Source organism: Hyperolius riggenbachi, chromosome 9 (assembly GCF_040937935.1).
Source record: "Hyperolius riggenbachi isolate aHypRig1 chromosome 9, aHypRig1.pri, whole genome shotgun sequence".
NCBI classification, from domain to species: domain Eukaryota; kingdom Metazoa; phylum Chordata; class Amphibia; order Anura; family Hyperoliidae; genus Hyperolius; species Hyperolius riggenbachi.
The window spans coordinates 34,474,916-34,535,586 of NC_090654.1; the positions used below are offsets into that span (position 1 = coordinate 34,474,916).

General features: G+C 47.0%; 1 protein-coding gene across 1 annotated transcript; it reads left to right on the top strand.

Annotated features, from left to right (window-relative positions):
* Positions 1 to 24,400: 24,400 nt before the first annotated feature.
* PSMB4 (proteasome 20S subunit beta 4) lies at positions 24,401 to 48,412 on the top strand. The gene is made up of 7 exons (XM_068251469.1): positions 24,401 to 24,571; positions 27,723 to 27,929; positions 29,351 to 29,497; positions 39,214 to 39,295; positions 40,352 to 40,468; positions 40,543 to 40,631; positions 48,311 to 48,412. Exons 1-7 carry the CDS (start codon positions 24,474 to 24,476, stop codon positions 48,321 to 48,323), a joined length of 753 nt encoding a protein of 250 aa, XP_068107570.1. The 5' UTR covers positions 24,401 to 24,473; the 3' UTR covers positions 48,324 to 48,412.
* The last annotated feature ends 12,259 nt before the right edge of the window (positions 48,413 to 60,671 follow it).

The window sequence follows — 60,671 nt, forward strand, 5'->3', positions numbered from 1 at the left end:
TTGAAAGAGTAACAGCTTTTACTGTACATACTGGAGGTAGCAGGGATCATCACAACATGCCGCTGGTTTACGATCAGTAAAAGACAGAGAATGACTGCTTATAATGTACATAATGAGGTCTACTCAAGACCAGACTAGCGGCACACAGAGCTCTCTCCCGCAGCTGGAAGAGAAGCAGCAAGTCCCTGCTCACTGCAAGCCGCCAAGAATACTAAATTCTGGAGGGGGAGCGAGGAAGAAGGAGCCCCATGGTGAGGGAAGTTTCCCGCTGCTGTGCCAGCTGCTCCCCCTTAACTGCGCTGCCACCCCTCCTGGGGACACATACAGACCTGGCTACATATACTGGGGACACCTATAGACCTGGCTACTTATACTGGGGACAGCTATAGACCTGGGTACTTATACTGGGGACACCTATAGACCTGGCTACCTATTCTGGGGACACCTATAAACCTGGCTGCCTATACTGGGGACACCTATAGACCATGCTACCTATTCTGGGGACACCTATAGACCTGGCTACCTATTCTGGGGACACCTATAGACCTGGCTACCTATTCTGGGGACACCTATAGACCTGGCTACATATACTTGGGACACCTATAGACCTAGCTATCTAAACTGGGGACACCTATAGACCTAGCTACTTATACTGGGGACACCTATAGACCTAGCTACTTACACTGGGGACACCTATAGACCTGGCTATCTAAACTGGGGACACCTATAGACCTGGCTACTTATACAGGGGACACCTATAAACCTGGCTGCCTATACTGGGGACACCTATAGACCATGCTACCTATTCTGGGGACACCTATAGACCTGGCTACCTATTCTGGGGACACTATAGACCTGGCTACATATACTTGGGACACCTATAGACCTGGCTATCTAAACTGGGGACACCTATAGACCTGTCTACTTATACTGGGGACACCTATAGACCTAGCTACTTACACTGGGGACACCTATAGACCTGGCTATCTAAACTGGGGACACCTATAGACCTGGCTACTTATACTGGGGACACCTGTAGATCGGGCTACCTTAACTGGGGACACCTATAGGCCTGGCTACTTATCCTGGGGACACCTATAGACCTGGTTACCCATTCTGGGGACGCCTATAAACCTAGCTACCTACACTGGGGACACCTATAGACCTGGCTACCTATACTGGGAACACCTATAGACAAGGTTACTTCCATCTGGGATACCTATAGACCTGGTTACCTATACTGGGGGCACCTATTTTGGGGGAACTGCTGCCAGATTGTGTATGTTGGGGGAAACGCTGCTTCCAGATTATGTGTATTTTGAGGGAACCACTTCTGCCAGATTACATGTATTTTGGGTGATCCGCTGCCAGATTACACGCATTTTGGGCAGCCAAATTATGTGTATGTTGGGGGAGCTGCTGCTGCCAGATTACCTATATTTTGGGGGAACCACTGCCATATTATCTGCATTTTGGAGGAACCTCTGCCAAATTGTGTGGATTTTTGGGGAAATGCTGTCAAATTACATGTATTTTGGGGAAAACACTACGGCAGAGCTCAAACTTTCCCGGCAGACCTTTTACACCACTGCAAAAAGTCACGTATATTTGGGCCCACACGTGACCACGCCCACATTCTGTTGCATGATTACGCCCATTTTTGGGGGCAAAAAATATCCTTTGTCAGTAAATTTTTATATCTGTCTGTAAAAAATAACGTGCATGGTTGGCTTCACTGGTACGGGGCCCCATAATCTCCTAGTGCCCGGGGGCCCCATGAGTTGTCAATCCGCCCCTGGTACAGACACAGAGTAACAGCTAATACTGTACATACTGGAGGTAGCAGAGATCAGCACATGCTGCAGCTAGTTTACTATCAGTATATAGTTACAGAGTAACAGCTTATACTGTACATACTGGGGGTGGCAGAGATCAGCATACACCATAGGCAAACGCAGGGGGGGATTACAACTGCCCAGAATCCCCCCTCAGACCAGGGCCGGTGCAGTGTCTGGGGATAGGCACAAGTTGAAACCCCAGAATATCTGCAGGCATCCTGCAGCACACAGCACTGCCCCCTTTCTTTCCCTGCTACAGTTGACTATTGATGGAGCAGCAGTGTGTGTAGAAAGCATGGAGCAGCAGCGTGTGTGCAGAGCATGGAGCAGCAGCATGTGTACAGAGCATGGAGCAGCAGCGTGTGCACAGAGCATGGATCAGCAGCGTGTGTACAGAGCATGGAGCAGCAGCATTTGTACAGAGCATGGAGCAGCAGCGTGTGTACAGAGCATGGAGCAGCAGCGTGTGTACAGAGCATGGAGCAGCAGCATTTGTACAGAGCATGGAGCAGCAGCGTGTGCACAGAGCATGGATCAGCAGCGTGTGTACAGAGCATGGAGCAGCAGCGTGTGTACAGAGCATGGAGCAGCAGCGTGTGTACAGAGCATGGAGCAGCAGCGTGTGTACAGAGCATGGAGCAGCAGCATTTGTACAGAGCATGGAGCAGCAGCGTGTGTACAGAGCATGGAGCAGCAGCGTGTGGACAGAGTATGGTCCAGCAGCGTGTGTACAGAGCATGGAGCAGCAGCGTGTGTACAGAGCATGGAGCAGCAGCATTTGTACAGAGCATGGAGCAGCAGCGTGTGTACAGAGCATGGAGCAGCAGCGTGTGGACAGAGTATGGTCCAGCAGCGTGTGTACAGAGCATGGAGCAGCAGCGTGTGTACAGAGCATGGAGCAGCAGCGTCTGTATAGAACATGGAGCAGCTCTGGGGAATTTAACAGAGTCAGGTATGAGCACAGCCCTCATTATTATTTGTATCCAAACTGCTCCTGATCGATCCCGTTGTCGATCGGGAGCAGATCGGACATTTAGGAAATAATTGTCAGATCCTGTCAGTCGGATGGGAAATTGCATTATGTGTACCCAGCATAATGTCCTACCATATTTTTATACTGTATTGTGCGTGGCTGAGGGAGACCTTTTAGGAATCCCCCCTTGAATATCCTGGGTTTGCCCCTGTACACCTCTGCTAGTTTAATAACGGCACAGGCACAGAATAACAGTTGATACTGTACACAGAGATCAGCGCACACTACAGCAAGTTTACTATCAGTAATGGGCAGGGGCGCCGCCAGCATACAGGCAAGCCACGCCCCCGCTTGGGGCCTCACAATAAGGGGGGCCTTGCTCTGCTGCTGGCGGCTCCCCCCAGGGGCAGGCATCAGGCAGAGCGGCAGGAGCCAGGAGGGTGTGCGCAGCGGCGGTGGGAGCGGGCAGAGTGAAGTTTCAACTCATCTGCCTCGATCACCGCACACAGCCTTATCTTCATCCTGTGTCCCGGCGTTTGTCACTATGGTAATAGCGCTCCCTGTGATGACGTAACCGCATGTCATCACAGGAGGAGCTCTTACCGATGCGATGGACGCCGGGACAGGATGAAGATAGAGGCTGGTGTGGGGATTGAGGAAGGTGAGTTGAAACTTCGCTCTGCCCGGTGCACGCTCCCCCCGCCCTGTATTGGAGACACCTACCTTTTTAATCTATACTGGGGGTACCTAACTATCTAACCTATACTACGTGCACCTACCTATCTAATCTATACTGAGGGATACCTACCTATCTAACCTATACTGCGTGCACCTACCTATCTAAATCTATACTAGGGCATCTACCTAACCTATACTGAAGGGTACCTACCTATCTAACCTATACTGCATGCACCTACCTATCTAAACTATACTGAGGGATACCTACCTATCTAACCTATACTGCGTGCACCTACCTATCTAAATCTATACTGGGGCATCTACCTAACCTATACTGAAGGGTACCTACCTATCTAACCTATACTGCGTGCACCTACCTATCTAATCTATACTGGGGGGCATCTACTTATTTAATCAATACTGAGGGGTACCTATCTAACCTATACTGCATGCACCTACCTATTTAACCTATACTAAGAGGTTCCTACCTATCTAACCTATAATGCATGCACTTACCTATCAATCTATACTGGGGGCATCTACTTATCTAACCTATACTGAGGGGTACCTACATATTTAACCTATACTGCGGGCATCTACCTATCTAACCTATACTGGGGGCACCTACCTATCTAGCCTATACTGCCGGCACCTACCTATTTAACCTATACTGCGGGCACCTACCTATCTAACCTATACTGAGAGCTCCTACATATATAACCAATACTGGGGCAAATATACTGGCTACCTATATTGGAGGCACCTACCTATCTAACCTATATGGGTGTACCTACCTATTTAACCTATAATGGGGCAACTCTACGGGCTACCTAAACTGGGGGGACCTATAGCTGGCTACCTATACTGAGGGCACCACACCACCTGGCAATCCTATACTGCAACACCTATAGCTTGCTACCTATACTGAGGGCACTACATGCAACTGGCTACCTATACTGCAGTACCTATAGCTTGCTACCTATACTGAGGGCACAACCCCACCTGGCAATCCTATACTGCAACACCTATAGCATGCTACCTATACTGAGAGCACCACACCACTTGTCAATCCTATACTGCAGTACCTATAGCTGGCTACCTATACTGAGGGCACCACACCACCTGGCAATCCTATACTGCAACACCTATAGCATGCTACCTATACTGAGGGCACCACACCACCTGGCAATCCTATACTGCAACACCTATAGCATGCTACCTATACAGAGAGCACCACACCACTTGGCAATCCTATACTGCAACACCTATAGCATGCTACCTATACTGAGGGCACCACACCACCTGGCAATCCTATACTGCAACACCTATAGCATGCTACCTATACTGAGAGCACCACACCACTTGGCAATCCTATACTGCAGGACCTATAGCTGGCTACCTATACTGAGGGCACCACACCACCTGGCAATCCTATACTGCAACACCTATAGCATGCTACCTATACTGAGAGCACCACACCACTTGTCAATCCTATACTGCAGTACCTATAGCTGGCTACCTATACTGAGGGCACCACACCACCTGGCAATCCTATACTGCAACACCTATAGCATGCTACCTATACTGAGGGCACCACACCACCTGGCAATCCTATACTGCAACACCTATAGCATGCTACCTATACTGAGAGCACCACACCACTGGGCAATCCTTTACTGCAACACCTATAGCATGCTACCTATACTGAGAGCACCACACCACTTGGCAATCCTATACTGCAACACCTATATCATGCTACCTATACTGAGGGCACCACACCACCTGGCAATCCTATACTGCAACACCTATAGCATGCTACCTATACTGAGGGCACCACACCACCTGGCAATCCTATACTGCAACACCTATAGCATGCTACCTATACTGAGAGCACCACACCACTTGGCAATCCTATACTGCAACACCTATAGCATGCTACCTATACTGAGAGCACCACACCACTTGGCAATCTTATACTGCAACACCTATAGCATGCTACCTATACTGAGAGCACCACACCACTTGGCAATCCTATACTGCAACACCTATAGCATGCTACCTATACTGAGGGCACCACACCACCTGGCAATCCTATACTGCAACACCTATAGCATGCTACCTATACTGAGAGCACCACACCACCTGGCAATCCTATACTGCAACACCTATAGCATGCTACCTATACTGAGGGCACCACACCACCTGGCAATCCTATACTGCAACACCTATAGCATGCTACCTATACTGAGGGCACCACACCACCTGGCAATCCTATACTGCAACACCTATAGCTTGCTAGCTATACTGAGGGCACCACACCACCTGGCAATCCTATACTGCAGTACCTATAGCTTGCTACCTATACTGAGGGCACCACACCACCTGGCAATCCTATACTGCAACACCTATAGCTTGCTACCTATACTGAGGGCACCACACCACCTGGCAATCCTATACTGCAACACCTATAGCTTGCTAGCTATACTGAGGGCACCACACCACCTGGCAATCCTATACTGCAGTACCTATAGCTTGCTACCTATACTGAGGGCACCACACCACCTGGCAATCCTATACTGCAGTACCTATAGCTTGCTAGCTATACTGAGGGCACCACCTGTACCCCCTCTCATATGTTTGGCGGCACCGTGGTGTAGTGGTTAGCGCTCTCGCCTTGCAGTGTTGGGTCCCTGGTTTGAATCCCAGCCAGGTCAACATCTGCCAAGACTTTGTATGTTCTCCCCGTGTCTGCGAACTCTGGTTTCCTCCCACATCCCAAAAACATACAGATAACTAGACTAGACTACATGCACTACACTACATGACTTAAGGGGCCCATACACTGGTCTATTTCAGCCATCGATCGATTAATCAGAAATCGATTCTATCAAATTCCCCATTCGATCGATTTACGGCCGATTTCTATCAATTTGATCTATCTGACAGGATGGAAAATCTAGGTTGATCTGCTGCTGACAGCAGATGACGGCCCATAGTGTTGCATTGGATCTAATGGTCCAATAATGCATTTAGATCGATTTCCAATAGATTTCAGATTTAAATCTATTAGAAATCTGTTCCTAGTGTGTGGCACACATCAGATAGATTCCTGTCAGATTCGACTTGACAGGCATCTGACAGAAATGTATCTGATGGTCGAATCTGCTGCAAATCTATAAGTGTATGGGCACCTATAGACATGATTATGATAGGGACTAGATTGTGAGCCCCATTGAAGGACAGTGAGTGACAAGACAAAATACTCTGTACAGTGCTGCGTAATATGTCGGTACTATAGAAATACTTACAATAAATAAACCGGGGACTACCTGTATTTGGCTCCACCCACATCATGTTTTGGCTATGCCCAATTTTTGCTGCGGCGCGCTTCTTTCATGGAGGGGGGCCTCAAGTTATGGACTGCTTGGGGCCACCAAAACCTTAGCTGCACCCCTGGTAAAGGGACAGAGTAACAGTTTACACTGTACAGTTTGGGGGTGGCAGAGATCAGCACACACCGCAGCTACAGTGGGTTGCAAAAGTATTCAGCCCCCTTGAAGTTTTCCACATTTTGTCACATTACTGCCACAAACGTGAATCAGTTTTATTGGAATTCCACGTGAAAGACCAATACAAAGTGGTGTACATGTGAGAAGTGGAACGAAAATCATACATGATTCCAAGCATTTTTTACAAATAAATAACTGCAAAGTGGGTTGTGCGTGAGTCAATACTTTGTAGAACCACCTTTTGCTGCAATTACAGCTGCCAGTCTTTTAGGGTATGTCTCTACCCACATCTAGAGACTGAAATCCTTGCCCATTCTTCTTTGCAAAACAGCTCCAGCTCAGTCAGATTAGATGGACAGCGTTTGTAAACAGCAGTTTTCAGATCTTGCCACAGAGTCTCGATTGGATTTAGATCTGGACTTTGACTGGGCCATTCTAACACATGGATATGTTTTGTTTTAAACCATTCCATTGTTGCCCTGGTTTTATGTTTAGGGTCATTGTCCTGCTGGAAGGTGAACCTCCGCCCCAGTCTCAAGTCTTTTGCAGTCTCCAAGAGGTTTTCTTCCAAGTTTGCCCTGCATTTGGCTCCATCCATCTTCCCATCAACTCTGACCAGCTTCCCTGTCCCTGCTGAAGAGATGCACCCCCCGAGCATGATGCTGCCACCACCATATTTTACAGTGGGGATGGTGTGTTCAGAGTGATGTGCAGTGTTAGTTTTCTGCCACACATAGCGTTTTGCATTTTGGCCAAAAAGTTCCATTTTGGTCTCATCTGACCAGAGCACCTTCTTCCACATGGTTGCTGTGTCCTCCACATGGCTTGTGGCAAACTGCAAACGGGACTTCTTAAGCCTTCTGTTTACAATGCCTTTCTTCTTGCCACTCTTCCATACAGGCCAACTTTGTACAGTGCATGACTAATAGTTGTCCTATGGACAGAGTCTCCCACCTGAGCTGTAGAGCTCTGCAGCTCGTCCAGAGTCAACATGGGCCTCTTGACTGCATTTCTGATCAGCGCTCTCCTTGTTCGGCCTGTGAGTTTAGGTGGATGGCCTTGTCTTGGTAGGTTTACAGTTGTGCCATACTCCTTCCATTTCTGAATGATCGCTTGAACAGTGCTCCGTGGGATGTTCAAGGCTTTGGAAATCTTTTTGTAGCCTAAGCTAGTGTTGGGCGAACAGTGTTCGCCACTGTTCGGGTTCTGCAGAACATCACCCTGTTCGGGTGATGTTCGAGTTCGGCCGAACACCTGATGGTGCTCGGCCAAACCGTTCGGCCACATGGCCGAACTAAGAGCGCATGGCCGAACGTTCCCCGAACGTTCGGCTAGCGCTGTGATTGGCCGAACGGGTCACGTGGTTCGGACCCCGAACGCGCTCTGATTGGCCGAACGGGTCACGTGGTTCAGCCCGAACGCGCTCTGATTGGCCGTACGGTCACGTGGTTCGGGTAAATAAATACCCGAGCCACGTCATATCTCCGCCATTTGTCTGTGGGTTTAGCTTTGGGTAGGCAGGCAGGGTAGTTCGCGCTCCAGCCACGCTAGCCAGGGTCCCCCCAGTCATTGTGTGTCGCTGCTGGGAGCAGTAGTACACCGCTCGCTCAGCCACACTATATAGCATTGTGTGTACTGCCACTGTGTACCTCGCTCAGCCACGCTATATATAGCATTGTTTACTGCCACTGTGTGTACACGGCTCAGCCAGACTATATAGCATTGTGTGTACTGCCACTCTGTGTACACCGCTCAGCCAGACTATATAGCATTGTGTGTACTGCCACTCTGTGTACACCGCTCAGCCAGACTATATAGCATTGTGTGTACTGCCACTCTGTGTACACCGCTCAGCCAGACTATATAGCATTGTTTACTGCCACTCTGTATACACCGCTCAGCCAGACTATATAGCATTGTGTACACCGCTCAGCCAGACTATATAGCATTGTTTACTGCCACTCTGTGTACACCGCTCAGCCAGACTATATAGCATTGTGTGTACTGCCACTCTGTGTACACCGCTCAGCCAGACTATATAGCATTGTGTGTACTGCCACTGTGTGTACACAGCTCAGCCAGACTATATAGCATTGTGTGTACTGCCACTCTGTGTACACCGCTCAGCCAGACTATATAGCATTGTTTACTGCCACTGTGTGTACACGGCTCAGCCAGACTATATAGCATTGTGTGTACTGCCACTCTGTGTACACCGCTCAGCCAGACTATATAGCATTGTTTACTGCCACTCTGTGTACACCGCTCAGCCAGACTATATAGCATTGTGTGTACTGCCACTCTGTGTACACGGCTCAGCCAGACTATATAGCATTGTGTGTACTGCCACTCTGTGTACACCGCTCAGCCAGACTATATAGCATTGTGTGTACTGCCACTGTGTGTACACCGCTCAGCCAGACTATATAGCATTGTTTACTGCCACTGTGTGTACACGGCTCAGCCAGACTATATAGCATTGTGTGTACTGCCACTCTGTGTACACCGCTCAGCCAGACTATATAGCATTGTTTACTGCCACTCTGTGTACACCGCTCAGCCAGACTATATAGCATTGTTTACTGCCACTGTGTGTACACGGCTCAGCCAGACTATATAGCATTGTGTGTACTGCCACTCTGTGTACACCGCTCAGCCAGACTATATAGCATTGTGTGTACTGCCACTCTGTGTACACGGCTCAGCCAGACTATATAGCATTGTGTGTACTGCCACTCTGTGTACACCGCTCAGCCAGACTATATAGCATTGTGTGTACTGCCACTGTGTGTACACCGCTCAGCCAGACTATATAGCATTGTTTACTGCCACTGTGTGTACACGGCTCAGCCAGACTATATAGCATTGTGTGTACTGCCACTCTGTGTACACCGCTCAGCCAGACTATATAGCATTGTTTACTGCCACTCTGTGTACACCGCTCAGCCAGACTATATAGCATTGTTTACTGCCACTGTGTGTACACGGCTCAGCCAGACTATATAGCATTGTGTGTACTGCCACTCTGTGTACACCGCTCAGCCAGACTATATAGCATTGTGTGTACTGCCACTCTGTGTACACCGCTCAGCCAGACTATATAGCATTGTTTACTGCCACTCTGTATACACCGCTCAGCCAGACTATATAGCATTGTGTACACCGCTCAGCCAGACTATATAGCATTGTTTACTGCCACTCTGTGTACACCGCTCAGCCAGACTATATAGCATTGTGTGTACTGCAACTCTGTGTACACCGCTCAGCCAGACTATATAGCATTGTGTGTACTGCCACTCTGTGTACACCGCTCAGCCAGACTATATAGCATTGTGTGTACTGCCACTGTGTGTACACCGCTCAGCCAGACTATATAGCATTGTGTGTACTGCCACTATGTGTACACCGCTCAGCCAGACTATATAGCATTGTGTGTACTGCCACTCTGTGTACACCGCTCAGCCAGACTATATAGCATTGTGTGTACTGCCACTGTGTGTACACCGCTCAGCCAGACTATATAGCATTGTGTGTACTGCCACTGTGTGTACACCGCTCAGCCAGACTATATAGCATTGTGTGTACTGCCACTGTGTGTACACCGCTCAGCCAGACTATATAGCATTGTGTGTACTGCCACTGTGTGTACACCGCTCAGCCAGACTATATAGCATTGTGTGTACTGCAACTGTGTGTACACCGCTCAGCCAGACTATATAGCATTGTTTACTGCCACTGTGTGTACACCGCTCAGCCAGACTATATAGCATTGTGTGTACTGCCACTCTGTGTACACCGCTCAGCCAGACTATATAGCATTGTTTACTGCCACTCTGTATACACCGGTTAGCCAGACTATATAGCATTGTGTGTACTGCCACTGTGTGTACACCGCTCAGCCAGACTATATAGCATTGTGTGTACTGCCACTCTGTGTACACGGCTCAGCCAGACTATATAGCATTGTTTACTGCCACTGTGTGTACACGGCTCAGCCACACTATATAGCATTGTGTTTACTGCCACTCTGTGTCTGCTGGGAACAGTAGTACACCGCTCACCCGCCACTGTATAGCATTGTGCTCTGTGTCGCTGCTGGCAATAGTGGTACACCGCTCACCCACCACTGTATAGCATTTCTGTACTGCCACTGTACTGCTGCCAGTCAGCGTGTACTTTAAGGATAAGTGAAATGAGGAAGAAATCCGGTGAAAGAGGGAGGGGCAAGGGAAGAGGTGTTTCCCCTGACGGTTCACGTACAGGCCACAGGGGACCACCCAAGAAAACCCACTCAATACTGCCCATGTTGTCCAGGACAACAACCCTCACAGATCCAAAAGAACAGGACCAGATAATTACTTGGATGACCTCTCAAGCGTCCAGCAGTGGGTTAAGCAGCACCAGCACATCACGCACGAGGTCCGAGTCCTCAGCCAGTTACAAGGAGCCAGTGGGCACAAAGCTGACACAACCGGCAGCGACACCACGCACACAACTGCCAGATAACCAGTCCGATGAATTACCTCAGGACACAATGGGGTATTCGCAGGAGCTATTCCCAGGCCAACAAACTTCCACCTTTGAAAGGTCAATGGAGGAACAGCCAGAAATGTTGTGCCCGGATTCACAACCATTAACTGTGGGAAATGCACCGGGCACTGAAATACAACAAGGCGAGTCCGAGGACTTTGAAACCCAAATCCCAGAGCAAGTTGGGCAGGAGGGGTTGCAATTGCAGGAGGTCGGCCGAGAAGATCTGGAAGACGACGTTGGAGTGAGCTGCGCAGAGGTTGTTCTGGGGAGCTCTACTCCACGGCGGCGGCCCCCCACAATGACATATGACGAGTTTCAGGAGATGGAAGAGGAGGGTATGGACAATGTGGACATAGACCCAGATTTTGTTTGTGAACGAGAACATCGCCGTCGTAGCAGCAGCACAGATGAGCCTGTTGAAGAACCCACTGCTGCACGAGTTCGCCTTGTGCCACAAGGTAGGCGGCGCGCAATTTCAGGCACCACAAGCGTGGAAGTTCAAGTGAGAGGCAAAAGAGGCGCAAACAGAAATCGCCAGCAAGGCAGGTGCTCCAAAGTCTGGGCTTTCTTTGAAGACTGCACTGAGGATGTTACCATGGCGATTTGCAAGGTGTGCAAGACCCGCCTGAGCAGGGGGAAAAGTATTAACAACCTCTCCACCACCAGCATGAGCCGCCACATGCTATCCAAACATCCCACTCTGTGGGGAAACTCGACAGGACAGGGTACCAGCAACACTGCCTCCCTTGGGTTCACCAGACTCACCACCAGACCCGCCTCAGCAGCAGCAGTAGCCCAGCCATTGCGTGGTTCACAACATTCACAAACATCAGACGACGCTGACACTGTCACTTTCCGGAGTAGTGCTCTTGAGGTCTCCCAGTCTTCATCAAACACAACAACCAACAGCTCTTCAGTGTGCAGCCCTACGGTTCAGTTGTCTGTCTCGGAGATGTTTGAGCGCAAGAGGAAATTGCCAGCAAATGACCCCCGGGCCGTGGCAGTAACAGCCAGCATAGCCAAGCTTCTGGCCTGCGAAATGCTGCCATATCGAGTGGTGGAGACAAACAGCTTCAAGGGCATGATGTCAGTGGCCATCCCACGTTACGTGGTTCCCAGCCGCTACCACTTTGCGCGCTCTGCAGTGCCTGAGTTGCATGAGCACGTGGTCAGCAAAATAACCCGAAGCTTGAAGAATGCCGTTGCCTGCAAGGTTCACCTCACCACTGACACCTGGACGAGTGCGTTCGGCCAGGGTCGATACATCTCCCTTACCGCGCACTGGGTGAACCTTGTGGAGCCTGGCAGCGATTCCACACCTGCTACGGGGCGGGTGTTGCCCACGCCGCAAACAGCTGCACCGCCGTCCCTCCCACTGGATAACAACAGCAGCACCTACCTCTCTGACTCCTTCTCCTCCAACGCATCTCAAAGCTGTACCTCATCCGGAAACGCGAACCCAGCACCAGCAGCAGTAGGATCGTGGAAGCAGTGCAGCACAGCTGTTGGCATGCGTCAGCAAGCGTTGCTGAAGCTGATCTGCCTTGGGGATAAGCAGCACACAGGGGAGGAAATTTGGAGGGGAATAAAGGAACAGACGGATTTGTGGCTGGCACTGCTGGACCTGAAACCGGGCATGGTTGTGTGTGATAATGGGAGTAATCTCATTCGCGCTTTAAGGTTGGCTAAGCTGACACACATCCCTTGCCTGGCGCACGTGATGAACCTAGTAGTTCAGCGGTTCCTGAAGACATACCCAGGCGTGGCCGATCTTCTGTTGAAGGTGCGACGAGTGGCCAAACATTGTAGAAATTCAAGTACTGCTTCGGGGGCACTTGCCAAGATGCAGGAGCGCTTCAATCTCCCCCACCATCGCTTGCTGTGTGATGTCCCTACGCGCTGGAATTCTACGCTGCACATGCTAGCCCGCTTTTGCGAGCAGAAGAGTGCAGTGGTCCAGTACATGACGGCGCAGTACCGAGGCGCATCCGGCCAGCTGCCAAGCTTCTGTGGATCCGATTGGGCCAACATGTTGGACCTCTGCCAAGTCCTCCAAAATTTTGAGCAATCCACGTTGCTTGTGAGCAGTGACAACTCTTCAGTCAGCATTACCATACCACTGCTGTGTTTACTGAAGAGGTCAATGTTGAAAATCAAGGAAACAGCTGTCATGATGCAACTGGGGGAATCTGAAGGAGAAAACGATCAGCGTGATGGTACCAACATCAGGCCATCCGCCTCAGGAAACGCTGGCCCCAGCAGCTATGATGAAGAAGAGGAGGAGGAACAGCTGGAGTTGGAGCAGGAATTTCCTGCCACCACTGACGAGGGCCAGAGCGGTGCACGTTGGACTTCCACAATTCAGCGCGAATGGTCAGCAGAAGCAGACCAGGAAGAAGGTGACGACTATGATGCATCACAACAACTATCACAACGCTCACAAGCGGATGATGAGGATTCTGGTAGGACTCTGGCACACATGGCTCATTTCATGCTAGACTGCATTGAACGCGACCCACGCATTGTGCGCATTCTGGACAACACCAATTACTGGGTTTATACCCTTCTGGATCCACGGTACAAACACAATGTTCCAAAACTGCTTGAAGAAAGAGTCAGACAGGTCAAAATGGAAGAATACCAGCAGGCCCTTGTGGAGACTTTAGAGAGGAGATTGACATCCTCCCCCTCCTCTAGCCAGTTGTACGCCGACAGACTGACTTCCGCAAACCCAGGACGATCAGGAGGGCAGCAAACAACACAAGCCGCAGCTAGTGCCCAAAAGGGAATGGTATCGGCAGTGTCCTTGGAGTGGGAACATTTTCTGACACCCATGCAGCAGCAGCCCACAGAACAGCAAGCGTGCAGATCCACCTCCAACACCGATCGCCTGGAGAAGATGGTCAAGGACTACATGTCAGATGGCGTAGCTGTGTCTAACAATCCATCTGCACCCTTCAACTATTGGGTATCGAAGCTAGACACCTGGCACGAACTGGCAATGTACGCAATAGAGGTGCTGGCTTGCCCGGCAGCCAGCGTTATGTCGGAACGCTGTTTCAGTGCTGCCGGAGGCATCGTCACAGATCGGCGTATCCGCCTCTCCACAGAAAATGCAGACCGTCTGACTCAAATTAAAATGAATCAATCCTGGATTGGAAACGACTACGCAACACTCCAGGACCCCAACCAAGTAACATGACCAATGAACATCTGGGATGGTTTAGCGTTTCCGGTCCCTGTTTATTGAACCTCTCATCTGTATTACATTTATGACTGCATGGCGGCAAAAAGCATTGCTGCTATATCCGCACGCTTTTTGTCCTCATGCAAGGCCTGGGTTGTTGTGTCTCAAAAAGCATGGCCTTCTCCTCCTGCGCCTGCTCCTGTTCCATCACGTGTGCTGCTGCTGCTGGGTTAGCGTTGCCGGTCCCTGTTTATGGAACCTCTCATCTGTATTACACTTATGACTGCATGGCGGCAAAAAGCATTGCTATATCCGCACGCTTTTTGTCCTCATGCAAGGCCTGTGTTGTTGTGTCTCAAAAAGCTTGGCCTTCTCCTCCTGCGCCTGCTCCTGTTCCATCACGTCTGCTGCTGCTGGGTTAGCGTTGCCGCGTGGTCCCTGTTTATTGAACCTCTTCTCTTTATTACATTTATGACTGCATGGCGGTACAAAGCATGCTATCCGCACGCTTCTTGTCCTCATGCAAGGCCTGGGTTGTTGTGTCTCAAAAAGCGTGGCCTTCTCCTCCTGCGCCTCCTCCTGTTCCATCACGTGTGCTGCTGCTGCTGCTGGGTTAGCGTTACCGGTCCCTGTTTATTGAACCTCTTCTCTTTATTACATTTATGACTGCATGGCAGTACAAAGCATGCTATCCGCACGCTTCTTGTCCTCATGCAAGGCCTGGGTTGTTGTGTCTCAAAAAGCGTGGCCTTCTCCTCCTGCGCCTCCTCCTGTTTCATCACGTGTGCTGCTGCTGCTGCTGGGTTAGCGTTACCGGTCCCTGTTTATTGAACCTCTTCTCTTTATTACATTTATGACTGCATGGCGGTACAAAGCATGCTATCCGCACGCTTCTTGTCCTCATGCAAGGCCTGGGTTGTTGTGTCTCAAAAAGCGTGGCCTTCTCTTCCTGCGCCTCCTCCTGTTCCATCACGTGTGCTGCTGCTGCTGCTGGGTTAGCGTTACCGGTCCCTGTTTATTGAACCTCTTATCTTTATTACATTTATGACTGCATGGCGGTACAAAGCATGCTATCCGCACGCTTCTTGTCCTCATGCAAGGCCTGGGTTGTTGTGTCTCAAAAAGCGTGGCCTTCTCCTCCTGCGCCTCCTCCTGTTCCATCACGTGTGCTGCTGCTGCTGCTGGGTTAGCGTTACCGGTCCCTGTTTATGGAACCTCTTCTCTTTATTACATTTATGACTGCATGGCGGTAAAAAGCATGCTATCCGCACGCTTCTTGTCCTCATGCAAGGCCTGGTTTGTTGTGTCTCAAAGCGTGGCCTTCTCCTCCTGCGCCTCCTCCTGTTCCATCACGTGTGCTGCTGCTGCTGCTGGGTTAGCGTTACCGGTCCCTGTTTATGGAACCTCTTCTCTTTATTACATTTATGACTGCATGGCGGTAAAAAGCATGCTATCCGCACGCTTCTTGTCCTCATGCAAGGCCTGGGTTGTTGTGTCTCAAAGCGTGGCCTTCTCCTCCTGCGCCTCCTCCTGTTCCATCACGTGTGCTGCTGCTGCTGCTGGGTTAGCGTTACCGGTCCCTGTTTATGGAACCTCTTCTCTTTATTTCATTTATGACTGCATGGCGGTAAAAAGCATGCTATCCGCACGCTTCTTGTCCTCATGCAAGGCCTGGGTTGTTGTGTCTCAAAGCGTGGCCTTCTCCTCCTGTGCCTCCTCCTGTTCCATCACGTGTGCTGCTGCTGCTGCTGGGTTAGCGTTACCGGTCCCTGTTTATGGAACCTCTTCTCTTTATTTCATTTATGACTGCATGGCGGTAAAAAGCATGCTATCCGCACGCTTCTTGTCCTCATGCAAGGCCTGGGTTGTTGTGTCTCAAAAAGCGTGGCCTTCTCCTCCTGCGCCTCCTCCTGTTCCATCACGTGTGCTGCTGCTGCTGCTGCTGGGTTAGCGTTACCGGTCCCTGTTTATTGAACCTCTTCTCTTTATTACATTTATGACTGCATGGCAGTACAAAGCATGCTATCCGCACGCTTCTTGTCCTCATGCAAGGCCTGGGTTGTTGTGTCTCAAAAAGCGTGGCCTTCTCCTCCTGCGCCTCCTCCTGTTTCATCACGTGTGCTGCTGCTGCTGCTGGGTTAGCGTTACCGGTCCCTGTTTATTGAACCTCTTCTCTTTATTACATTTATGACTGCATGGCGGTACAAAGCATGCTATCCGCACGCTTCTTGTCCTCATGCAAGGCCTGGGTTGTTGTGTCTCAAAAAGCGTGGCCTTCTCTTCCTGCGCCTCCTCCTGTTCCATCACGTGTGCTGCTGCTGCTGCTGGGTTAGCGTTACCGGTCCCTGTTTATTGAACCTCTTATCTTTATTACATTTATGACTGCATGGCGGTACAAAGCATGCTATCCGCACGCTTCTTGTCCTCATGCAAGGCCTGGGTTGTTGTGTCTCAAAAAGCGTGGCCTTCTCCTCCTGCGCCTCCTCCTGTTCCATCACGTGTGCTGCTGCTGCTGCTGGGTTAGCGTTACCGGTCCCTGTTTATGGAACCTCTTCTCTTTATTACATTTATGACTGCATGGCGGTAAAAAGCATGCTATCCGCACGCTTCTTGTCCTCATGCAAGGCCTGGTTTGTTGTGTCTCAAAGCGTGGCCTTCTCCTCCTGCGCCTCCTCCTGTTCCATCACGTGTGCTGCTGCTGCTGCTGGGTTAGCGTTACCGGTCCCTGTTTATGGAACCTCTTCTCTTTATTACATTTATGACTGCATGGCGGTAAAAAGCATGCTATCCGCACGCTTCTTGTCCTCATGCAAGGCCTGGGTTGTTGTGTCTCAAAGCGTGGCCTTCTCCTCCTGCGCCTCCTCCTGTTCCATCACGTGTGCTGCTGCTGCTGCTGGGTTAGCGTTACCGGTCCCTGTTTATGGAACCTCTTCTCTTTATTTCATTTATGACTGCATGGCGGTAAAAAGCATGCTATCCGCACGCTTCTTGTCCTCATGCAAGGCCTGGGTTGTTGTGTCTCAAAGCGTGGCCTTCTCCTCCTGCGCCTCCTCCTGTTCCATCACGTGTACTGCTGCTGCTGCTGGGTTAGCGTTACCGGTCCCTGTTTATGGAACCTCTTCTCTTTATTACATTTATGACTGCATGGCGGTAAAAAGCATGCTATCCGCACGCTTCTTGTCCTCATGCAAGGCCTGGGTTGTTGTGTCTCAAAAAGCGTGGCCTTCTCCTCCTGCGCCTCCTCCTGTTCCATCACGTGTGCTGCTGCTGCTGCTGGGTTAGCGTTACCGGTCCCTGTTTATGGAACCTCTTCTCTTTATTTCATTTATGACTGCATGGCGGTAAAAAGCATGCTATCCGCACGCTTCTTGTCCTCATGCAAGGCCTGGGTTGTTGTGTCTCAAAGCGTGGCCTTCTCCTCCTGCGCCTCCTCCTGTTCCATCACGTGTGCTGCTGCTGCTGCTGGGTTAGCGTTACCGGTCCCTGTTTATGGAACCTCTTCTCTTTATTACATTTATGACTGCATGGCGGTAAAAAGCATGCTATCCGCACGCTTCTTGTCCTCATGCAAGGCCTGGGTTGTTGTTTCTAAAAGCGTGGCCTTCTCCTCCTGCGCCTCCTCCTGTTCCATCACGTGTGCTGCTGCTGCTGCTGGGTTAGCGTTACCGGTCCCTGTTTATTGAACCTCTTATCTTTATTACATTTATGACTGCATGACGGTACAAAGCATGCTATCCGCACGCTTCTTGTCCTCATGCAAGGCCTGGGTTGTTGTGTCTCAAAAAGCGTGGCCTTCTCCTCCTGCGCCTCCTCCTGTTCCATCACGTGTGCTGCTGCTGCTGGGTTAGCATTACCGGTCCCTGTTTATGGAACCTCTTCTCTTTATTTCATTTATGACTGCATGGCGGTAAAAAGCATGCTATCCGCACGCTTCTTGTCCTCATGCAAGGCCTGGGTTGTTGTGTCTCAAAGCGTGGCCTTCTCCTCCTGCGCCTCCTCCTGTTCCATCACGTGTGCTGCTGCTGCTGCTGGGTTAGCGTTACCGGTCCCTGTTTATGGAACCTCTTCTCTTTATTACATTTATGACTGCATGGCGGTAAAAAGCATGCTATCCGCACGCTTCTTGTCCTCATGCAAGGCCTGGGTTGTTGTTTCTAAAAGCGTGGCCTTCTCCTCCTGCGCCTCCTCCTGTTCCATCACGTGTGCTGCTGCTGCTGCTGGGTTAGCGTTACCGGTCCCTGTTTATTGAACCTCTTATCTTTATTACATTTATGACTGCATGACGGTACAAAGCATGCTATCCGCACGCTTCTTGTCCTCATGCAAGGCCTGGGTTGTTGTGTCTCAAAAAGCGTGGCCTTCTCCTCCTGCGCCTCCTCCTGTTCCATCACGTGTGCTGCTGCTGCTGGGTTAGCATTACCGGTCCCTGTTTATGGAACCTCTTCTCTTTATTACATTTATGACTGCATGGCGGTGAAAAGCATGTTACCTGTGCAAAGAAACATGACATTTTCAGCATTTAAAAGACAGTTTTTCCTTTGAAACTTTACAATCAATTTTCTCAAAAACTATAAGCTCTTTTTCAAATATTTTTTTCCCTCTTGTACCCACTCCCAAGGTGCACATACCCTGCTAATTTGGGGTATGTAGCATGTAAGGAAGCTTTACAAAGCACGAAAGTGCGGGTCCCCATTGACTTCCATTATGTTCGGAGTTCGGCGCGAACACCCGAACATCGCGGCGATGTTCGGCGAACGTTCTCGAACCCGAACATCTAGGTGTTCGCCCAACACTAGCCTAAGCCTGCTTTAAATCTCTCAATAACTTGATCCCTGACCTGTCTTGTGTGTTCTTTGGACTTCACAGTGTTGTTGCTCCCAATATTCTCTTTGACAACCTCGCTCTGAGGCCCTCACAGAGCAGCTGTATTTGTACTGACATTAGATTACACGCAGGTGCACTCTATTTAGTCATTAGCACTCATCAGGCAATGTCTATAGGCAACTGACTGCACTCAGATCAAAGGGGGACGAATAATTATGCACAAACCACTTTGCAGTTATTTATTTGTAAAAAATGTTTGGAACCATGTATGATTTTCATTCCACTGCTCATGTGTACACCACTTTGTGTTGGTCTTTCATGTGGAATTCCAATAAAATTGATTCATGTTTGTGGCAGTAATATGATAAATGTGGAAAACTTCAAGGGGGCCGAATACTTTTGCAACCCACTGTAGTTTACTATAAGTACAGTGTGGTTACCTGGCAGAAAAGAACAACCTTATGTCACACTAAGCGCTTCTGCATCCACACTTAGATGTGACTCCAACCATCAGATGCCTCTCCACTTCTTGTGCCAAACGCTAGCATGCGCCCAGCCAAGTCATGGGAGCAGCTGACGGGTGTTGAATGCATCATCATCATCATCTGCTCTTTAATGTGTACCTGAGGGGAAAAAGTACAAAGATAATATATTTACCTAGATTATGCATATGCTCTCCTGACACCTCCAAGTTTTTTAGACAAATACAAGACAAATAACATTTACAGTATATCAAACATTTCTCCTGGCAGACTCAACGCACCGGAACTGCAGCCACTAGGGCGCGCTCTATAGGCAGTAGCAGTGTTAAGAAGTCTTGCCTAAGGTCTCCTAATGAATAAGTGCTGGTTTACTGAGGCAGAGCCTTTAACCAGCACACTATCCAGCCACCGTGTCCATCCCGCCTTCCCTCTTGTTGTTGTATTTAGTTTTATTTTATTTATTTATATAGCGCCGACATATTACGCAGTACAGAGGATATAATGGCCTCAATTCACTAAGATCATGCTGGAGATAATAAGGCAAGCGAAAACTTACCACTACACAGTGAGAGAGTTATCTTATCTCTTCATTCCTTAAGTTACCTCATCTGTAGTTAAGTTACCTCCTCTGTAGTTATTTTCAGAATTCTGGAGTTATTTTAAGGATTGAAGAGTTAACTTTACAGATCTCACCTTAACTTAAAGACAGAAAAGTTAACTTTAGGTTTGCCTGAGGTAAAATGTTTCCTAAATACTACATGCCTCATCACCATGGTGATAACTCTAGAAACGTTATTAAAGACAGGAGATAAGCTTTCACTAAGATCATGCTGGAGATTATAAGGCAAGAGAAAACTTCTCTTATCTCCTGTCTTTAATAACGTTTCTAGAGTTATCACCATGTTGATGAGGCATGTAGTATTTAGGAAACATGTTACCTCAGGCAAACCTAAAGTTAACTCTTCTGTCTTTAAGTTAACTCTTCAATCCTTAAAATAACTCCAGAATTCTAAAGTTATTGGCCTCAATTCACTAAGCTTATCTCCTGTCTTTAATAACTCTTCTAGAGTTGTTTCCATGGTGATAAGGCATGTAGGCCTCAATTCACTAAGCGTATCTCCTGTCTTTAATAACTCTTCTAGAGTTGTTACCATGGTGATAAGGCATGTAGTATTCAGGAAACATTTTACCTCAGGCAAACCTAAAGTTAACACTTATGTCTTTAAGTTAACTCTCCAATCTTTAAAATAACTCCAGAGTTAAAGACAGGCTGTTAATTAACTGCGTGTGAAAATAACTACAGAGGAGGTAAATTAACTACAGAGGAGGTAAATTAACTACAGAGGAGGTAAATTAACTACAGAAGAGGTAACTTAATGTATGGAGAGATAAGATAACACTCTCACTGTGTGGAGGTAAGTTTTCTCTTGCTTTATTATCTCCAGCATGATCTTAGTGGATTGAGGCCAAAGACAGGCTGTTAATTAGCTGCGTGTGAAAATAACTACAGAGGAGGTAACTTAACTACAGAGGAGGTAACTTAAGAGGAGGTAACTTAACTACAGAGGAGGTAACTTAAGGAATAAAGAGATAAGATAACTCTCTCACTGTGTGGTGGTAAGTTTTCTCTTGCTTTATTATCTCCAGCATGATCTTAGTGAATTGAGGTCAAAGTCTTGTCACTAACTGTCCCTCAGAGGGGCTCACAACCTAGTCCCTACCATAGTCATATGTGTATGTATGTATTGCGTAGTGCAGTGCACTGATGATCACCTGGTTGAAGGAGGAAGTGTTTGTAGTCACGTGACGTGCTTAGAATGCAGCGTTGGAGGCACCGTGGGACAGATTAAAGAAGATGCCTGCTGGGTAAGATTAACACCCCCCTCGCCCACCCGTACAGGTGCTTTAATTACCTGAATGAAATCCAAATAAAACCTATTCGGATTTCATCCGGTGATCATCACTGGTGCAGTGGCGTAGCTAGAGATTATGGGGCGCATCAGGGACGTTGCTAGGAGCTCAGGAGATTGGGGGCACTTTTGGGCTGTGTCACTTAACCCTCCTGGCGGTCTATTAAAATCCGCCAGGGGGCAGCGCCGCAGTTTTTTTTTTTTTAAATCAGCCTAGGACTCGCTACATGATAGCCGCTGTGCAGCAGCATCCCCCCACCCGCTCCGATCGCCTCCGGCGATCTGCGGTCAGGAAATCCTGTTCAAAGAACAGGATTTCCTGGAGGGCTTCCCCTGTCGCCATGGCTAGTTGATGCCTTTTGATAGCTGAGCAACCGGTCTATGATTATGGCAAGGGAGATAAACACCGCTCTACTTCTGTACTGAGGGAGTCACTGCTCTGACAGGAAATAGAATCATATGTCACAGAGTCGGGACAAAGTCATCCAGTACCTAAGGCTGAGACACCAAAGTGCACCCCTCCATCCCTCCCACCTCAGCGGTCACACACTGATTGCTATTAGACTAAGAGGAGCCCCAGGGAACCCCAACACCTTCATCTCTAGTTATCTAGCTTGCCATACATCCCTTTTTCTTATTTCTTTGTGCTTCAAACACAATAGGGGAATGATAGCTGAGTGAGTTGTGCGCCCCTCCTACACTGCGACCTGAGGCCGGAGCCTCTCTTGCCTCTGCCCTGACTTGTCAGCTGAGAGGAAACATACACACATGTACAGGAGTCACTAATGCCTGGTACACACCATGCAATCTCCAGGAAAGACATAATTTGGCTGCCAGCTATTATGTTGTTTAACACTTGTTGGTAAACCCCCCTAAAGACCAGGCCATTTTTCAATAAATAGGCCACTGCAGCTTTAAGGCCTTGCTGCGGGCCCGCAGATGTCAGCACACAAGTGATTCCCCTCCTCCCTCCTTTTCTACCCACCAACCAAGCTTTCTGTTGGTGGGGTCTGATTGCTCCACCAATGTTTTTAATTTTTGTAATCAATATGTATGTTATTATTTTTTTTAAATAAAACTGCCTATTTTTTGTAATTTATTTTACATTACCCCCTTCCTTCCTCCCACCATCAGTCAATTACTGTGATCGGCTTCAGCCTATTACAGCGGATCACCCCCAAGCCTACCAGGGGGACAGCCATGTCACACGGCTGTCCCCAGTACAGCGCTGCCGTAGTAAAAACACGGTGGTTGTGCCATCTAACAGTCTCCCAGCGGCTGAGTGGGAGTTTAGGCTCATACACACGGGGCACAACTGTCACCACAAACACGTGGCACGCGCATGTCTGGAAGACAGTTGCCCCATGTGTATGAGGCGCGCACCCCGAACTGTCACCGGAGACAGCAGTTGCCGTGCGATTGAAAAGTTCAATCGCCGGCAACTTCTGTCTCCGCAACTGTGACTAGTTCGCCACGTGTACTGCGTGTGTAGGCGGACTAGCAACAGCTACTCAGACACTGTGAACGGAGCTTCTGGCGGGGGGCGGAGCCCTGTTGGGCAGAGACGTGTAGACAGCTGTCGCTCAGGCGGAGCTGTCGCCGAGCTATTGCGCACACATCTCCTGCGTGCTAGCAACAGCAACAACGGTAGCCCATGTGCATAAAGGCAAAGCACTAACAGTCTCCCAGTGCTCCACCCCAATTGTTAAAGTTAATTTTTGCACCATCTTTTCATGGTGCCTGAGCCATGAAAAGGCTATAGCGCCGCTATAGGCATCATTCACATTACAGCGTATGGCGGCGCATGGTGCGCCCCAAATTTTTCTGCGCCATTTCGCCCTGTCAACAAGCCACCGTAGTAGTTTAATAGAGCATCTTAACCCACACTAGCTCCATACCAGCTACCAATACATTGCACCTCAAACTCTAAAACTTTATCTCACGAGCACCCACATAATAAAGTGTACAACAACACCAGTGGCGTAGCTAAGGAGCTGTGGGCCCTGATGCAAGTTTTACAATGGGGCCCCCCAAGCACTCTATACATAGCAATTGATACGGTGCACCAAAACCTGCCAATTTCAACTACAGAGTCAGAGGTGCAAGGAAGGGAATGGGGAACAGTCTGATAATGATTACCACTGTTCAAAGTATCTATAGAAGTGATTATTATGAGCACAGGAGCAATAGAGAGCTAATACTGTAGTTGAGGGAGGGCCCTTCGGGGCCCCTCTGGCCCAAGGGCCCCGATGCGGTTGCTACCGCTGCACCCCCTATTGCTACGCCCCTGAACAACACCATAGCGGAAGCAGCAGAGAGAGACAGATAATGTCGGGGCGGGGTTATAGGCGGTGTGACCAGTTCTGTGACTGAGCTCCGCCCCTCCCTGCGCTCTCCAGTCAGTAGATTTCGGGGCGGGGCTGGTTGGCGCTGTAGTTGGCCTTTGTCACTGCCATCCGGAAGCTGTGCGCAGAGCGGAAGTGACGCAGCAGAGCGGTGTTTCCGGCGTGAGGCGCAGTGTCATTGTGCAGCAGGGAAGATGATGATGGACGGAGCTGGAATGAGCGTATTTCCCGGAGGCCCGGCACCGGGAGAGCTGCACTCCTTCCCCGGCATGGGGCCGGTGCGGCACACCCTGTACGTTCCCCGGGAGTGGTGGGGGGAGGGGGGCTGGTGGAGGGATCTGTTACCACTGATGCTTTCGCTTTCCCTTCCCAGCATGTAGCTGTCTATACCTCTCCGTATCCCCCCATCATATCTCTGTGTCGCCCCATATGTCACTCTGTGTGTACACCTACATATCAATATGTCCTCCATTTATATCTCTGTGTGCCCCATATATATATCTCTCTGTGTACACCTATATATCAATATGTCCCCCATATGACTCTCTGTGTTTCTCACAAATATATCTCTGTGCCCCCCCCTCCCCCCATATATCTCTCTATCTGTGTACACCTATATATCAATATGTCCCCCATTTATATCTCTGTGTCCCCCATATGACTGTCTCCCCCAAATATATCTCTGTGCCCCCCATATCTCTCTCTCTGTGTACACTTATATATCAATATGTCCCCCATTTATATCTCTGTCCCCTATATATATATATATATATATATATATATATATATATATATATATATATATATATATATATATATATATGTGTCACCCCATGTATCTCTCTCTCTGTGTCCCCCATGGGCTCTATTCAGAATCATTTTATGCACGCGGAAATGCACTTGCGTTAAATTCCTGACCGAAATAAAACGATCTTGAAATTCACCAAATTTTACGCATTATTTACCGCATGCGGAAAAAGTGCAGTAAAAGTCTGCAAAAGTCGGTAATTCACAGAAAAAAATCGAAATTCACAAACAAAAAGGGGTCACATTTTTCTGACTTAACTACCTTTTTTTTAACCACCTACTAGTACTTGGTGATATAATTCACTTCCCATTGACTTAAATCTAGTCTGGAGCCTTGACGGCTGTTTGCTGGACTTTATTATTATTATTATTATTTTTTTAATGCCACTTCTTTTTTTACACGTGGTTTCCGCATGGTTACTATGTAATTACGCATGTTTTTCCAATTTTTTCCCGCATGCAGAAAACATTTGGAAAATGTTAGTGAATGTGGAAAAAATGCGGAAATTATCGCTGGCGGTAATATAGCGGTCAAAAAGTTCTTACCGCATGAGTGATTGTGAATAAAGCCCTATATCTCTCTGTGCCCCTCCCCCATAATCTTTGTATGTCCCCCATGTTGCATTCTGCCCCCCTCAAATCTCTCCTTTGTAGCCCTATATATATATCTCTGTATACCCCCGCTCTATGTCCCCAAAATATAGCTCTCTGTGAAGCCTCATATCTTACTGTATAACCCCTGCTCTGTGTTGTCTCATATAACGCTTTGTGTCACCCCATATAAAGCTCTAACTACCCCGATATATCTCTGTATACTCCCTGCTCTGGGTACCCTTCTTTATACTCTGTCTCTATGCCTACCTGCCTCATTGTTTATTCCCCTCCCATCTTTGTATACTACTGTACCCATCTGTATACCTCACCTGCCTGGAATAAAGGCACAATCCCCCACAGTATTATCCGATTGTCACTATCGATAGGAAACGTTTCGTTCATGCCCATCAGCAGAGTGGAAAATGACACGCAATCTGATCAGAATAAAATAATTGTTCTAAATAAAAAAACCATCGATGGTACCCGATCGTATGTACGGTTTTACCAAAAATGGCCACCTTTACAAAAAACTATTTATTACCCTTCTGATTCCATAATTAACTCCTCCCTATGCTGGATGGTGTACTGGTTAAGGGCTCTGCCTCTGACATGGGAGACCTGGGTTCGAATCTCGGCTTTGCCTGTTCAGTAAGCCAGTAATTCAGTAAGGAGTTCATTGGGCAAGACTCCCTAACACTGCTACTGCCTACTGAGTGCGCTCTAGTGGCTGCCTCGCAAGCGCTTTGAGTCCGACAGGAGAAAGGCGCTATACAAATACTGCCATTATTATTATCCTTCTGTGCATTTTAGCAGTGGGTAATTGAGCTTTGCCTGTCTCTTTCCCCCTCTATGATTGGTTTTCCTGTCCCCTGCATTTTTCCATCTAGGGCTGGTTTCCACTGAGCTGGCACTTGCAGAGATGTGAGTATGCATCTGAATCTCTAGCCGTGCGTGAAACGTAAAACTGCTGCATGCTGTCCAGAATCGCACTGCCATATGATTCGAGCGGCATGCTATTGCTGGAATAGGCAGCAGTTCAACGTGCAGCTTGTATAGGAGGAAACATTGTGTATTCCGGTCAAGTGGAAACGGGCCTCGGTTATCCTCATACTCGCTAAAGGCAACTTGGCCCTTGAAGTTGCTTAGGGATCTGGGTTTTCCGATCTCTAGTCAACAGGGTATTGTTCATTTGCTTATCCCATTGAAAGCTGCTCTGTTGTGCACTGTCTCATATCTCCCTCTACGTTGTATAGTACACACTGCTTGGTTATACTTATATAACGATTTGTCAGTACACAGCTTGCTCATTGCAGTGTTGGCATAACTGTCATTCACAATCCTTGGGCGACACTTGATAGTGCATGTGTATGCAGCTTTACTCTGTTCCTCCACAACCTCAAACTGTTTCCTCTCTGTGTTTCACCCATTCCCTGCCTGTTCCTCCTGACCCAAACAACTGTTGGTGTTATATCTCGCTCGTGTTTAGCAGAAGTGTGGAGAAAACATGTTCTCAGCTTGATCAGCTAATAGACACTTAAGCCAGGAATAAAAAAAATCAGTTTTACTTTCCTGGGGCTTCTACCAGCGCCCTCCAGCGTCCCAAGCCCTCGCAGTCACTGACAAAGCTTCCGGTCCCCTGCCGCCAGCTAGTTTTGTTTTCTCTGACAGGCTTGACCGCGCATATTTTTTTCGTGTTCCCGTCCGTAAATGGTGCCCTGTGTCTGTGCAGGACACTATTGAGGACGGGAACATGAAGAGGGATACGCGTGGCCAGGCCTGTGCAGGCGCAGAAAGCCCGCTTACTCCCTGTCAGTGAAAATGAAACTAGCTGGCAGTGGGGGACCGGAGGCTCCGTGAGTGACTGCAGGGGGCTGGTAGAAGCCCCAGGTAAGTGAAACTGATTTTTTTATTCCTGACTTAAGTGTCCCTTTTAAGTCTAGGATTTGCTACTCTTTCTTCCTGCTTTAGCACGTGATTATGACCAACAAATCGCACACATTTCCTGCAGACATGTTACAGATCCCACTCTTCTCTTCCTGCAGGAATCCTATGGTGACCGGAACCTCAGTACTTGGGGCAAAGTTTGATGGTGGTGTTATCATAGCTGCAGATATGCTGGGCTCCTATGGCTCCCTAGCCCGTTTCCGGAACATTTCCAGGATTATGAAGGTCAATTCCTGCACCATGCTGGGGGCATCGGGGGACTACGCTGACTACCAGTACCTCAAGCAAGTCTTGGACCAGATGGTGTAAGTGTTCGTGTGCCATAGATGGGAGACAATGGCAGGAATAGGTCCTGTTTGTCAAGTGATTGTGAAATAAGTGTGTGCTCCTTATCAGCTGTTCATGTGGCTAAATACACTGCCCTGTGCCCACCTACAGCCAAAAACTAGGTCAGCCCAGCTAGCCATGCATTGACAATGGTTAGGGATCAGAAACCACAGAATACTTAAAGCGGTATCGTCACCATAAAAATCAAATTTCAACAGCCACTGGTCTGAGTGTATTAAGTGATAAAGATGCTAATCCTGCATTCAAAACTTTCGAAACTTTTTTTCTGCTGTTATGATTTGGAGTTATCACATACTTAAGGAACACTGGCCCTTTAGTAGTCGTGCCAAAGAATTGGATGCTGGGGGTTCTTTTTATCTATAATCTATTCTATTCCTCCTCTTCCCTTTATTTCCCTGCCAGCTTCTTATCTGAAACCTAATTCCCTACTCACTTGTGTTTACAAGCAAGGCTGAGGCGACTCAGCGATTGGAGGAGACAAGAAAACAAGTAAAGGGCAGAAATGACATCACGAGTTAGCCTTAACTGTGGGCAAAAGACATGGCCCCCACCAGGAACAGAATTCTCTTCATTTACTATATAACATTCACTGAAATCAAAATGTGGACAGTACAATACATGTGTTATGTAAGTAGATCAAGTATTTATCTACTTATATATGTGTTTTTTTTCCCTGGCATAGTATGGCTGATCCTACTGCTTTAAAGGTGGCCATACATCAGGTGGCTTGGCGGCCCATATGTCATCCGATTCGATTATTATAATTGGATAAAAATTGGTGCCGCTAATACCATGCCTGATCGACGATGCAAATAATTTCGGGACGAAATTAGTCGCATGTATCAATCGGATGTGCTGCAAGATGTAGGGCTGACTTGCTCGATCGGGTTAGTGGCGGTAGCCGAATGTGATATCGGGACTAGCAACGAAAGCAATGGAATCCCTGGTGCTGTGCCCCAAAATGTAAAATGTCCCCCCCCCCCCCCCTTCCCCGGTGCGTATACTTTACCTGCCTGTCGCTGGCACCGGGCTCCATCCGCATGCATGCGCCGCCCCACGTAGTTGCCGGTGTAACGTGAGCGCATGTATGACAGCTCCTGCACAACCTCCGGGCCCACGCTGATTACAACTCAGGGGAGGCGGGGCGGCATGTCATATTTTTTTTTGTTTTTTACTAACTTGTGTGACACCTTGCTGAAACTCTGGGCGCCCAAATCAGGCATGCAGCACTGGTGTCCAGATCGGCTGCCTTGAGCACTACATGGGTAGGGAGGTTGGACATAGCCATCTCCTGTATGATTGAGTGTGATGCATAGTGCTCCTCTATATGTGTGAGATTATGGACTTCCCGAAAGTGATGTTTGTTTTCCTGTTTCAGAATTGATGAGGAGCTGGTGGGGGATGGACACAATTACAGCCCTAAAGCCATCCATTCTTGGCTCACTCGCGTCATGTACAACCGTCGCTCTAAGATGAACCCACTGTGGAATACGGTGGTGCTGGGAGGATTCTACAATGGTGAAAGGTGAGTCTTGTATGTATGTGATCATTTAAAGCCACACCTGCACACATACTCAAGAAGATCTTCAGTGTGGGGGGCGTGTCCGGATGTAAGAGGAAGAAGACGTGCACTCCTGAAGCTCCGTAACCATCCTGCAAATATCCTATTAAAAAGGCAACTTTTCCCAGAACGTCATTTCGGACAGCACCCCTGGATGAGACTTGTCTCCCTCCCCACTGTGGACAGGAAACTGTTAAAAGAAGAATTTGCATAAGCAATAGGCAGCCACATATAAGATACTACACCTGCCACAGTACCTCAGTTTAGTTTCCTGTCCCGGACGGGATGCATGGGAGAGGTCTCCAGGAGTGCCATCCATGTCAGGCGGCAGGGGCAGCGTTTTCCAGGGCTCCAAGCAGCACTGTTCAGTGAACAGTCGGAGCCCTGCAGCGTGGAGGAGGCTTCTCCATTGGAGGCAGCAACTTTATGCGCGCAGGTGCGTGCATTGGAGAGAGTTCACTTCCAGTTGAACCGGAGGTAGTCACGCGCTGGCGTCCCGCGTGATCTGAAGTCTGAGCCGGGCGGCAGGGGCCGCGGCGGTGATTAGGAATCGGCATACAGCTGATTCCTTAAGGTAAGAAGCTGATTAAGCATATGTTTAGACGGCGGGGGCCGCATGCATAATTGGATCAGCTGCATCAAATCAGCAGCACAGGTATAAGTTTGTAGAGTCCATGATGCACTCTGGTTTGTGGCTGAGGATCATGGAGGACGCCTCTGGGTCAGCTCCTGCACAATCTGCTGAATCTGCCCAGGATCCCTCTCTGGCAAGTAGATGTGATTATGTTTCTTCTGCTTGGCTGGATGTATGTTATGTATAGAGGGATTTGTCTAATGGCTGGCTATCGTTTATTATGTTTTATACCCCAAAAGACATAAGACTGAGAAGGTTGAAAAGTCTGAAAAATCTTCTACTCAGTCCAGTCAGCATGGATTGGCAACTCTGAATGGAAATTGTGCCAGTATTGTACAGAGAAGGTCCACAGCAATAGGAAATTAAAGATTCTGCTATTGCTTCTACCGCCTCAGCTGCTTCAGATGGGCCTGGGACTAGTACTGCTATGGCTTATCTACCTGTTATAGCTAATCCATCATCTCCTATGTTGTCTGCACCTCTAACTATGCCTCCTGCTTCCAAGAGACATAGGCCTCTATTTATTGAGCATTCCTGCATGCGGTAATGCTCAAAACAGCTGACTTTACCCACCATTTAGTAAAGTGTGCATTCATAAATGCAGAGAGGAGGGGAGAGTCCGCTGTTGTGGCCAGCCACATGACTAATTAATATGCACTGCAGTGTTAACTTCCTGGAGCGGCCGCTTATTGGCTGGCAGGACCACGTGATGCGGAGTTTTCCGATCACATGCTCTCCACAGTCTTTTGCCGCATGCGCCGTTTTCGTCCGATAGTAAGCGTCAAAAAGTACGCATCACAGACCCATCAGGAGACGCATAACGTGGCTCTAAATAGCATCCAACTTCAAAGCTCACATGCGTTGCGTTGGGGGCACGTTATGTGACCTTAGCGTCGCATCTAACGCAACGTCTTAGTGGGAAAGAGCCTTTAAGGTGTTTTTTGTTGGAGGGATACAGAATAGAGTTCAGCCAGCCTCCTTTTAAGAGCTTTTGCATTACTCCCCGTTTGCAGGACCAAATAAAGTTTTCAGCCCTACAATCGAAAGTCCTTTCCTTGTTTAGAAAAAAAAAAGGGTAATTCGAGAAGTACCGAAATGTCAGAGGACAGGGATTCTATTGCCCTGTGTTTTGTCTAGTAAAGGAGCTACAGGGAAATTATCAGTTCATACTAAATTTAAAGAGTCTAAACCAGAAGGTAAAATACAGAAAATTCAGGATGGATTTGATCTATTATTCATCTCTTAAAGAAGGACGATTTCCTAGCCTTTCTAGACTGAAAAGATGCGTATCTTCAATTACCGATACATCTGACTTCTCAATAATGCTTAAGGTTTGCCATCCAGATCGAGGAAGAGGTAAGAATGTATCAGTTTAATGCTTTGCCCTTCGGATTATCCTCAGCTCCATGGTTGTTTATGAAGGTAATGTCTGGGGTTCTAGCTACACTTAGACAGAGAAAGGTTAACATTTTGGGTTACCTTGATTTTCTGTTTTGGGGGACATCTCCCAATTCGGTAAGAGATCAGATTGTTACGACAATAGTCTTACTACAAGATCTAGGTTGGATCATTAATTGGGAGAAATCTTCCTTAATTAAATCCTACACAGATTATACATTTGTTTGGGCTATTTCATTAGCATATCAGACACAGGGGGAGCAATTCAATTCTATCATGGCTTATTCCACAAGAGGAATTTCGACTTCTTGGGCAGAGAGGGCAGGGGCCTCTATAGATCAGATTTGCAGAGCTGCGACCTGGTCAAGTCACAATAAGTTTGTAAAGCACTATCGCCTTAATGTATCTGCCTCTGCAGGTTTATCCTTCAGAAGGAAAGTTTTGCAAGCTGTGGTCCCACCCTAAGGTTTTAACTCTTGTATATCGTCTCATCCAGGGGTGCTGTCCGAAATGACGTTCTGGGAAAGACCACTTTACTTACGGTAAAGTCTTTTCCAGTAGTCATGAGGACAGCACCCCTGCAACCCGCCCTTATTTGGGTAGGAAAGAGAAATAAGTTTGTGTAAGCATCATTAAATGTCCGTGTCATCTTTTTATTAACTGAGGTACTGTGGCAGGTGTAGTATCTTATATGTGGCTGCCTATTGCTTATGCAAATTCTTCTTTTAACAGTTTCCTGGGGAGGGAGACAAGTCTCATCCAGGGGTGCTGTCCTCATGACTACTGGAAAAGACTTTACCGTAAGTAAAGTGGTCTTTACTCATCTACTGCCCGCGGCTGGTCTCCTGAGGGTCCCCGGAGCCGAACAAGGTGTCATGCCCCCCAAAAAAAACGAAAATAAGAAAGCTGGAAGCAAAAATTCCGCAGACGCATGCAACTCATGCACGCAGTGCTGCCACGTGACCAGCAGCAGCCGCCATAACGTTGCTACGATGGCGGAGGCCGGAGAGGAGCCGCACTCGTCCGCAAACACAGCAGTAATCCTGGAAGCGATCACTGCCTCCCGAGTCGCACTTACCACCAAACTGGACAAGGTTGAGGCAGACATCCAGCTAATTCGCCAGGACATGGATAAACTTAGAGCGCGAACAGCGGAGGTAGAACGCCGAGTCTCAGACACTGAGGATACAACTGCCACACACACCGCTGACATCAGCTCTCTTAAGCAACAGGTGAAGCAACTCATGGATCGCTCGGTGGATGCAGAAAATAGGCTCCGGCGAAATAATGTGAGGGTCCTGGGCCTACCGGAGGGAATTGAGGGAGACAACCCAGCTGAATTCGCGGAGATATTCTTCAAGTCCCTTTTGGGCCTAAAGGATCTCCCAGCCACATACGTGGTGGAAAGAGCCCATAGAGTCCCGTCTCGCCCGCTCCCCCCTGGATCTCTCCCGCGCCCATTCCTGGCACGGCTCCTAAACTACAGAGACCGGGACTTAATTTTAACAGAAGCTAGAAAGCAACAAGACCTGGTGTACGAGAACGCAAAAGTTATGCTCTTCCCGGATTTCTCTGCGGAAATCCAAAAACAGCGTAAATCCTTTATGGAGGTCAAGAAGCGTCTGCGGGGAAAAGAAGTGAAATACAGCATGCTTTTTCCCTCAAAGCTCCGAGTAATACATGGGGGTTCCACCAGATTCTTTGAGCGCCCTCAGGAAGTCAGTGACTGGCTGGACACCATCTGACCGGGTATAGTACCGCACCTCTTCAGGACTGTGTAGATATATATAGTATAGCCGCTTTGAATACGGATTATAATCTTCACTATACCATACATCCTAAATGTCTAGCAACAGGTTGCCTTTTAATGTTTAACCACTACGAGTTACGGGGCTTTTGGGAATGCCTAAGGACACTATTACCTACTCCTTCGGGCACCCAGGGTCTTAATATAATATCCAGGTGCCAATGTTACTGTTTGTTGGGATACAGGGCTACGTACTCCTTTTTTTTGGTAATGTAGCAGGGGTTAGGTTATACATATGCTTGTTGCGTATTGGGTTAATGTATGTATTGTTTGTGAAGACCATGCTCTCTCCCTCCCTCCACCCGCCTTGGTCCCGCTACCACTCTCTCCCCAGATGGCCTCCCGCCACAATGTACCTTTCCATGTGCACTTACATCTGCTTTGCTGATCCGTGATGGAGACCCCCCCCCTGAGAGTAATCTCGTGGAATGTTAGGGGCCTCGGCTCCGCATTCAAGCGCTCCCTAATGTTTCAGTATGTTCAAAAACATAAACCGCATATCCTCATTTTACTTGAGACCCATATGATTGGCGACCGTCCGCGATCGCTACATCGTTCATGGATCCAGAAAGGTTTCCATTCCACCTTCTCCACTTTCTCTAGGGGTGTGTCCGTCCTGATCAGCAAGGCCATAGCTTGCAAAGTTCTCTCATCAGAGGTGGATAAAGATGGCAGATATGTCATCCTAAATGTACAAACACATAATGAAACATATTGCCTTATAGGCATATATGCCCCTCCCAACATCCAATCTCTATTATTTAAGGAACTTAGTGTTAAAATCTCCAAATACCTTCCGGCCAAACTACTCCTTATAGGAGATTATAATGCAATTTTAGATCCGACACGTGATACGTCCAACCCCACCAGATCTGCAAACCCGGAGCTCATAAACTGGGCTTCTGCCCTTTCTTTAACAGAGCTTTGGAGATGGAAGAATTCCTCCAAAACCTCATACTCATGTTTCTCCGCAACACATAAATCCGCCTCTCGGATAGATCTGGCATTTGGTAATGCAGACCTGTTAACTAGCGTTATCTCTGCTAACTATCTCCCAAGCGGTCTTTCAGACCACGCCCCGCTAGAAATCATCATGTCTCTCAAACATACTCCTAATAAGAATATTTGGCGGCTGGACCCAAAGTGGATCTCAGACGAAAATATAAGCCAACATATCTCACCTTTCATTCAGGCATTCTGGGAGACCAATGAGGGAACTGCAAGCGATAACATGATATGGGATGCATTTAAAGCCACTCTGAGAGGTGAATACATCTCCCAAATTAGCACTCATAGAAAACAATTTAATCAAACCCTCCTGAATCTACAGACTGCAGAGTCTGAGGCTTCACAAAAATTTGCTGATTCCAACAATACTGACGATTTTACGCATCTAATGCAAATAAAACGGAATTTAAATCTCCATATGACTGATATCACTAAAGCTTCCCTCACAGAGTGGCGGCAGGAAATATTCGAAAAAGGGGATAAAAATGGCAAGCTGCTTGCGAATATTTCTAAAGACCAGGTTGCTCAATCAGTTATACCAGAAATCAGCCTTCCCTCTGGCGGCACCACCTCTGTCCCCGGCCTCATTGTAGAGTGTTTCCAACATTACTATGCCGACCTCTATAAATCCCACTTTATGAGTACCCTAGACACTATGAACCATCATCTAAACAAAATAGAACTCCCTACGTTGTCCTCTGAACAAGCACAACTCCTCGAAGTAGACATCCAAGAGGATGAAATAATAGATGCCATTGCCTCTTTTCCCTGCAATAAATCTCCCGGGCCAGATGGTATCCCGATTGAGATGTATAAAAGATATTCCCGAATTATTGCCCCTAAACTTAAGAATATCTACAACTCTGCTCTTAAAGATGGCTCCCTCCCTCCCTCATTTTACCAGGCCCACCTAATACTTATTCCTAAGCCGGAGAAAGATCCACTTGACTGCCAATCCTATAGACCAATCTCCCTATTAAATAATGATCTTAAGGTGTTAACCAAAATTATCACCCTGAGACTGAATAAGATCATTACAATACTCATAAGCCCTGATCAGACAGGCTTCATCCCTAATAAGACAACTGACATCAACCTCAGAAGGCTCTTCACCCACATACAGCTCAATCTCAACTCTCCAACCCCTAAGGCTCTGGCCTTTATTGATATCCAGAAGGCCTTTGATTCTGTAGAGTGGAATTACTTATGGGCCACTCTTGCCAGATTTGGATTCGGACAGAGACTAATCTCCTGGATCCAGACCATTTATAGATCCCCCTCCACCTATAAAAATGGGCAATATCCTGTCAGATAAAATACTGCTACACAGGGGAACGCGGCAGGGATGCCCTCTCTCTCCGGCCCTCTTTGCCCTAGCAATGGAGCCAATAGCAGCCTCTCTTAGACAATGCCCTAATATTTCGGGCTTCCGGGTTGGGGGGCTGGAGGAGAGGTTGTCCCTATATGCCGACGATCTTGTCATATACCTTGAAAACCCAGACAGATCCATCACTGGAGTTTTAGACATATTTGAAAAATTTCTCCCCTTTACAGGTCTTGGAGTCAACTGGAAGAAATCTAAACTCCTCCCACTTACAATAACACCCACCCTACCTTCCAACCTTGAGGTAGTCTCCCAAACCAAATACCTTGGCATTCAGATTACTAATAATATAGCTGACTTTTATACTCTCAACCTCCTCCCGCTAATTTCCCATGCCAAGGACTGTTTAAATAAATGGCAAACTCTCCCGCTATCCCTAATTGGGAAAATAAATCTAATTAAAATGAAAATACTACCCCGCCTGCTTTATGTCTTCAGAAACTGTCCTATCTGGATTCCTAAAAAGTTTTTTGCTCAACTTAATTCTATTTTTCTTAGTTTTATATGGAGCAAAAAATCCCCCAGAATAAGCCTTAAAAAACTTCAGAGGCCGTGGACGGAGGGGGGGCTCGCCTTTCCCCACCTACAGAAATATTATATAGCCCGCATTCTTGTAACAGCCCACTGGTGGCTCTGCCCGGATGAATCCAATGCAGCAACGGTTTTAGAGGCCGCTCAGCTTGGCTCTTATGAAGCTCTATCCCAACTCCTCTACCGGGGTCTCCAAGCTCCATACCCTACATCTATACCGATGAAAACAGTACTTAAAGCTTGGAACATAGTGCAGGCCTGGGACTCCCCCAACTCCAAACCCCTCTCACCCAGAACCCCCCTATGGAACAATCCTTCTCTTAAAAACTTCTACACTATTCCTGATCCCATTATTTGGATCTCCAAAGGTGTCAGCCTCATCTCCCATATTGTTTCTACCGGATCCCTCGTCACATTCGACCACCTGAAAGAAACATTCAATCTCCCCAACTCTCACTTCTTTAGGTTTCTACAAGTTCGACATGCCTTTCAGGCCCAGTTTGGCACATCCCCTCCACGCATCCGCTCATCGGAAATAGAAGATACTTTCACAAATACCAATCTGTCTAAGGCACTATCATCAATCTATAAGAACGTCATACTTATTACTGAGCCACATGTCTCAATTTTCAAGACTCCATGGATGGATATAACCCCGCATATTGATGATGAGGACTGGGAAGACGCTTGGATTATACCATTTCAACATCTAATAGCTACCAGAGACAGACTTATCCAATTCAAGATACTGCACAGAGCTTACTTAACGCCTGCCAGACTGGCCAAGTTGAGCGGGACACACGACAGCACTTGCTGGCGCTGCAACTCTTCACAAGCTGATTTTGCCCATATCTTCTGGAGCTGCCCCAAACTTGTGCCTGCATGGTTACAGGTATGCGATTTTGTCTCTCAAATCTCTCACACTAAATTTCAACCAGATCCTACTTGGTGTTTACTGGGCCTGACCACCTCACTTGCACCAAGCAAAGCTTTAAGAACACTACTTGGTCTTACCCTCTTTTACTACAGGAAAGCAATAGCTCTAAACTGGAAAGCGGTGGAACCCCCGACCTTACAACAGTGGAAATCACTTATAAATAATTCCCTACCTCTATACAAGGCTGCATATATAGCGAGAGGATGCCCACAAAAGTTCACCAAAATCTGGAAGCCGTGGATAGATAAGGTAGAATCTACCTGATTTACTGTGCTCGGATCCGTAACTTGGTACACCCTGAACAACCAAGATTAGATGGGCGGGGGGGTGGAATGGTGGGTTGGGGTGGGTGGGTGAGGGTAATGATGGTCTTCCTATGTGTTTGTACAGATGCCCTCTCGCCTGTGTGCGGAGAAGGGGCGTCTGAGTTTGTATGTTATGCATAAAAACAAATAAAAACAATTTAAAAAAAAAAAAAAGAAGATCTTCAGTGTTGCATTTAGCTTATCACATAATCTGTATAGTTTTAAGCAAACTGTGGCAGTAGAGTGCCACCAGACTAAAGCTATGTACACACGCTAGATGTTCGTCACCTGAAGTGCTGGTTCGCTATTGGTTCTATTAACAATCTAGAGAGTGTGTAGGTGGACTTCCATATAGTTGGCTAGTACTTCAGTGACCGATATTGTAGGTTATAATGCACTGTTACAACTTCTTTAACCCATTAGCAGCTTAACGAGAACCTGAACTGAAAATAAAGTCAAAATAACCATACACAGGTCATACTTACCTCCTGTGTAATCTACTCCTCAATCTTTCTCCTCTCCTGCATCCCATTTGTACACTGTGATCAATAGAATTCTCCATCCTCTCTTTTTTAAAAATGGCCATTACCCCCTAACGACTTCCTGGTCAGCACACTGCTAAACTGTAATATCGCCCACTTGAGCCATAGGGAAACATGGACATTACCTTGCACTTTCATTTGTAACTGACAGCTGCTGATATATAACTGACAGCAACTGTTATGTTTCAGTTCTGACAAAATATTGTCAGACCTGGAAGGGATCACTGTAAGAAGAGAGAGGAACTGATGGTGAGGTTAGTATGTAATATTTATTTGCAGCTACGTCATGTTTATTTTAAATAATTTTACTAGCTTCAGGTTCCCTTTTATTCGAGTTATCTCGTTTGAGATTAGTGCACTGGTTTTGACCTCAATCGGCAGAACTCGTTGTGCTGTAAATTCTTGGAATGCTTTGATCTCTCTCTACTAGCTGGAAATAAAGAATCTGAAAGCAAAAGTCCTCTGTTATTGTCTTACACTGCCCTCTAGTGACAAGTGGCCATAACACATTACAGCAGTACTAATTAGAAGCAAGGAAATGTAGCAAGAAATAAAGTTATAAAATTGGCATGGAGAACTTGCAAGCCTCTAAATTGCCTGCTAAAGGGTCTTAGCATGTTGGTGGAAACTCTAGACATTCATGCCCTCCACTGACATGAATAGAGGTGCTGGGCACTAGGTAGCATTTCCTAGCTTTATTCTTTAACCAAATGATTAGCACAACACTGACACATACAGGACAGCAGTAAGGGTGAAAACAGTGGCCTGACAGCTGTTCTTTGCGGTAAAGTTCTGCTTTGTCAGAGGCCCTAAGCGGATTGTCACTTTGTGAAGGGCCTCTGATGAAGCGGACGACTGTCAGGCTGCTGTTTGTACCCTCACTGCTGTTCTGTACATGTCCATGGTGTACTTTTTAATCTTTTGTTAGACGGCACTACCTAGTGCCCGGCACCTCTATTTATTTGACTGTGCCTCACCGTGAGCGCAGGAAGGCAAGCTTTATGTGGGCACCCAGCCTGTGAACTTGCTTCTTCCATATTGCCTCCTATGAACATGTTTTGTTGCTGATAGTGCCATGTATTCCCTATAAGGAGTCTCGGCTGTCTTGCTAACACTGACTCATATGTCTTGCAGTTTTCTGGGTTATGTAGACAAACTGGGCGTGGCCTATGAGGCACCAACGATCGCCACGGGTTTCGGAGCATACCTGGCTCAGGTAAGTGCAGTAGGAGGAGTTTGTGTGATGCGCTTCAGTCTCCATTCCAATAACCATAATGGAGTGATGATTAATGTGGACTGGTAGGAATGGGTGATTTCCTCCAGGACATCACGAGATATTAATGGGATCTCTCGTATGGGCACTGATGGCAGTGAAACCCTGATTGATTCTATATCTTAAAAACATTTTTTGGAGTAAGAGCTTTTACAGATAATACATAAATTGTGAGCTGTAGTTGTAGATAAATGGAATGTCAGAAGAGATATTTTGAAGACCAAATCTGTATGGTGCATGAACTGCTTCAAGAGACTCAGAGATGAGTCATGTGGCAGTTTTTTTTACTTACCCAGGGCTTCCTCCAGCCCAATAAGCACAGATGCGTCCCTCGCCCTCCTGAGTGCCTCCGTTAAGCCGCAATCTTCTTCAGTATACGGCTCAGTGACTTCAACAGGGGGCCTTCTGTGTATGTGCGAACCTTATGCCCAAGCACAGAAGACCCCGGCTGACGTCACTCAGTCAGACTGAGCCGAATACTGGGGGATGATTGTGGCTGAACGGAGGATTCCGGAAGGACGGCGAGGGATGCATCCATGCTTATGGGGCTGGAGGAAGCCCTGGGTTAGTTACAAAAAAAAAAAAAAGCCACATGACTCATTTGAGACTTTTTTTTTTTTTTTTTTTTTTTAAATAGAATCTGTAGATAAACAAACACTACTTGAAGGTACTTACCTCGGCAGGAGGAAGCCTCTGGATAATAATGAGGCTTCCCTCGTCCTCTTCACCCTTTGGGATCCAGCGCTGGCAGCCCCAGAACAGCAGTGATGTAAATATTTACCTTCTCGGCTCCAGTAGCGGTTTTCTGATGGGCTCCGATTTCCAAAGGCTTGTCTGCTGTCTTTACAGGGGCCACCAGCATTGGGTCCCTGCTGGAGGGGGGGGGGGGGGTGGGGGGGGGAAGTAAAAGAAAAAAAAAAAAAAAAAAAAGAGATATTTTATTAATTAGGTTGTCACCAGTAAATTTCCCTTTTTTAAAAGTGAATGGTTGTGTTGCAGCCGCTGATGCGAGAGGTAGTGGAGACCAAAGGTAGCCTAACAAAGGACGAGGCCCGCCAACTGATCGAGCGCTGCATGAAGGTCTTGTATTACAGAGACGCCCGATCTTATAACAGAGTAAGTCGCCATCTAGTGGTTGGAGGATACACCATGTAGAACTTTGGTGCTAATGTTCTTTTTTTATGCTGCAGTATGAAATTGCCATTGTCACAGCCAGTGGAGTGGAGATAGAAGGTCCCATCTCCTCCGCAACCAACTGGGAGATCGCCCACCTTATCAAGTAAGACAACTCAGAATATCGGTGTATTTCATTATTATTATTTACTAATTTTTGGGCCCAAAAAATGTCCCAAAGGTTGGGGTCTCGGTTAATACTTGAGTCACCACTATTTGAGTAACCCCCACCGTGCCCCCACTATATGCACAGTGGTGTATCATCTGAGGGAGACCACATACTTGACAATTCCATGGGAGGTCCCAGCTAACTTCATCTCAAGTCTGTATGCCTTGGAAGGCGTACAGGGACAGTGTGAGTGGTGAGAATCCTTGCATTCCTATATCAAGTTTTAGATACAGGACTATTTGGCTCTGAATGTCTGCTGAATTTATGCTGCTTTTGTAATATATGGTTTTCGCTTGCCATGGCTGTGAGTGGTGTTGTGGATTTCACCCCCCCCCCCCCCCCTTTTACCTAAAAAAAAAAAAAAAAAAAGTTGAGGACCGGCTTATACTCGAGTATAAACGGTACTCTATGTAGCGCCGCCATCTTTCATAGCGCTGTACATAGTGCAAAACAAATATTGTGGGACGTATACATGAGAAGTTCAGAATACAGTACCATCATGGCAGTACAAATGCATAGTTAATGTGTGGTTTGAGGTATCACTAGAGTTTTACACATATGATAAATAACTAAATAAGAAACAATAGGAGGAGGTCCCTGCCCTGGTGAGCTTACAATCTAGTATTTGATGGCTTTGTGGTTAGTCCTGGTGGTGTTAGCAGCAGAGTTGGCAATAGTGTGAGAAGGAAGAGATGAGCTGAGATGCTGGAATATACACAACCTCCTCCCTCTGTGCAGGGAAATGTTTAGGTGGGCAGGAAGTAGAACTATCTTCTAAAGCTAGACATACACTGTACAGTTTGTGGTAAGTCAGGCAAATGAATATCTTCCAGGTATCGATCATTTACCTCATCTACCACTTTGCACAAGTAGAATTTAGACACAATTTCAAGAGAAATCTAACCTCCATCTCATTGCAGCATCCTGCTAGCTTGATGCAATCCAAAGCTGTGGGAAAATGGATTGCATACTGCTGCCTGTAGCTTCCACAAGCCTTTATTGAGCAGCGAGTGCGCACATTGATTAGCAATGGAGCAGTAATTTGGTAGGTTTAATATAAGGGTCACCCAAATAGTAGCATTTGCTTTTATCTGCCATGTATGGTCTTTCTGTGTAATGTACCGTATATACTCGCATATAAGCCAACCCGCATATAAGCCGACCCCCCAACTTTTCCCTGAAAAAACAGGGAAAAATGATTGACCCCCATATAAGCCGGGGGTAGGAAATGCTGGCCGCCTTATCCCCGAGTGTGTCCCAGTATAGCTAGTAAAGTGTCCAGTATGGGTAGGTAGTGCCCCAGTATAGCTAGTATAGTGCCCCAGTTTAGCTAGTATAGTGCTCAGTATAGCTAGTATAGTGCTCAGTATAGCTAGTATAGTGCCCCAGTTTAGCTAGTATAGTGCCCCAGTTTAGCTAGTATAGTGCTCAGTATAGTGCTCAGTATAGCTAGTATAGTGCTCAGTTTAGCTAGTATAGTGCCCCAGTTTAGCTAGTATAGTGCTCAGTTTAGCTAGTATAGTGCTCAGTTTAGCTAGTATAGTGCTCAGTATAGCTAGTATAGTGCTCAGTATAGCTAGTATAGTGCTCAGTATAGCTAGTATAGTGCTCAGTATAGCTAGTATAGTGCCCCAGTTTAGCTAGTATAGTGCCCCAGTATAGCTAGTATAGTGCCCCAGTATAGCTAGTATAGTGCCCCAGTATAGCTAGTATAGTGCCCCAGTATAGCTAGTATAGTGCCCAGTATAGCTAGTATAGTGCCCCAGTATAGCTAGTATAGTGCCCCAGTATAGCTAATATAGTGCCCCAGTATAGCTAATATAGTGCCCCAGTATAGCTAGTATAGTGCTCAGTATAGCTAATATAGTGCCCCAGTTTAGCTAGTATAGTGCTCAGTATAGCTAGTATAGTGCCCCAGTTTACCTAGTATAGTGCTCAGTATAGCTAGTATAGTGCTCAGTATAGCTAGTATAGTGCTCAGTATAGCTAGTAAAGTGCCCTAGTATAGCTAGTATAGTGCCCCAGTATAGCTAGTATAGTGCCCCAGTATAGCTAGTATAGTGCCCCAGTATAGCTAGTATAGTGCCCCAGTATAGCTAGTATAGTGCCCCAGTATAGCTAGTATAGTGCCCCAGTATAGCTAGTTTAGTGCCTCAGTATAGCTAATATAGTGCCCCAGTTTAGCTAGTCTAGTGCTCAGTATAGCTAGTATAGTGCCCCAGTTTAGCTAGTATAGTGCTCAGTATAGCTAGGATAGAGCCCCAGTTTAGCTAGTATAGTGCTCAGTATAGCGCTCAGTATAGCTAGTATAGCGCTCAGTATAGCTAGTATAGCGCCCCAGTTTAGCTAGTATAGCGCTTAGTATAGCTAGTATAGCGCCCCAGTTTAGCTAGTATAGCGCTCAGTAAAGCTAGTAAAGTCCCCCAGTTTAGCCAGTACAGTCCCCGCTCCCCCCATGGCCGCCGCCGCTATTACCTGTCCGCATCTTCTATTTCAGTCTCCGTGCTTGTATACATTCAGAGCAGCGCACCCGGCGCTGCTACTATGACGAGCGGCGAGCCAGGAAAGAGCGGTTCCCATAGTAACAGGAAGCCGCGCTCTTTCCTGCCTCGTCACAGTAGCAGCGCCGGGCGCGCCGCTCTGAATGTATACAAGCACGGAGACTGAAATAGAAGATGCGGACAGGTAATAGCAGCGGCGGCGGCCATGGGGGGAGCGGGGGACCCGCGGACAACCATGACTCGCATACAAGCCGAACCCCTAACTTTTGTCCCCCTTTTTGGGGGTCAAAAATTCGGCTTGTATGCGAGTATATACGGTAACTGTCAGGCTAATCTCTCCCTGCAGTGCTTATGTGACTGCAGAACGCTGGTAACTGGTTGTTCAGCAGCATTCACATGTGGCCTCCCATCCACGTGTGTGTGTGTGTGTGTGTGTGTGTGTGTGTGTGTGTGTGTGTGTGTGTGTGTGTGTGTGTGCGCATGGTTATTCTTCAACAAAAGGATTGAAAACCTTGTAAAAAGATATGATGAATGCTTAAATAAGGGCCAGTTCAGTCGGCTGCTGGTGTCTCATTTAGCCAATGCTAAATGATTTTCTGCTAATTAACCATTTCAGTCCGCTATTTTTCACCTTGTGGACGAGAGGAATTTTCCCACTTTAGCCATCCTTCCTTTCATTCCCCAATTACCTTATCACTACTTATCACAAAGAAATGATCTATGCCTTGTTTTTTGCGCCACCAATTAGCCTTTCTTTGGGTGCTACATTATGTTAAGTATTTTATTCTAAATGCATTTTAACTGGAATAATTAAGAAAAAAAATGGGAAAAAAATCATTTTCTCAGTATTCTGCCATTATAGTTTTAAATACCACATGCTACCGTAATTAAAATCCACACATCTTATTTGCCCATTTGCCCCGGTTATTGCAACGTTAAAATTATATCCCTAATAAAATGTATGGTGACAATATTTTATTTCGAAATCTAGTACATTTTCTCAGTCTTACATTCATCGCTCATTTTTAGCCCATACATTTATAATCTGCCCTCTTGACATACATATTACTTTTTGTTTTGTTTATTCCCTTAAAGCCATTGTTACCCGTCCTAAAAAAAAACAAACGTCAGATACCCACCTAAGGAGAGGGAAGGCTCTGGGTCCTAATGAGCCTTCCCTCTCCCGGTGCCCTCGGTGCTGCGCTGGCTCCCCCGCTCCAATCCCCCGCCGCGGGGGACTTCGGGAGCCGAGTCCTCCCAAAGACAAGCGGCTCCATACTGTGCACGCGCGAGTGCATCAGAGGGCGCTCGCGCATGCACAGTATGGAGCGGCCCGTCTTCGGGAGCCAGAGTGTTCCCGAAGACTTCCGAAACCTCCCTTTGGCGGCAGAAGTGGCAGTATTTGACCGAACTGGTCGAATGCTGCTACGGGGGATCCTGAGCGGGATCGGGAGAGGAGAGGGAAGTCTCATTAGGACTCAGAGCCTTCCCTCTCCTTAGGTGAGTATCTGACTTTTTGTTTTGTTTTTTAGATCGGGTAACATTGACTTTAAGTCAGTAGGTGTAATTTTACTATTTGAGCAAATTCCTATTAGCTACAGTGTACGCTACATAGGAAACAATGTAACTAGGGAAGCGACATTGAAGCCTGCGATCACAGTGCCTGCGGGGAGATTAATGAATGGGAACTTTGTTCCCATTCATAAATCTAACGATAGCTGGTGGAAGCCTGGCGGCTCTATATTTAAGAATAAACACTGTTTTTGAACAAGAACAGTGTTTATTTTCGGCGGACATGTACGGATTGCAGCCAATTCCCCCCCCCCCCCCCCCCCCCCCTCTGCTACCAGCAACATCACCCGTACAGCCCCCCAAGCTGCAGGGATGGGACTAGCGGCTGCAGTGGGCGTGGAGCTCATGTCCGCACGGCATAAATGGTTAACAGAAAAGAATTCAACATCCGTGTCCATTGTCTTGTTTTTAAGCCCATAGAGGTGATACAAAAATGCAGACGTCCCGCCCACTTTCCACTATAGCCAGATACACAAAACCGCAGGGGACAAAAACAGGTTCACTATAATAGAAGTTCAATTAAATCAGGGTTTACTATACCAGGCGTTACACCCATATACTTATAATGGCGCTTAGCTGGGACTTGGACACTTAGTTTACTATACCCAATGTTTTATCAGAGTTTGAGATTATGCTGTATTTCAGCTGTCATGGAAGACCGTATCAGGTGTCTGGTGTATTCGCTTTACAAATATTAATTGGCCAAAGAGGAGCACCATCTTCACCAAGGGCAGTATTGGGAGGAGCTGCTGCTCCCATATTGAGGATAGTCCAGGAACATCATTGTTCTATCTATATAGAAGTCAGACTCCAGTGCTAGTCTGGTTTAGGGCCCATTCACACTTAAAAGCGCAAAACTATAGCGCTTAGTGCTACTGTTTTGTGCGAGTGATTAACGCAATTAGCGCTGTAAAAACCACTGTACACTTCCGTGATTACTGACAAGAATCATGGCAAAATGCTGCAAGTAACAAGTTTTGCATATGCCGTTAATCGTTAAACGCCCGAGATCGCTGCCATTAGGTTTCTATTGCGCTAGGGCTTTAAAAAGCACCAGCACTTTGGCGATTAGTGAGAATTACCTGCTAATCGCTCTAGTGAGAAAGGACCCTTAGGGGACCCAGCAGGAAGCCTCATAGGGAAATTCCACTAACATGATTGGGTGGACATCGCCCTCTCAAACTTTTAGGTTAGGCTTCATGCTGTAGAGCATGGGTCCCCAACCTTTTCCCGGCCCGGGGACCACTTTCTGACCACATTTTTCCCCGGGGAGGAGGGGTGCGCGCGCGACTTAGTGGACGGTGTCATGCGCAGCGGGTTACGGGGGAGAGGGGGGGTTGGAGTGCGGCGGCATACCTAGCATAGTTGCCCCAGTATGGCTAGTATAGTTACCCCAGTATAGCTAGTATAGTCCATGTATGGGTGGGTAGTGCCCCAGTATAGCTAGTATAGTGCCCTAGTATGGGTAGGTAGGTCCCCCTCTCCCTCCCCCTGCGGCCACCGCTCCTGTTACCTTATGAGCGGGCGGCCGCTTCCTTTCTTATAGTCCCCCAGGCGCCGCTCTCCTCTTACCAGCATCTCCTATTACAGCAGCGTGCCTTGCGGCTGCTGTTAGGAGGGAAGGAAGGACAGCGGTTCCCATGGTAACAGCGATCGCCTTCCCTCCTTACAGCAGCCGCAAGACGCGCTGCTGTAATAGGAGATGCTGGTAAGAGGAGAGCGGCGCCTGGGGACTATAAGAAAGGAAGCGGCCGCCCGCTCATAAGGTAACAGGAGCGGCGGCCGTGGGGGGAGGGGCGAGGGGCCAGACCCACCACGGCCCGGTGGTAAACTGCCAACGGACCGGCAGTGGGCCACGGCCCGGTGGTTGGGGACCCCTGCTAGAGGGTGCTGTGATTGGCGAACTTTTCCCTATGAGGTGTCCTGCTGGGTTTAGATTAGACCCCAGACCCCTCAGGCAGATCTATTATCGACTACCTGACATTCGCTGGCTTTCTATGGGAACGCTAGCCAGGGCTGCTAGAAATAACAGCTGTAAGGGAGTCCTGATATCGGCTGCAAATCATTTTAAAATATGCATTAACTTTTTTTCAAAATTAAAAAAATGTGAGATTAAAACCACAAATCCCTATAAGGGAATGGCGTCCATCTTACACCATCACTATCGGATCGGTAAACGGGGGCTTCAGCTTTCAGTGCATGCACCCTCCCCACTGCACTGACTAAAGGGGAGTACATCACACTAGCTGGTAGTGAGCAGGCAGTGTGAGGTCACTGAAGAGGAAATGTTGGAATTTCTGCCGTTCTGTGAAAATACACCTTTATTTCCAGATAAAATATAAAACGTTGTAATAACCGGGACAAATGGGCAAATAAAACGTGTGGGTTTTTTTCTATCGCAGCACATTTTATTTTGAAACTACAATGGCTTAAAACTGAGGGTTTTTTTTATTGCTTTTATTTCCTTTTTAAAATGCATATTAAAATAATTCTTAGCAAAAAGTAACACCCAAAGAAAGCCTAATTTGTGGCGAAAAAAAACTATATAGATCATGTCGGTATGATAAGTAACAAAGTTATTGGTGAATGAATGGGAGGAGTGTTATGTAAAAATCGCTTTAGTTCTTAAAGGGGAACTGAAGAGAGAGGTATATGGAGGCTGTCATGTTTATTTCCTTTTAGACAATACCAGTTGCCTGGCAGCCCTGCTGATCCTCTGCCTCTAATACTCCATAGCCATAGCCCCCGAACAAGCATGCAGCAGATCAGGTGTTTCAGTGGTTCAGACTTATAAGTCTGATCTGACAAGACTAGCTGCATGCTTGTTTCTGGTTTTAATCAGATACTACTGCAGAGAAATACACCAGCAGGGCTGCCAGGCAACTGGTATTGATTAAAAGGAAATAAACATGACAGCCTCCATATACCTCTCTCTTCAGTTCCCCTTTAACCTCCTTGGCGGGAATCTTGAGCTAGGGTTGGTGCGGAAAACTGCAGCTCGGAGTGCTCATCCCGACCTATGCTTGGGGTGGCTGCCGGAGGCTGTGTGCAGAGCAATGCACGCAGTGGGAGTTTTTACATAACTCCTGGGGATCCTGATGTCGGCCGCCATTCTGCTCCTCAGAGGCTCTGCTTCCTGCTGATGAGATCGCCAGCTGTCGTCATGACAGCCGGCAATCTCATTTTAGAGTTGCAGTGCCACCCCGAGGATGGAGGCATAACTGCAGCGCTGGAGCCAGGGAGGTGAGCTGAAGCTGTGCAGATCTCCCTGCATGATTTTTTTTCCAGGTTTTAGGGTCTGAAAGGGTGCAAAAAAATTGCACCACTTTTAGACCCTAAAATCCAGAAAGAATCAGAATGTCAAGGGGGAAAAAAAAACTGTGTGGTTGGGAAGTGGTTAAGGGACCAGAGCGTGTTGGTCTGAAATGAGTTAAGCATTTAAAAAATGGCTGATTTGGGCTTTAAGTATGTGGTGCGATGTCAGCTTCCATCATGTACTGTGCACGCTACTGCCTCATCTCACCTTCTCTGTTCTCTCCACAGGGGTTTTGAATGAAGGACAGGCCCAGAAGTTGCACCATCAAAATATTTCTCTGCTGTTTCTTACTATTTTTTGTATGTATAGTAAAGATAATTGTAACTATTGACTGTACTGTGCGTCTTTCTTGTAGATACCCCAGTGTAGGTGATTTGTCTCTTGGGTACATTATTGCTTAGGCTAGCCTGCTGGGTGGGTTTAGTAGTGGAGTGGCTTTTGATCTGCAGATAGACTTCACCTATTCATAGAGAACCCGAGGTGGGTTTGTCAAATCCTATTAGGACACAGGGGCATGCTCTGTATGTAATGACCTGCCTCTGTGTCCTCGCATTGTGCCTCCAGGGGCTACTGCGCATGCGCTGTTCCTGGCTGGGGGGGTCGGATTGAGGAGGCGTGGCCAGGACAGAGCATGCGCAGTAGTCAGGTCGTGGACTGTATCAGGGCTGACAGCAGCACAATAGATTTCATCCAGGAGCAAACTAAGGCCACATACACACATCAGACTATAGTCTTTGGAAAATGAAAGATCACAGACCAATCTTACCATCCTTCCTGTAGTATAAGAGCCATACTCTACACAGTCTATTCTATGGAGCTGAACTCCCCATCAGAAAAAAATCTTTGCAAGATGCTGAACACACAGATCCTGTACAGACACAAAAGATCAGTATCTGCAAAAGATCTGTTCCTGCCAAAAATCCATTCCTGCAAATTGCAATGATAGTCTATGAGATCTGCAGATCATCATACACACATGATTTAACTGACATTCATCTGCAGATCCGCAGATCTGAAAATCCATCCTGGTGGATCTGATCTGCAGATGAATGTCAGTTAAATCGTGTGTATGATGATCTGCAGATCTCATAGACTATCATTGCAATTTGCAGGAATGGATTTTTGGCAGGGACAGATCTTTTGCAGATACTGATCTTTTGTGTCTGTACAGCATCTGTGTGTGCAGCATCTTGCAAAGATTTTTTTCTGATGTGGAGTTCAGCTCCATAGAATAGACTGTGTAGGTATGGCTCTCATACTACATGGAAGGGGGTAAGATTGGTCTGTGATCTTTCATTTTCAAAAGACTATAGTCTGATGTGTGTATGTGGCCTTAGGGAGGTAACCGAATACAAGGGATTTGAAAGAAGCCCCAGGTAAGTAAATATGATCTTGCTTACCCCCCCCCCCCCCCCCCCCCAATCTCATGGAATATTAACATTCCCACATGTAAACTGGTAGAAGTTTCATAACAGCTGTACATGTGGTTTGCAAGTAAGGATGGTCAATGATATGCAAATGAGAGAAGCTTTTGGATGCTCCTTCAACTGCCCACTGTTTCGGTGCAGGAACTCTCTTTACCATTTCCTATTTGGGTGCTGGCAATAGCCAGAGCCTGAATTATGGAGAGAAAGGTGATGGGAAAATTAAAGAAAAAGGTTACAGTAGGGCAATCTATTAAAGGATAGAACAGTTAGTTCTTGGAGCATTGTCATTTGTCTTCACTCTGTGCCCAAATTTCCCAAAGGCCATTTCACATATACACAGACCTTACTCATGCATGCCCAGTCTGGATGTGCTAGTGTATGGTTAAGAGTGCAGCATTCAGTGGAACAATGGCCTGAAGGAGGGTCTGGGATGCCTCTAGACCAGGAGAAATGGGTGTACCTCCAGAATCACGTGAAATAAGGCAGCCCCAGTCAGGCTTTTTCTGCCTTGCTGACACAACAGAATACACTTTCATTCATGCAATGTGTGGAGGGGGAGCAGTCCTCACTGTGTATATAGCATTGTTTCTCAAACCTGTCCTTGTGACTCCCCAAGGGTGCATGTTTTGCAGGCAATCTCACCTATGCACAGGTGGGTTAAATAGTGTCTCAACTAGGTGAATTGCATGTAGCTAAGACACTAATTACCCCACCTGTGCATAGGTGAGGTTGCCTGCAAAACATGCACTGGAGTCACGAGGACAGGTTTGAGAAACACTGCTACATAGCATTGGAGACAGCCCAGCACTGTTGCCAGTACCCTATTAGGCCTCTTTTCCATGGACTGTTGAGCTGTGTGCTCAGCAATCAGTTGCTGGGCAGTTGTGAGTTTGAGAGTCAATTTTCTGTGGAAAAGAGGCCGTAGCGATGAGCTTTGGTGCACTAATTATCTAGATGAAATCTGAATGAAATGCTTGGCTCTTTAATCCATCCCACATCACGTCTTACGCTGCATTCCAAGCTGTGTTCACGTGACTACCATGCTTCCTCCTTCCGAGTGGAAAGAGTAAGTATAGTAGTCACATGATGCGGTTTGGATGGATTAAAGAAGACTGCTTCTGAGTAAGTTTAACCCCCGCTCACCAGTCACATCAGGTGCACTAATTATCTAGATGAAATCTGAATGAAACTCCTTTGGATTTCATCTGGAGCGCATTGCTACCTGCTGATATATACATGTGTGGCAACGTGCTGAAGCTGGAAGCATGTTGTGTGTCCAAGCACTTGTCCTATGGCTGTCAGTGACAGCTACAACATTTTCAGTGCTCAGCAGAAGGTGTCCCATTACCGCTTCTCCATCTCCTGGTCCAGGCTCTTCCCTAATGAACAAGAGGATTCATGGCAGCTGCAGTAATATTGTGCAGCATCAGATTCATCTCTGCACTATCTCGGGAAGCTGGTCTACAAGTGTGAGAGAGACACAGAGGCCAGAAGGACCCTGCTCCCTTCTGAAGGCTGACTACTAAGCGCCTGACTGAAACGTGCAGTTTTTCTTAACACTGGTAAACAGGTACTTAGCAGTCAGCCTGCAGAGGAGAGTGGGGTCTTTCTCAAGTTGTGGATTTGCTTTCCCAGGCCAGTGCTGTGTCCAATTGTGCTTCCCAAACAATTTTCACTGTCCCGCATGTGCAGTAGGATCCTGACCTTACCCCAGAGTCCATGGCAGCTAAAAGGGGGAGTAGTAATCTACACCACCCGGAAACTTTACACTGAGCATACACATAAAGGAGAGTGACCAGATTTTTGTCAGTTCAACCTGGGACGGTTGGGGGGAAGTGGGGCGGCGTGTGCAGTGCCGGAAAATGGGTGTGGCCATGACATTGTATGGGCGGAGCTAACAATGATTTAACTGAGGCATAAGAAAGCAGTGTTTTTACGCCATGATGTGGTCAAACGAGGTTTCGCATCATGAGTGTGCAGAAACTGTGTGATGCTATTTAATAGTATACCGTAACCACAAAGCAGCAAACCTAGCCATCTATGACCATTAAATAATAAATGCAGCAACAGTTACCCCAGACACCAGAAAATAAACGCATTGCGGGCAACATGACAGCACAAAATAAATGCATTGCGGGCAACATGACAGCACAAAATAAATGCATTGCGGGCAACATGACAGCACAAAATAAATGCATTGCGGGCAACATGACAGCACAAAATAAACGTATTGCGGACAACATTCCAGCACAAAATAAACGCATTGTGGGCAACACCTGGGGAAAAAAAAAAATGTACTCACCTGAAAGAAGACTCCTCTGCTGCGCAGCTCCCCGGACGATCCTTCCTCCTGCAGCACATCTCTCGTGCTGACAGGCAGAGCAGGGCTACAGCAAGATGGCGCCCGAAGCCCTGTACTGGAGACACAAATATTCTCCAGTACAGGGCTTTGGCAGCCATCTTCCCGTAGCCCTGCTCTGCCAGAAGAGGAAGATTGAGGAGGCTGGAGCGGGGCTGCGGGCTATGAACTAGCTTGGCGTCTATTAGACGCCGCAGCCAGTTCATTAATTACACTGGCCAGAGGCCGGGACGTCCCGCAGCTGAAAGCGGGACGTTTCCCGGGACCTCATGCTGCCTGGGACAGCGGACCCTGAAGGCGGGACGCGTCCTAGGTAAAAGCGGGACGTATGGTCAGCGTACATAAAGGCAGCACAATCTGACATTGCACCGGCATAGTGCAGAGCTGTGATGCACAATGTAAATGCAAATGGCTGGGGACACCAGAGGCTGCACATAAGTCCAATGTCACACCTTGCCATGGTGATATCCAGAGAGGCCTGTGCCTGCCACCACCGGAGCAGTGCTTTTCAGCGCTGCTAGATTTGGGCGCAGCCGGCGCCTCCATAGACTTCAATAGGAATCACTCCTATTGAAGCGCTCAGTGAGTAACGTCAGAAGACGGAGCCGAGGTTGCTTAAAAATCATAATAATTCGGCCTCCAGCAATCGCTGGAAGCCGAATTATTTCATTCCCCCACTATCCATGTCGGCCTGGAGGGGGAATAGTAATTAAATCGTCCCGGACTTGTGCAGAAGCAGGATCAGCTATATACCGCTGTATCCTGCGCCCAAGTCTACCGGCGCCGATTTCAAATTTACTCTGCCACCACCCCCTTTGTTCGCTACCGGTCTTAAACTAACTGGCATAAATAATGCATCACCGGAGAAGGTAAATGATACTCTGCAATGTGGAGTGTCTGGAAAGGGGCGGGGGTTCTGATCCCAGTGGAGGGCCCCATGCTTATTTCTCTGGGGTGTTCCACGGGTTGTTGCTGCACTCTGGCTGAAACTGACAGTGTTTCAACATGAAACTACATAACCGGTGTGCTCCTTTGGATCGCTGCAATCCCTATGCGATTTTAATAAAAAGTAAATGGGAGCGATTTTTAAAAAGCGCTCCGAAAACGCTAATCACAAGCGCTTAGAAAAGCGCTTATAGTGTTGCTGAGCCCTTACTGCTTGCAATGATGCACATTTGGGCCACAGAAAATGGCAAGGAGGGATGCATTTGGCTTGTGGGCCTTGTGTTTGACACCTGTGCTCTAGATCAGTGTTTCCCAACCTTTTCCGGCCCGGGGAACACTTTCTGACCAAATTTTTCTCTAGGGAACGGGGGGGGGGGGGGGGGGCGCGGGTGTTTGCGCGATCTCATGGACAGTGCTGGAGGGGGGGGGGGGGGAGGGCTGGGGTGCGGTTGCATAGCTAGCATAGTTGCCCCAGTATAGGGAGTTAAGTTGCCCCAGTATGGCTAGTATAGTGCCCCAGTATAGCTAGTATAGTCCCAGTATGGATAGGTAGTGCCCCAGTAAAGTGCCCAGTATAGCTGGCATAGTGGCCAGTATAGGTAGGTAGTGCCCAGTATAGCTAGTATAGTGCCCAGTATAGCTTACTAGTATGGGTAGGTGTGCCCCTCCCCCCTCCGCAGCCACCGCTCCTGTTACTTTATCATGAGCGGGCGGCCGCTTGTCCGATTAGATTCCTCCGTAGTAGCCGCTCTCCTCTGTGGCATCTCCTATTACAGCAGCGCACGCTCGGCGGCTGCTGTGATGAACAGGAAGCAGTACAGCGGCTTCCTGTAGCCAGTTCCGTTACCATGGGAACCGCTGTACCACTTCCTGGTCATCACAGCAGCCGCCGAGCGCGCTGCTGTAATAGGAGATGCCACAGAGGAGAGCGGCTACATATGGGGGAATCTAATCGGACAAGCGGCCGCCCGCTCATGATAAGGTGACAGGAGCCGCGGGGAGGGGAGGAGCGAGAGGCCAGACCTGTACGGCACACTAGGCAACATCCCAGTTGAAAAACGCTGCTCTAGATCCTAGTGCTCTGTTCTCCTAGACCATCCAGAGCATACATATAAAACCGCCGCCGGGAGACTTGGGCGCAGGATACAGTGAGTATATTGCTTATCCTGCTGCTGCACAAGTTCCCGGTGGCGTTAATTACCATTCCCCCTCCGGGTCCACATGGATAGTGGGGAATGATGTTATTCGGGTTCCAGCAATTGCTGGAGGCTGAATAAGGGCTCAAACCCACCATTTCCCTAAATGCTCAGCTAATGTTAATGGATGGGCCGAATTCCACTGGAGTGATTGCCAAAATTGCAAACGCAAGACATTACATGCAGCATTTTTATAGCAATTAGCGTTTCTGCAATGTAAAGTATATAAACGCTAGCATAATTTCTCGTCAAAACCTACAAAGCAATTTTGCTAGCATTTTTATATTACTGCACACTGTAAAAATTTTGAAAATCAATTGAAAGAACCAGCCAGATTTAAAAACGCTAATCGCTAGCAAAATACTGACACTTTAAAAACGCAACCAAAATTGGCAGCAATCGCTCATGAAATCGCTTACAAACCGCTCATTAAAAATGCTGGCGATTGCGATTAGTGGTAGCGTTTTGTAGTGGGTTTCAGGCCTCACAGTGTTTTAAAAGTAACTTCAGCTCCGTCTTCTGACGGCGTCAAAGTTACTCCCTGTGTGCCGCTATAGCCGTAATTCCTATTACGGTCTATGGTGGCGTAAATCTCTTGCACTGTTATTACAGAATGTATCCAGAGGTGTGTGTGCGTGCGTGCGTGTTTCTGAATAGAGATGATCAATGACCTGCTTAAAACTATTGAGTTAATAATTTTGCTTTATGTGTAGTCTCAAATCGGTCCATTCACTAGCTACTGCATTTGATTGGTCCAGTTTGACGCTACATTAACCTCCCTGGCGGTAAGCTCAGGGTAAGAATTAGATGTTGAGAGCGGTAAGCTGAAATCACTGCAGCCTAACTGGCATTGTCCAGCGGAACTTCAGGCTTCCATTGCCGACCACCGGGATACCCATCTCCTCTCTGGCCAATCAGCGGTAAGCAAGTGGTGTGGTGTTATTGGGGCAGCACCCCATACAGAAGGGAAAAAAGTAGACAAATGCACTCTGTATGGATGTTGAGTTTAGTCCAATTCCTCATTTGTCTTTAATCGCAAATTGTAATTTGATCTCTCCCCTGTGTCACATGACTGCCATGGCAGGGAGGGCAGATAAGCTCATTTGAAAGCACAGGATGTTAACAATATATCCATTTGGTTCCCAACTGCTTCTGAGCTAAGTGTTTCTGCTGATCCTCCTTAACCCTCCTGGCGGTCTATTAGAAACCGCCAGGGGGCAGCGCAGCAGTGTTTTTTAATTTTTCTTTTTTTTGTTAAATCATGTAGCGAGCCTGGGGATCCCCCACCCACTTCGATCGCCTCCGGTGATCTTTGATCAGGAAATCCCGCGGCGACAATCGGAATGCACACGCAGCTAGCAAAGTGCTAACTGCGTGTTGCAAAAAAAAATATGCAAATCGGCCCAGCAGGGCCTGAGAAATCCTCCTGCGTGGCATAGCCCGGGCTGCACCGAATTGGACCCTAGCCACAGGGGTCAATGATAAGACTAAACATACATATATCCAGGCACATCGCCTCTAGTTAGGACATTAAATAAATTATTAGGGAAAGTTAGGATGTGTGCTCCTAATCCATTGATAGGTTTGATGCAATGAATGTGTTTGCATGTCTGCACTATGCATGTTACAGGGCCAGAGTTAGGACACTTATGTTTACCTGGGTACTTCTACGCAGTATAGGTGACTAAGCATAAGAATGCATTCTTCTGTGAACTAAAACCCTGGCTTTTAATTTAGCTGTAGGGATAACAGTTGTGCCTGGATGAGTAAATCTGTGAATGCATGTGTTTGAACATTTGCATGTGAGAGTCAGGGCCGGATTTGTACTTTTTACCGCCCTAGGCCAACTATACCGTCTGTATGGTTGTTATTTCTTTGTGCCCCAATGAGAATTCTACTTACTTTCCATCATTGGATGTCACAGACAGTAATATGCGTATAGATTATAAATTATGTTTTCCTTAAGAACTTTTATGTTATGTTTGCCATCTCGTTAATGATGGACCCATTGTGTCTCCATCTGAGATAAGGTGGCCACACACAATACAATAAAATGATCCGATTTTACGGCAATTCAATAAAAATGATCGGATCTCTCGAAAAAAAAAGAAAGCTTTTTTTTCATTCGACTGAAAAATCTGATCGGATTTCCCATTTTTATCGATTCGGAATGCCAGATATTTTTCTTCAATCTTTCTGAAGATTGTATGGTGTGTGGTAGATTGCCAATTTATTAATATACACACCCTAGCAATTTTCTCAGAGTTTCTAATCATTTTTATCATAATCGGGGTAAAATTGAACATAGGTGTGTGGTACATTGGTCATATTTTTGAAATGTTACAATCCGTCAGAAAAATTGATTGCAATTCTTAAATTGAACAGATATTTAAAAAATTGTATGGTGAGTGGCCACCTTTAGGCTAATGTGTACCTGCAGGATAGAGCTTACAGGACTTGCAGGGATGACAGAAGTACAGGACAGAGAGTTTAAAGGTTAAAGCTGTCCTTGTAGATAGGGATGGCTGTATAACAGCTTTACTGCCTCTCACTGAGCCGCCCCTAAATTTCTGGTGCCCTAGGCCATGGCCTATGTGGCCTTGCCAGAAATCCGGCCCTGGTGAGAGTGCAAAGGGTTAATTGATTTTTGCTGTTTCTAGCCACACCCCCTTCAGCACCTCCCTTTCCCTAATAATTTATTTAATGTCCTAACTAGAGGCGATGTGCCTGGATATATGTATGTTTATTCAGAATGATGTGCAGTGTTAGTTTTCCGCCACACATAGCGTTTTGCATTTTGGCCAAAAAGTTCCATTTTGGTCTCATCTGACCAGAGCACCTTCTTCCACATGTTTGCTGTGCCCCCCACGGCTTGTGGCAAACAGGACTTCTTATGCTTTTCTGTTAACAATGGCTTTCTTCTTGCCACTCTTCCATAAAGGCCAACTTTGTACAGTGCATGACTAATAGTTGTCCTATGGACAGTCTCCCACCTGAGCTGTAGATCTCTGCAGCTCGTCCAGAGTCACCATGGGCCTCTTGACTGCATTTCTGATCAGCGCTCTCCTTGTTCGGCTTGTGAGTTTAGGTGGACGGCCTTGTCTTGGTAGGTTTACAGTTGTGCCATACACCTTCCATTTCTGAATGATCGCTTGAACAGTGCTCTGTGGGATGTTCAAGGCTATGGAAATCTTTTTGTAGCCTAAGCCTGCTTTAAATTTCTCAATAACTTTATCCCTGACCTGTCTGGTTTGTTCTTTGGACTTCATGGTGTTGTTGCTTTCATTATTCTCTTAGACAACCTCTGAGGCCGTCACAGAGCAGCTGTATTTGTACTGACATTAGATTACACACAGGTGCACTCTATTTAGTCATTAGCACTCATCAGGCAAAGTCTATGGGCAACTGACTGCACTCAGACCAAAGGGGCTGAATAATTACGCACACACCACTTTGCAGTTATTGATTTGTAAAAAAATGTTTGGAATCATGTATGATTTTTGTTCCACTTCTCACATGTACACCACTTTGTATTGGTCTTTTATGTGGAATTCCAATAAAATTGTTTCATGTTTGTGGCAGTAATGTGACAAAATGTGGAAAAGTTCAAGGGGGCCGAATACTTTTGCAAGCCACTGTATACTCCATGTTTGTTTCTCACTTTGTACAGCGCCATGGAATATGTTGGCGCTTTATAAATCAATAATAGTATACTGTATAATCTGATGCTTTATTTGTACATTTCACAATTTTTTAAGTAATTTAATTATTTCAACAATTTTGTGTTCTATGCTATTATTATACGCAGGATGCCTGCCAGGCCTTTAGTTTGCCAAGTTATAACTTAAAGAGAGACTGAAGCAAATTAATTTTGCCCTTTTTGCCTTATAATTTGCTTCAGTACTCTCAGCACAAGTAAACCGCCACATCCCCGCCGCTAAACGAGGGGTTTAGACCCCACAAATCCCCAGGGGGCAATCTGGCCGGCATTTCCTGAAAGAGGCAGTGCTTTCAGCTTCACCTCTCCTGGATGTAAATTGCGGCAGATCGCCTGCCTCTCCCCGCCCCTCTGTCTTCCTTCATAGAGAGGGGCAGGGAGAGGCAGAGATCCACTCGTCGATTGACATTAGGAGAGGCAGAGCTGCGATTTGGGGGGTCTAAACCCCTCGTGTTGCGACAAGGATGCAGCGGTTTACTTGTGCTGAGAGTACTGAAGCGAATAATAAGGTAAAAAAGGCCAAATTTATTCGCTTCAGTGTCTCTTTAAGAATTGGAGGCCTAACATACATTATTGAAAAAAAAATGTACCCATAAATCCAGACAGAAATGCACCGCCTGGGAGGTTAAATACATATCTACATCAATTCAAAATGATTAGCACCTCACTGACCATCTATCTACTTCATAGCACAAATCCAGAGATAAGGCATGAGCTTTCCGATTCGGAAGGCTGTTCAGGATAATTTGGTGGAGAACCTGAATTTAAAGCAGTGGACCACGGCGGGAAGATGGTCAACTTACCATTGATGCCACCTCTTTGCACTGACCCCATTGTGTGTTCCAGCAATCAATACTTCCTCCTTCACAGCCAGAAGGAAGTACGTGGAGAGCTGGAACTCACTGAAGGGCAGCGCATGGAGGCGGCACCTAGGACAACTGTAACGAGAGGGATATGGAGGCCGACATATTTATTTCCTTTTCAGCAATACCAGTTGCCTGACTATCCTGCTGATCCTCTGCTTCTAATACTTTTCGCCATAGACCTTGAACAAGCATATGCAAATCAGGAGTTTGACATTATTGTCAGATCTGACAAGATTAGCTGCATACTTGATTCTGGTGTGATTCAGACAATACGGCAGCCAAATAGATCAGCAGGGCTTACAGGCAACTGGTATTTCTTAGGAGGAAATAAATATGGCAGCCTCCATATTCTTCAGTTATTCTTTAACCATTTCAGCCCACGGGGATTTTTCACATAGCAATTTTCACCTCCCATTCATTCGCCAATAACTATCAGGGATGCTCATCCGGATTTCGCATATACGGGTAATCCGGATATCCGACCATTTTTACACTATCCGGCCCGATCTAGATTCCGGATAGTGGAGCCGAAATCCGGATAGCTATCTGCGGATAGTTTCACAGCCGACCCGGATATCCGCGGATTTCTCCCAGATATCCGAATGCGGATTTCTCCCAGATATCCGAATCCAGATTACCCATTCAGTGGCAAAAAGGACCACCACCACCTCTCCAGGGATTTGTAGTATGTCAAAAGCAAGCTCACATACTTTGGCCAGGAATCGAACCCAGGTCAACTACGTGGAGGCCAGGTATGCTCACCACTATACCACCAACCACACACACAGCAAAGGACAGCACTTTGTAGTCTGGAACATTCTAGGGCAAGGGTGGGAAGGATGAAAAGCTAGGTAGCCATGCAACCATTCCTGCTAACCTAAAGCTTACTTATAGAGTCATTTATTATTATTTAGTATTTATATAGTGCCGACATATTACGCAGCGCTGTACAGTGTGTGTATATATCTTGTCACTAACTGTCCCTCAAGGAGCTCACAATCTAATCCCTACCATTGCCATATGTCTATATTATGTAGTGTAAGTACTGTAGTCTAGGGCCAATTTTTTAGGGGGAGCCAATTAACTTATCCGTATGTTTTGGAATGTGGGAGGAAACCAGGGTCCCCGGAGGAAACCCACGCAGACACGGAGAGAACATACAAACTCTTTGCAGATAGTGCCCTGGCTGGGATTCGAACCAGGGACCCAGTACTGCAAGGCGAGAGAGCTAACCACTACGCCACCGTGCTGCCCAGAATACGAGACACATGCTGGGTGCAGGGCTGTGTGATGAGTGATCCTATAGACAGTTATACGAGACACATGCTGGGTGCAGGGCTGTGTGGTGAGTTGTGTTAATGGCTTAAGACTTTACCAAATCCAATGCTCCAATATGGGGAAGCTTCTCTGTTTGCCGTTTTTTTGTTGTTGTTTTTATGTGTAGTGTCACAGTTCACTCATCTCTTCAACTACAAGAAAGGCCCAGGAGTAGTCTTAGCTACCGTAATATCTATGTAACGGCAGGGCCCTTATAACACAGAGAAATAAAAATAGTATTTCTCAGTTTTCAGCCATTATAGCTTTAAAATAATACATGCTCCCATAATTAATAGCTATGTATTTTATTTGCCCATTTGTCCCGGTTATTACACCATTAAAATTTTGTCCCTATCACAATGTATGATGTCAATATTTTATTTGGAAATAAAGGTGCATTTTTTCAGTTTTGCGTCCATCACTATTTACAAGCTTTTAATTTAAAAAATGTTCGTAATACACCCTCTACACATGCATATTTAAAAAGTTCAGACCTTTAGGTAACTTTGTTTTTGTGTAAATTTTTTTCCATTACAAATTTTATTTGGGTAATTTTGGGTGGGAAATAAACAGTTAATTTTAAATGTAATAATGTGTGTTTTATGTATTGAAAAGTGTATGTAGATGTAGCTTTACTATTTGGCCACATTGAGAATTTTTTAATTTATTTTTTTTAGAAAGACCGCAGGTTTTTCTGCTGGGGACTTTGATCAATGAACGGGAACCATGCTCCCATTCATTGATCTCTGGGCTACCTGGG

Bases quoted from the DNA above. Each gene is read 5' to 3' on its own strand.
- PSMB4 (XM_068251469.1), top strand. From the start codon at position 24,474: ATGATGATGGACGGAGCTGGAATGAGCGTATTTCCCGGAGGCCCGGCA. The intron at 29,498-39,213 runs GTGAGTCTTGTA...TATGTCTTGCAG, and splicing joins GGATTCTACAATGGTGAAAG to TTTTCTGGGTTATGTAGACA. The intron at 40,469-40,542 runs GTAAGTCGCCAT...TTTATGCTGCAG, and splicing joins ACGCCCGATCTTATAACAGA to TATGAAATTGCCATTGTCAC.